Genomic DNA, 71,775 nt, shown 5'->3' on the forward strand with positions numbered 1-71,775 from the left:
TCCGTCAGCCCATGAATGTTGAAGAGAATGTTGAAATTACCTCCCCTCAGCAGTAAAATTACTATTATTTTTTTGGATTGTAACTATTTTGGGAACAATCTTTTAAATTTTTATCCGTCACTTATGGCATGTAAAAACATGACTTTGAATATTTAGCCGGTGATTTAAAAACTCTCTTTTTAGATGTATCCATCTTCTGGTGAATGTGAGTTGTCAATTTTAATTTTTCGTCGAGCCTGTTATAAATATTTTTATAACTCTTTACTCGGGATCCGTCCTTTAGGATGAGCCCGTCCGCACGATGACTACAATTAATTCAGCTGATTTAGATCCATCCTCTATCACATACTATTGTTATTACCTAATCTTATATGGATGTATTCACATGATAAGACAAGTCCGTCCATTTGTGGACTAGAAGCTTTTGATCAAACCTTAAGTTGGATCCGTCCTTTATATGGACTTTGTGTTTATCATTCATTTTAGGATGAGTTCGTCCACTTGTGGGCTGTGAATATTTATTAAGTTGGATCTGTCCTTAAAGTTGGATCTGTCCGTCGTATGGACTAGCCAGTCCTGTTCAGTACTTAAATTCTAATCAGAACCCGTCCACTAATGAACTAGCAATATTAATCCGTCTTTATGTTGGATCCTTCCATTGTACAGGTGGATGATCCGTCCACCTTGTGGATAATAAAATTTTCATCCTCATGGGTTGAACCGTCCACTTTATGGACTAAATGAAATTTCCATCCTACTGGGATGAACTGTCCCCTTTATGGACTTGAAAAAGTTTCCATCCTTCTTGGATGAACCGTCCACTTTAAGGACTTGATAAAGTTTCCATCCTCCTGGGATGTTCCGTCCACTTTATGGACTTGATAAAGTTTCCATCTTCCTAGGATGTTCCGTCCACTTTAAGGACTTGATAAAGTTTCCATCCTTTTTGGATGAACCGTCCACTTTATGGACTACATAAAATTTCGTAAAAAAGACATCGGTCATATCTGAATATGTCTCTTATTATTAAACCAAAAGTAGTTCTTAAAGGAAAAAGAAGCTTAAAAATAATGCTTAAGTATTGTAGCAAAAGTAAACTGTCTATGTAGTTAAAACTAGAAAATCGAAGAATGTTGCAATAATTAACTTAAAACTAGCAAAATTTGAATAAAATGAGGATTTGTCAGATTTTGCTTTCTACGTCGTCATTTTTACTGGTAGTACTTTCGTAGATGTTCAGATTCCATGGCTGTTGCAACTATCGCCCGTCTAACGTCTCCAGATGATAGGTGTCTTTCCTTAGCCATAATGTAATTCTGTAGGGTCCTTCCCAATTGGGGCTAAGCTTTCCTTGGGTAGGATCTTTGGTTGCTCCCATTACCTTCCTCAGAACTAGGTCTCCGACCTAGGAGTCTCTGTGCCGGACTTTGGAGTTGTAGTTCCTTGCCATAAGGTTCTGGTATCGTGCCAACCTTTGCTCTGCTATTGCCCGTACTTCGTCCACCAAGTCTAGTTGCAGGCGAAGGGCTTCATCGTTCTTATTTCCGTCATAGTTGTCCACCTGGTAGCTTATGAGCCTTACCTCTGCTGGGATGACTGCCTTGCTCCCGTATGCTAATCGAAATGGCGTCTCCCCTATAGGTGTCCTTATTGTTGTCCAGTATGCCCATAAAACACTTGGTAGTTCCTTTGGCCATATGTCCTTTGCCCCCTCAAGCCGAGTCTTGATGATTTTTAGCAAGGATCGGTCCGTAACTTCAACCTGTCCATTAGCTTATGCATGAGCAGGTGACGAGTAGTGGTTCTTAATCCCTAGCTCCGAGCAGAAATCCCTGAATGCATTGTTGTTGAACTGCTTTCCGTTGTCGGAGACAAGCACCCTGGGTATCCCATACCTACAAATGATGTTCTTCCAAACAAAACTTCGGATGTTCTTCTCTGTGATAGTGGCTAGAGCTTCTGCTTCCACCCATTTGGTGAAGTAGTCGATGCCAACTACAAGGAACTTTAGCTGCCTAACTGCTGTTGGGAAGGGGCCCATGATATCTAATCCCCATTGAGCGAACGGCCACGGGGTTGTCATAGGGGTGAGTTCTTCCGGCGGTTGTCTAATGACGTTACCAAATCTCTGGCATTTGTCGCAAGCTTTGACATAAGTCTGCGTGTTCTTCTACATAGTAGGCCAGTAGTATCTCGCCCGAATCAGCTTGTTCACCAACGATCGTGCTCCTGAGTGGTTCCCACAGATCCCCTTATGGACCTCTCTCATGACGTAGTCTACCTCCTCGGGTCCCAAACACCTTAGGTACAGGTGGGAAAACCCTCTTTTGTATAGGACTTCTTTTATTAGAACAAAGCGCGATGCTTGGACCTTCAATTTTCTAGTAGCGTCCTTCCCGTCTGGTAGCATGCCATCCCTTAGGTAGGAGACTAATGGCACGGTCCAGTTGTTTTCAGTACCTATCTCCTGCACACTCGTGACTTCATTTATGAGTGAAGAGGTTTGAATGAAGGATAGTACCTAATCAGGGATCAGCATGTATTCTGCTGAGCGGCTTTTGCTCGATCGGCACATTCATTCTCCTCCCTTGGGATTTGGACGAATTTGACTTGTAAACCACTGATTCGATCCTTCACCTCCCTCGAGATTTGAATGGTTTAATTGCAAGAGAATTAGTCCCATAGAACTCACGATCCATTTATGACACTTTACGAAAACCTACAATTGAGAGTTCCTTGAGGGCAAGTAGCTGCCTAAGTGGAGGCAAGCAGCAATAATATTTACAATTACTAAGATGTATGGATACCATATCAGAGAATGAACAATCTCCTAACCAAACAGGAAATCTTTTACCCCCATAATATTTGATGGTTAGAGCTTTCAAGTTTGTAGGAGGACACATTTGCTCAATCACATTTATTTCATTTTCTGTGTTGTTGGTGTCATCACCCCAATGTAAGACCAACTCAGACAGTTTCCGCTTATCGTTTAGGTCAACCTTCTCAGCATCTCTAGCACATTGAACGTTTCGCAAGTTTAAAATAGACAGTTCAGAGAGATTATGAAGCTCTCCCAACTCTCTAATGTTAGACCCACTATGTTTGCCCAGTGGCGACGCCACGTACAGCTTAGGGTGTTCCCAGGAATACCCTGACCTGAAAAAAAAATAATAATAATAATAATAATTTATATATAATAAAAAAAAATTATATTTGCTTTGTATTAGGAACACCCTTAAATTTTTTTTTTTTTTTTTAATTATTTGTTCTACTTTCAAAAAAAAAAGCCCAAAAAAAAAATTTTTTGAACTAAAATCTAAAAAAAAAAAAAAAAAAAAAACAGATTCTCACAAAAACAATAAAAACAAAGCAACGCAACACCTCAAAAAAAAAAAAAGACTAACCCACAGATTCTCACTAAAGGCTTTATAAAAAAATAAAAAAATAAAAAAATCACTAAGCTAACCCTAACCTAAAGACAGACAGAGGTCACAGAGCATTGAGCAACGCCGTTTGTTGAGGCTCATCCAAGCCAAGTAGCCAATGCTGCTCGTCGTCGCTCATCAGATTGGAGGACGGAGATCGCTAGTGCCAGATCGCTTGCCTACTGGCTCGTCCGCTCATGCCCAGTCCAGTTCAGGCCTCCCGCCTCCCTACTCGCTGCTTGGCTGCTGCCACTACTCCGGTGCTCCCTCCGACCCTCCCTCAAGGTATTTCATTTTTTTTCTAAGCTAACTTCTCTCAATCTCTCTCTTTTTCTCTCTAACTCTCTCAGTCTCTCACTCTCTCTCTATTTGAACTGAAAAGTCAAATGACTCTCACTCTCTCTCTCTTTATTCTTTAATATGACCAACTCAGTAACTATCTCTCTCTTTTGATTGGCCGAACTTTAGTCTTTAGCTTTATTAAATTTTGTCTGTTTTTAACTTTTTGAAAATTGAATTTGGCTTTATCATCTGTTGGTGTTGGTGTGTGCAGTGTGTTGGTGTTGGTGTTGGTGTTGGTGAAATATTAATTGTCTTTTAGTGTAATGTGTTATTTGGGAAATTTTCTAATTGGTAGGGGCATCATGAGACGTGCTTGTGTGTTGAGTGGGGTGGGGGTGGATGGGCACATGGGAGGGGGCCGGGCTGCACAAGTGCACATTACACAGTTTTAGTAATTTAATTATTGTGCTACACATGGCCATGGGATGTGTAAATAATGTGCACATCAGTGGCTCTTTTAGTGCTTTTAACAATATAACAAATTAAAACAATATAATTAATGACAAACAAATTAAAGCAGTATAGCTTATTGTTGTGCTAAACAACAATAATTAAAGCAGTATAATTAACCAATAAATTATAAAAGACAAACAAATTAAATTATGTTAGGCTAAACAACAATTAATAATTTTATAATTAATGAAACAACAATATAACAAATTATAGTTTATAAAAGACAAACAAATTAATGAAACAACTAAACAACAATAATTTTCCCCTCAAAAAAAAAAACTAAACAACAATAATTAATAATTTTATTAATATTTCAAATGAACTTATAGTTTATTGTATAGGTACCTTTATTCATTTCTTTTTTTTTCACTTTTTTTCCTTTTGACGTTTTTCGGTGTATAGAATGCAAATTTGTTTTGGTTTTAAGAACATTTTTTTTTTAAGCACAAACTTCATGCCGGCCAAATCTTGAATTTCGGCCGGTATTTACCGAAACGTCCTGAAACACCCGAAATAGACCGAAATGACCCCAAATTTTTTCAAAGTGGAATAAAAACACCCTGGACAAAATTCCTGGAGTTGCCACTAGTTTGCCCACAACAAAAGCTCTTAATATTATGAGATTTCTCAATTTACCCATTTGCACAGGCATCTCTTTCAACTTTGTTCCTCTTACATCAAGGATACTTAAGTTGATTAGTCTCCCCATGTTGTTAGGCAACTCAATGACGAATCTACATCCAAACAAGACAAGTGTTTTAACTGATACAAAGTACTTATAGAATCTGGTAACCGCTGGATTGAAGAGTGACTAAGATCCAAACGATATAGATGTTTTAAATAGCCAGAAAAGTCAGGCTGATAAGAAATTGATTTCATACTCAGCCTAATACCTGTTTCCACTTTTGTTAATAGTTTATGTATTGGTAAATGCTTGACCTCAGGATGATTTTCAATGATCTTAAACTCTTCTATCCCGTGACTCTCTGCAAAATGGATATAATCCACTGATGCTGGGGCATAATTTTTTTCAGCCCAAAACAGAACAAGCCCAGAAAATAGACTTCACGAAATTGGGACTAAAAATTGACAAGAGGTCCAAAAACTCAAAATTAAAAAGGATAGGGTAAGAATGTCAGGTACATAATTGGTCAAGCCCGAAATTATATTGATATGTAAATATAATCATGATTGCGTGGGTTCGGCCGACCATATCAAGGCCATTTGCTATGAAAACCAATGTGAAAAGAATGCAAAATTCTGAAGCCCAAACTTATATTTCAGGAAGCTGTCATTTGGGCCCGAGCCTATGATTATTTTTTTCACCATGTAGACGCAGCTGCTTGAAAATACAAAGGGAAATGTGGAGTTACGTCTTGCAGGGGCACAAAATGGCCTTTACTTCACCCATTTGGGTTTCATGGGAAGTCCTGCAAATGGGCTTGTAGTGTTTGCAACCCATGATAAGGGTACTGTGCAGAGGATTTTTTTTTTTTTTTTTTAAATAATTTAATAGTCAGGAGTTGGAAATTCCAGGAAGACCAACGAGTTGAATATATATACATTGAGAGTTCAATAGCCTATTGTATAAACTATTGGCCCGTAGGTTCTCAAAAAATTCTCCTCTGCTTCATCTTATTAAGGATAATTTTTTATTGTGAATGAATTTTACTTAATTGGCCCTCCCTTTATTTTTATAATTTTTAAATAGTACCAACACTTGTTTAAAATACTAAATGTTAATTTTTCTTTTAATATTTTATTGTAAAGTGCTACATTCATAATATTTTCAAGACAAATCTTATGTAGTAGATTGTTATTGGTTCTAATTTGAATCAATTATTGAAATTACTTTTTTGCCTACTAGTAATAGCGAGTAACAACCTACCACTTAAGATTTGTTGTGAAAATGTTATGAACATAGCATTTCTCTATTTTGTTTTCTTTTCATATAAAACTCATTAACTTCCGTGGGGGAAAGTTTTGCGACAAAGGCCAATATTGTAGAATAAGCCCAAAACTCTCACTGATTTATTGGATTTGTTTGTTAATGGAGAGTCAAGCCCAAAATTCACAATATATAGCAAACAAAGGCTGGTGATGTTTTGTGAAAAGAGAAATCAAGATGAGCTAAAATACCAAAAAAAAAAAATTGTAAGGAAAATACATAGATCCGAAACTTCAATCCACAAACAGCGAGAATAGGAAATTGAAAGAGGTTGTGAGGAAAAGATAGAAGGTTCCCCGTGCCAACACTTCCACCCCCAAGCTTCGTAATCATAAAAATGCTTGTTAGTTGGCTGAGTTTTTGTGTCAAAGTTTCAGATCTAAGAAACAAAAAAAAATAATAATAAAAATAAAAAACATGTCCCCTTACTTGTAGGTTGATGGTGAGTATTTATACTGAGTTTTGGAAGATGTTTGTGACCCCTTTTTTGGTCAGGAGAAAGGCTTTGAACCCCTCAAGTGCTATTTTCCATGACTAGTTTATTTTGCTTTATGCTTAGGAAATGGTTTAAAGCCTCTTTTGGGATGGAAATTTCGAGCACTAGACCTCCTTATGGGCCCTAGGTGCTTCCAGCATCCTTAGCCCACTTGGTGACATGTATGGATTGAGCTTATAAAAATTTCAATAGAAACCCACCCAAACCTTTGTAAGAGACCGCACCCCCAGCCCATTTTTTGGATGTTGGGTCAAACCCAAGTGAATGGGTGGAGTAATGTTATTGCCTCTCAAAATGGAGGTTCAACTAATTATATTTTCCCCTTTAGATTAAGGGTTTTACAATGAAGTTGCCACTTATTTAATTATTGGAATAAATAAAAAAACCAAAATTGAAAAATTCCACATTTTATTAATTTGAAATTGAATTTATATTGATCATAGGAAATTACATGACTTTGGTCCTAGATACAATCTAAGATAAAGTACATGACTTAGTTTCCTAGTTACAATCTAGAAATCGAAAATTACATAGATAAACATTGGTCTATCAACCCTTGATCTAAGCTTGAAGGCTATGTTATAAGGTGGGAAGGTGTTAAGCACCCACCTTACCCGATGAAACTGGTCTTCTTAGACTATGATGGCCAACATTCATATCATATCGTCCAATATGTTATCAATCAATTTGCATGTTGAATTTAATGTGTGTGCATGTGATAAACCCTAATTCCCTTTATTAATCATTGCATTTGGATTAGAAAATAAATTCTAGTGAATGTGTATGAATGGTGATATCCTAGATTCAAGGATTTGAAAGAAGTATGAAACAAACATCTTTTTCATATTTTTGATGTAGATTTAAGATCAAGACTAACGTTATACATGAACATATGATGAACAACCAAGAATATGTGAAAAACACATAAGAACATTTAAGAACATTCAAACATATTCAAGGAAATTTAAATAATTACTATCATGCTTTAATCTTAAATTCTCATCATGGCAATATAAAAAACAAGTTAGGAAAAGGGATTATACATTCATGCAAGATCCATACGGTGGAGGTGGAGACTCTTGGTGGAGATCCTAAGGGTGGAGGAAAAGAAAAGTTAGGAGAAGGAGAGTGAATCTCACTCAATACCATAAGTCTCAAGAAAACCAAAATATGACAAGACTACTATACTTCACTAGAACTCAAGAGAGGAGAAGAGATGGGGTTTTTGTGTGCTTTGGAATGGTAGAGATGAGGGGTTTATATAGTAGTGATGGAGAAAATATGAATGGAAGGTCATTTAATGAGAGTTGACAAAGAATCATGAACTTAGACTTTATTTTAGCCTTTGGAGAAATCAGATACATTAAATTCAGAGATTGTTGGGAATGAGGAGCAAGCAAAATTCGGTTTTCTCGTAACTACTGTAACAACCTGTAAAACCAAATTCAAAAAAATCATATCTTCCTTAATTCTGATTGAAATTGTCTCGTTCTTGTGCTCAAATTGAAACCCTGGATGTCTAGTTTCTGGGAAAATTAACCTCATTCATAAATTCAAAATATTCTAAGAGATATCAACGAAATAGTGAGTAAATGTCATTTGTTAGAAAATAATTTTAGCACAATTAACATTAATAGTTCCCAAATTAGTTTCCAATTAACATTAATAGGCTCCAATCACTCTCATTTCAGACTTAATTAGTTTCAAATTTACTTTAATTAAAAGATAATGCACAAATTACTCATTGAATAATTATTGTTTGACTATCTAATTAATTAAGTGTATGCAACCTTACCATAAAATATAGTCTTAGCCAATCAAATTATGACACATCATTAATCTCAAATTGATTATAATTATAACCAATTGGAATCAATTGTTCATAATCACATATAGTCGGACTCAATTTGTAATAGTGCATCTCGGCCATTAAAACTTGATTTGATGATAACTTTCAATCTGATGGTCCGATTAGGGTTTATGACTAGTCGATTTGATCGTTACAACATTAAGTTCATTTTGGTAAAATGAGATTAAGAATCTAATGGCCAAAATCTAGATGCATATTTTCAAGGTGAAATTACTATTTTACCCTCCATGTGAGGTTAAATGCGAGTTGCAAAATGGGGTGTCAACAACCCTCCAAACCACTTTTCCACAATTTTCTCAACTATTTGTATGGGCTTAGGTCATGCAATAAAATGAAATAAAATAAATAAGATATTGGACCTGTTAAGTGATTGGGCTTAGCCATCTTGCGGAAGCATAAAATTTGTCACTAAAATGACCATCAACAACTTCAAGAGCTTTTTTTTTTTTTAGTGAAAACCATAATCATAAGTATGCTTTTATTAAACTGGAAAATCTTTTAACACAAATTGAAAAACATCTGATGGAACATTCTCCATCCAAATCAATAAAGGGAAAGAAAGCCTAACTTTCTGTGCTAAAGCATGAGATACAGAATTGTCCCTGCCTCCTAACATGAGAGAAGGAATGGGAATGACACAAACCCAAAATAGACCTAAAGTCTTTTACTAGATGACCAAAACTTGAGAAGGCAGAATATCCATCAGCAAGCACCTTGATAATACCTTTGGAATCGCCTTCAAAAACGGCGTGTGGGAAGCCAAGCTCCACTATGAACTGAGTTGCACACCTTGTTGCCAACATCTCCAAGATATCCACCAATGACAAATGGGCAATCTTCTCTAATAGGGCGGCCATAACCTCCCCTTTATCATTACAAATAAGTGAATAACCACTCCAATCCCTGCATCGTTAGACTCCGCAAACATAGCACTATCGAAGTTTACCTTAACTATGGAAGCAGCCGGAGGTTTCCACTTCACTTTCACTGGGTTAGGCTGACGATCTTGACCACGTAACGAACTCTAGAACTCAAGCAAGTAAGAATGAGCAAAGTCCAGCACTTTGCCAAGCGGCAAGCATCGTTCATTACATTTGGCTTTATTACGACGACTCCATATTGTCCACGCCATCGTCACATATAATGCCAGCTTGCTTGATTTCGAGTCCACAGGGGCGGCGTTACGTGCTACCCAGGGGGTTCAAATCAAATGAACCCCTTGGCCTGGCAATTTTTTTTTATATATATAAAATTTTAAAAAAATAAATAAAAATTGTTTTGACTCCCCTAAAATAAATATCTGAACTCACCTTCACCTTAAATTTTGTTTAAATTCAGCTAAAATAAACTTGAGTATAATCATTTTAATACTACTTTCACAATATTTTGACAATAATTAATTTCATAATAAAGGTTAAGTGACAAGTTGTGACTAGTTTTTACTTTGACCCACAACTGACATCACTTTTTTACCTTTCTTTTTTTGCTAATATATCACTTTTTTTTACCTACCTTTAACAACTTGTCACCTATATTTTGTTGTGAAATTTTTGTGTAAATGTTGTGTCAACAGCACTATTCTTAAAATATTTAATTTTATAATAAAAAAATGTTTCAAATTTTTGCTCATTTGTTAAAAAATAAATAAATAAATAAACCTCCTATCTGGGACTTTGGTGTACTTTTCCATTGACAGCAAAATGAAGCTGTTTTTCCTTGCACTTTTCTTCCTCATCAGCCAAAAATTACACTATCGTTCCAACCATCATATCTATATTTATATCTGTGATTATTTCCTCATTTTCTCTATCTCTCTTTCTCCATCCTATGTTTTCTTAGCTTTTATCTTTGTTTGATCAAGTACTTTTCTTAGCTTTTATCTCTATTTGCTCCAATTCCAAGAGAGTGACCACATGTATGGTTAAAAAGTCATACTCTTCAAAAGCAAAAATTTATATTAGTTTTTTTTTCTTAGTTTCACATACTCCTAGTCCTACTCCTAGGTTTGTTATTATTCTTCTTTATCCACACACATATACACTTACACTAAGTTAGAGTAGAATTCTTTCACCAAAAAAAAAAAAGTTAGAGTAAAATTTCTATTTTGTATCCAAAAAAAAAAATTATTCTTCTTTATCATATATATTTATTTAATTAATATTACAAATAAATATAATAAGTTATTATGCATTTGATGGTTGTTGTCTTACTAATTTTAAAACTATTAATAAATTTTTTAGACTATTATACGATATAGCTATATTGTATATTAAATTGTATTTATTTTGGATTATTGTATATAATATGGAAGTTGTATATATAAAAATAAATAAAATTAATCATTTTATTTTTTAATCACCCCATGACAAATTCCTAACTCCACCACTACTAACCCCCCTAGAAAAAAAATCCTGTTGCGAGTCCACCACAGATACTAGGTCCGAGAAAGAGTGAAGGTGAGGAAATCCCAATTTCACCCAACCAAAATCATGATCCCAGATTTGAGGAAGAGCTCCACATTCCCACAAAGCATGCAATGAAGTTTCAGGACAATCTAAACACTAACTACTGATGATGCCGAAAAATCAACAGTAAGCTATACGGTCCTCGCGTGCTTGAAACAACACCTGCGCAACACAAAAAGAGAAGACCTCACAGAGAGCACCAGTGTGGTGCCAGCCAAATACCCTCCGAAGGTCAAGTTAGAATTTCTCACAACTCTAGAGTACTAAAGCGGGTAAATTATGCGTACCTATTTTCTGAGGGTCTTTGGGTTTTTATAGTGGTGTAGAGTTGAACTATTATGCTTGCGTAGCAAGTCTTTTCCATATAGGGAAGATCCTCATTAATAAGCGTATCTTCCGGAATCTTCTTTATATTAGAATTCTATTCGCAATGGGATTCTATAGACTAGAGTTTACCGTGAGACGCAAGTCGTTTCCATTTAGAATTTCTTGGGGCCCACATAATGAACAACTAAGTGCCACGTGGCCTTTTGGTCCGTCCATGTAGGATCCATCCATTATTGCCCCATTTGCTTAGCAGGCCGTCCATACAATCTAATCCATCATCTCCAATATTCTTCCTCTTCAGTTGCCCCCTCACCCCGTGAGTCTGTGCTCTCTAAGTGGACGGGCCCACGAGGTGACGGTTTAATTTGAACTTTTGACGAATGCCCAATAGCCTAGACAGGCTGGCCTAGGATCATTAATGATGGACGCGTGGCATTTACTGAATGGTTGCTCACTTGGATCGAAGCGCCCCTTCGTCTTCCACGTCGTTCTCCCTATATAAACTGAGACTTCTTCTGCTCATTACTTTACCTTCTACTGAAATTCAAGATCAAAGTGCACCCGTCATCCTTGTCAGACGCCTGTACCATTCAGCTGTTGCTTCCGTCACCATTACCTCTTCATCGTTTGAATCCGTCCTGGTAAGCATCCTCTTCCTTTTATTTCAAGTTTTTATGCATTTTTACTTTTCTTAGACACTTGCACGTCCGCCAACCATTATAGTACTATTAGGATTTACCATCACGTGTAGGTCATGTCTAGTGCGTCAAGTAATCAGTCGTTTATCCGCGATGGAGCGGGCTACGATGAAGTGTACCCGTCAGGTCACAAAGACCCTGACAGTCCCAGTGAGGAAAGGAGTCCGTCAGCTTCCTCTTCAATGGATGAGGATTTAAGGATGGAGAAATTAAACGGTGACTCTAGTGACGGTCTGATGGATGTTAATCCTCCAATCCAATCCGTCATAGGACCTGATGGGCTTAAGGAGTTCATCCTTCTTCCCTTATGGACGGTCAATGATTTTATTTCCAAAATCAAAGAAACACACTTCAAAACACTTAGGGATAAGTATCAAATACTCAACAATATACTCATGCGTCTACCCTACAAATCAGAGAAGTGTTACTACGAGGGTCTTGAAGACATAGGGATTTATGAGCAAATGCTGAAGGCAGGGCTCAGGTTTCCCTTAAGTACCCTCCACCGTTATCTCCTCCAATATCTATATTGTCCGTCAACCAAATCTCCCCAAATGCTTGGAGGGTCTTCCTTAGTGTGGAGGTCCTATATGGTGCTAGGTCGGATGGGGCACGGAGGTTGACGGTGGAAGAGTTTTTTCACTATTACCTTCCTGCCGAGATTACTCAGTCTAAGGGCATGTACAACTTCACGCCTAGGGGCCCGTTACTAAGGCTCATTTGTGAGAATCCTGACTCCAACAGGGATTGGAAGAGTCGTTATTTCTTTTTTGAGGGTGATGAATGGATGTGTCACCCTGGTGACACCGAATTTATGCCCGTTGACAAAACATGGGGCATAATGCCACCATCGGGTATGCATCCGTCAGCAAATATGTTTTTATGTTTCAACTATTCTTCAACACATAACTGTCCATCTTTCTATGCAGCTCAGGACCATCCTGCAGTCTCACTTGAACAATTCAGCTTTTTGGAGAAGATTTTTAACAAAACCAAGCTTGAAGAGAGGACATGGGCTAAATTGGTCAATCTAAACACACTGCATTGGTATTGTGACGAACCAGAGCCGACCAGAGCCGCCCTTTGATACGAAGCCCAAGTTCGAGCACGTAAGTTCATCACTTTGAGTTTTTGTTATGCTTATTCAGTTTTCAACATCCGTCCTCTATTTGCAGAAATGGATGCTGCTAAGAGTAGGGCTTATATCAAGCAGCAAGCTGCTATGCAAAAACAACAGGGGAGGCAGACCTTGAAGGGGTCAGATTCAGCCAACCCGTCCTCCAAGAGGAAACAACTAGAGAAGACTAACCGTCAACCCCCAAAGAAGCCCAAAGTTGTTCCTGAACCCGTCTTGGGGTTAAAAGCTGAGGGAAAGAAGACGGTTACAAAACCCGTGCAAGGGAAAAGGACTTATGACAGGTTCTGTCCCTTTTGCTGAAAAACCACCTATCCTCCTCCGTGAGGACTCGAAGTATGCGTTGAAGCAACTTTTGTCTATCATAACAGTTGATGATTATGAGGACTTGAGCAACCACGCAACTGACGCCATGGGGGAGACGGGTTTCTTCTGCATTGCTCAGGTAACTTCACAACCATCTACTTTTCTTTCTGTCAACATATCTAGCCACTAACTTTTTCCGTCTTCAGGCCATGTTAATGATGAAAGGGCTGATGGGCTGTTGCCTCAACCATGAGACAACTTTGGACCGTCTACAGGCGAAGGCAACTCTGACGGAGGACGAGCTTAATGAATTGAAGTCCTTAAAGGTGGTCCAGGAGAAAAAACTGGCTCTGTCAAAGGAAGCTAGGGATGAACTGGAAAAGCAGATAGAGCTGTTGAAGAAAGCCCTGGCAGATATGGAGAAGGAAATTACCGAGGCCAAGGATCGGCTCCGTCAGGCAAAAGAGGAAGCGATACGTGAGTATCGTGATTCTGATGCCCTTCTAGCAGAGCTGGGAGGTTCATTCGCTGAAGGCTTCGACGATTGCCTCCGTCAAGTCAAAACTTCTCACCCAGACTTGGACTTATCCAATGTTGACATTGATGCTCCAACCCTGACTTCCATTCAGCCCGTCCTCTCTAAGAGTACGGATGAGTTATTTGCCGATGATGTTCATGGTGATGGAGAGACAGCTCATGTTGAGGATAACACCCGCCACCCTAACATGCAAGAGGAGAATGAGCAGAATTCCCCTGTTCAGCAGTAGCTTTTTTTTTTTTTTTGTGTAAGGATCTTTGGAGAACAATGTTAATTATTTTATCTGTCATATGTATACATTTCCCTTTAAGGGCTTTCATATATTTTTATTTGTCTATTATTTTGCTTACTTGCTCATTCGTAATTTTCTGCAATGGGTCCGTCTTGTTTGATCCGTCTATGTTGCCGGGGTTTATTTAAGCCTTTGTAGTCCTTTTGTGGATGACGGCTCTATTTTGTCGGACCCATCTGCTTTAGGCTTTTAAGGTCGTTCATATTGTGGACAAGCCACGACTTCATGGACTTTTAGATAGAACCGTCCACTCTTATTTTGCAAAAGAAAGTGATACTTTCGTTCTAATGATGCCGTCCACTTTAAAGGCTTTGTGAAATTTCCATCCTCATAAGGTGGACCGTCCACTTTATGGACTTGGTAAAATTTCCATCATTCTGGGATGAATCGTCCACTTTGTGGACTGTAAAGTTTCCATCCTTCTTTGATGATCCTTCCATTTTATGGACTTAATAAGTTTCCATCCTTCTTGGATGAACCGTCCACTTTATGGACTCGATAAAGTTTCCATCCACATAAGATGGGTCGTCCACTTTACACACTTGGTAAAATTTCCATCCTTCTGGATGAACCGTCCACTTTGTAGACTGTTAAGTTTCCATCCTTCTTGGATGAACCGTCCATTTTATGGATTTAATAAGTTTCCATCCTTCTTGGATGAACCGTCCACTTTATGGACTTGATAAAGTTTCCATCATTCTTGGATGAATCGTCCACTTTATGGACTTAATAAAGTTTCCGTCCTTCTTGGATAGACCGTCCACTTTATGGACTTGACAAAATTTCCATCCTTCTTGGATGAAAACCGTCCATTTTATGGACTTGGATGAACCGTCCATTTTATGGATTTAATAAGTTTCCATCCTTCTTGGATGAACCATCCACTTTATGGACTTGATAAAGTTTCCATCCTTCTTGGATGAATCGTCCACTTTATGGACTTAATAAAATTTTCGTCCTTCTTGGATAGACTGTCCACTTTATGGACTTGATAAAATTTCCATCCTTCTTGGATGAACCGTCCACTTTATGGACTTAATAAAGTTTCGTAGAAAACACATTAGTCATATCTAAATATTCCTCTTATTATTAAACCAAAAGTAGTTCTTTAAAGGAAAAAGAAGCTTAAAAATTACTTAAGTATTGTAGCAAAAATAAATTGTCTAGGTAGTAAAACTAGAAAACCGGAGAATGTTGTAATAATTAAAACTAGCAAAATTTAAACAAAATGAGAATCTGTCAAATGTTACTTTCTACATCATCATTTTTACTGGTAGTACTTTCGTAGATACTCAGCGTTCCATGGATGTTGCAGCTGTTGCCCGTCTAACATCTCCAGATGGTAGGTTCCTTTCCTTAGCCATGATGTAATTCTGTAGGGTCCCTCCCAATTGGGATCGAGCTTTCCTTGGGCAAGATCTCTTGCGGCACCCATTACCTTCTTCAAAACTAGGTCTCCGACCTGGAAGTCATTGTGCCTAACTTTGGAGTTATAGTTCTTCGCCATGAGGTTCTGGTATCGCACCAGCATTTGCTCTGCTACTGCCCGTACTTCATCCACAAGGTCTAGTTGCAAGCGAAAGGCCTCATCATTCTTGTTTTTGTCATAGTTGTCCACCCGGTAACTTACGAGCCCTACCTCTGCTGGGATGACTGTCTCGCTCCCGTATGCTAGTCGAAATGGCGTCTCCCCTGTAAGTGTCCTTATTATTGTCCGTTACGCCGATAAAACACTTGGCAGCTCCTCCAGCCATATGCCCTATGCCCCCTACAGCCAAGTCTTGATGATTTTGAGCAAGGATCGGTTCGTAACTTCAACGTGTCCATTGGCTTATGGATGAGCAGGTGACGAGTAGTGGTTTTTGATCCCCAGCTCCGAGCAGAAATCCCTGAATGCATTGTTATCCAACTGCTTTCCGTTGTCAGAGACAAGCACCCTGGGTATCCCATTCCTACAAATGATGTTCTTCCAGACAAAGTTTCGGATGGTCTTCTCTGTGATAGTGGCTAGGGCTTCTCCTTCCACCCATTTGGTGAAGTAGTCGATGCCAACTACTAGGAACTTTAGCTGCTTGACTGCTGTTGGGAAGGGGCCCATGATATCTAATCCCCATTGGGCGAACGGCCACGGGGCCATCATAGGAGTGAGTTCCTCCGGCAGTTGTTTGATGACGTTACCGAATCTCTGGCATTTGTTGCAAGCTTTGACATAAGTCTGCGCATCCTTCTGCATAGTAGGCCAATAGTATCCCACCCGAATTAGCTTGTTTACCAACGATCATGCCCCCAGTGGTTCCCGCAGATCCCATCGTGGACCTCTCTCATGACATGGTCTACCTCCTCGGGTCCTAAACACCTTAGGTACGAGCGAGAGAAACCTCTTTTGTATATGACTTCTTTTATTAGAACAAAGAGCGATGCTTAGACCTTCAATTTTCTAGCGGCGTCCTTCCCGTCTGGTAGCATACCGTCCCTTAGGTAAGAGACTAATGGCGTGGTCCAGTTGTTTTCAGTACCTATCTCCTACACACTCGTGACTTCATCTATGAGTGAAGAGGTTTGAACGAAGGATAGTACCTGATTGGGGACGAGCATGTATTCTGCTAAAGCGGCCTTTGCTAAACGATCGGCACATTCGTTCTCCTCCCTCGGGATTTGGACAAATTTGACTTAAGGGCCACTGATTCGATCCTTTACCTCCTGAAGGTACTTCTTCATTCTTTCACTCTTGCATTCATAGTTACCATTAACTTGATTGGTTACGACTTGGGAGTCGCAGTATACGACTATGTTTCTAGCTTCTGCCGCTCTTGCGAGGTCCAATCCTGCCACTAAAGCTTCATATTCTGCTTCATTGTTAGTCGTACGAAAGTCTAGGCGGATCATGCACTCGATCTTATCTCCTTCCGAGGTGCGGAGTACCACACTGGCGCCTCCTGCTTGCCTATTTAAAGATCTGTCTGTATGGATGCTCCATTGTGGAACTACTTCTATCCCTTGGCCTTCCATGAGTGTGAATTCAGCGATGAAGTCAGCCACCACCTGGCCCTTTATAGCAGTACGCAGACAGTATCGTATATCGAATTTGCTCAACTCGACTGCCCACAATACCATCCGTCTTGCAACTTCGGGGCTACTCATGGCTCTTTTCAAAGGCTTATCCGCCAAGAGAAAAATAGTATGGGCTTGGAAATACGGCTTAAGTTTCCGTGTTGCGGTCACCAACGCGAACACCAGCTTCTCCATTTGAGGATACCTTTCTTCTACTCCTCGAAACCCTCGGCTCGTAAAGTAAACGGGTTTCTGCAATCCATCTTCTTCTCTTACCAAAGTTGCACTAACCGTGGCTTGCGAGACGGCTAAATACAGATAGAGCTCTTCCCCTGGCTTAGATGGACTTAGTAAGGGAGGAGTCGAAAGATACAACTTAAGATTTTTGAATGACTGCTAACACTCGTCTGTCCATTCAAACGATCTCTTTAATATGCGAAAGAAAGGTAGGCATTTGTCTGTCACCCTTGAGGCGAACCTGTTCAATGCCGCTATCTTGTCGTTCAGGCTCTACACCTCCTTGACCGTCTTTGGTAGGGCTAATTCGATTATAGCTCGTACTTTCTCTGGATTGACTTTGATCCTCTTTGGGATACCATGAATTCCAGGAATTTCCCCGCTGTAACCGCGAACACACATTTGCTTGGATTTAATTTCATGTTGTACACCCGAAGGGTGTCGAAGGTCTCTTGGAGTTCGCTCAAGTGTTCGTCTTCTAGTAAACTTTTCACCAGCATGTCATCTACATAAACTTAAACATTCCTCCCGATCTGTTGTGAAAACATCTTGTTCATTAGTCTTTGGTACGTCGCCCCAGCGTTCTTGAGCCCGAATGGCATCACTTTGTAGCAGAAGAGTCCTTGGCTGGTAACAAAGGAAGTCTTTTCTTGGTCAACCTCATCCATTCTGATCTAGTTGTCTACTAGCACACTGTAAGTATTATAGTCTCCTACCTGAATACTGACTACAAGTGCATCATCGTGTGGGTGGTGGAGACGTCGGGCATCTTCCTCTGTGAACCCAATTACGGGATTGTCAACCTGTGCCATCTTCGGGGTGTACCCTGTTAGTTGAATATTCTGAACCATCCGTAAGTATGTTTTACGTGCCTTCTTAAAGGAACTAGAAATACAGCCCCCTGTGATCATCCTTATGTATCCCATGGGTGGCCTAGGTCACTCGTTTTGTCTCCGGGCTGGTGCTCCTTGGTTTTGCTCTGTTCCTTCCTTGCCAACGAATTTTTGCAGTTTTCCTTGCCTAATGAGGGCTTCTATCTGTTGTTTCAAGTCATAACAATAAAATGTGCCGTGGCCGTGGTCTCGGTGGAAACAGCAATATTTATCCCTGGGCCTCTTACTAGGATCACCCTTCAATTTTCCGAGGAAAGTTAAGGCTCCTTCGTCTTTGATCTGCATCAAGAACTGATCAATCGAGGTATTCAGGGGGGTGAAGTTTGTGAACCTCCCCGTCGGGGGCTCGAATCGTCGATCATCTCTTTTATCTCCTATTCTAGCCATCTTTCTACCCCTATCCTGCTGGGCTTCCTCTTGCCTCTCTCTCTTCTTAGGTTTCTCTTCGTGTGCCAGCAATGCATCTTCAGCATTCATGTACTTTGTGGCCCTGTAAAGCACATCCGACATGGTTTTCGGGTCATTCTTGTACAAGGAGAATAAAAACTTACCCTTCCATAGCTCGTTTGTGAAGGTTGCTACTAGGATTTTGTCATTAGCCTCGTCAATCGAAAGTGCTTCCTTGTTAAAACGAGTTATGTAGGACCTTAGCATCTCATCCTCCCGTTGCTTAATGTTCATCAGGCATGTAGTAGATTTCTTGTACCTGTGTCCCCCGATGAAGTGCGAGGCGAACTGGGTGCTTAGCTCTTTGAAGGAACTAATGGAGTTAGGCGTCAACCTGCTGAACCAGATCCTTATGGGGCCCTTCAATGTGGTGGGGAAGGCTTTGTACATGATCTCGTCTAGTAACCCCTGAAGGCGAATTAGGGTCTTGAAAGACTCCAAGTGGTCCAACGGGTCCTTGTTTCCGTCGTAGTTCTCCACCTGCGGCATACGAAACTTCGGTGGAAGGGGGAAAGAAGTGACGGGTGTTGTGAATGGCGAATCCGTTCAATGGACCAATTCGTCGAGGTCGCTTGATACTCGCCCCTCATAAAATCCATCCGTTCTCTCATCATCTACATCTCCGCAACAATGTGTGGAGGAGCCGTGTCAGTGATTGATGGACGGCTTATGTCCTGTTTTTCTAGTCTGCTTGGGGCATTACTTCCTTCCGACCCCTCATGATCTCTTCGGTCAGCACTGGTACCTTCTTGGTCCTTTTCTTGGGTACCCATCACCGCATTCTTCTGCCGTAGTTGTTCCTCCAGGTCTTGGTTTTATTTGGTAAGACATTCCACTGATGCCATGAGCGTTTGGACCTACCTCTCCAAGGAAGTTAGTCGCGGCTCGTCTCCTTGAACGTTGTTGGTGGTCGCCATCGAGTGAGTAAGTACCATGCAACTCTTTATCCAGGAAGCATTTGTATGGCTTACAAATCGCAATCGTTCCCCACAAACGACGCAAGCTGATGATGCCGAAAAATCAACAGTAAGCTACACGATCCTTACGTGCTCGAAACAACACCTGCGCAACACAGAAAGAGAAGACCTCAAAGAGAGCACCGGTGTGGTGCCTGCCAAATGCCCTCCGAAGGTCAAGTTAGAATTTCTCACAACTCTAGAGTGCCAGAGCGGGTAAATTATGCATACCTATTTTCTGAGGGTCTTTGGGTTTTTATAGTGGCGTAGAGTTGAACTATTATGCTTGTGTAGCAAGTCTTTTCCATATAGGAAAGATCCTCATTAATGAGCGTATCTTCTAGAATCTTCTTTGTATTAGAATTTTATTCGCATTGGGATTCTATAGACTAGGGTTAACCGTGGGACGCATGTCGTTTCCATTTAGAATTTCTTGGGGCCCACATAATGAATAACTAAGTGCCACGTGGCCTTTTGGTCCGTCCATGTAGGATCCATCCATGTAGGATCCGTCCATTATTGGCCCATTTGCTTAGCAAGCCGTCCATACAATTTGATCCGTCACCTCCAATATTCTTCCTCTTCAACTACAAACAAGATTAACAATTATCTTCCTTCTCTCTAGATTCACTTTTGTCAGTAGTGCATCTGAACAAGCTCGCTAGAGACAAAGTTTTACCTTAATAGGGACCCCTAATTTCCATATTCAATTCCAAAAAGATTTCTAAGCTGAGGGATCGGATACAATTGTTCTGTCAGACTTCTCCAATTCATACAAAAGCTGATATTCTATCTTAACTGAATAACAATCATCCCTACTCCTAGGCCAGGTCATACAATCATCTTGGCGAGTGACTCACAGTGGAATCGCTTTGATCTTCTGTGCCTCAAATGGAAGGAATAAATTATCAATCAAAAAGCAATCCCACCACTCCGAATCTGGATTATTAAGCTGTGAGACTCGAAAATCATCCAACCCCTCCTCTCGTGGGGAAATAATTTTTGCAGGCAAACTCCCTAGTAACCAATTATCCTTATAACTTCAAGAGCAATTAAATCATATGTTTTTAAAAATATAAAGTAAATATCCTTAGTAAATACTTCTTTTTTTCCAAACTCAAACTCTCTTTCCTTTTTTTTTTTCATTAGAAGAAAATATACCATGTTTTTCAAATTAAAAGTTTAGAATGTGTACTATTTTGTCATCTATAAACAAAAGAAATATTTTTCATTAAGCGTTGCAATTATTATATATCTTTTATATACAAGATAATCAAACGTAATAAATCATACTGAAAACACGTTTTAAATATATATATATATATATATATATATGTATGTATATATTTTTAGTGATCGTGGTGGTTCTACTTCAGAGAAGTTAAAGCAAATTGCAAATGGTTGATTTGTACTCAGCCCTGGTTTAGGGTGAGTTTGGTTCAGCTTTTTGTAAAAGTGCATAATGAAAAAGTGGAGTTTTCAAAAAGTGCATAATGAAAAAGTGCATTTTTAAAAAGCTGAGTGTTTGGTAAAAACTGTTAAAAAGTGCTTTTTGAAAAAGCTGAGTGTTTGGCTAGCACTTATAAAAGTGGAGGTTTGAGTTATAAATTACCAAAAAGGACAAGATATATATATATATATATATAAGTGAATTTTTTGTTTTAATTATCTCTCTTAATGCAAATTATGGACACAATATTTTTACAAAAATTTCACAATAAAGTTTATATGACAAGTTGTTAATGGTAGATAAGAAAAATAATAATGCCATTAGTAAGTTTAAATGAGAACCAATAACAAATTACTGTGTAAAATTTATTATTAGAAGTGTTACGTTTACAACATTTTTCGCAATATTTTTACAATAAAATTTATGTGGAAAGTTGTTACTAGTTCTAATTTGAATCCACAACTGAAATTATTTTTTTACTAACCAATATTAACTAATAACAATCTGTTACTTAAAATTTATTGTGAAAATATTACTGTAGTATTTCTCAATTTGGATTTTTTTATTTTTTATATTATTTTTTCTTTTTCCATTTCACGTTCAACCATACCAACCATACGTTTAGTTTTATTTTTTTTTCTTTTTTTTCTCCTCCACACGTTCTCCACTATCTCTACCCCTCTTTTTAACTCTCCTTTTCTCCCTCATTCTCCCTCATTCATCATAACATTCCAGGAGGTCCTTCTTTCTCCAGCTCCGTCTCTCTTGTTTTTTTTTTTTTTTTTTTTTTTTTTTTAACTTGATTCCAAAACTCTCTCTTATAAGAAAATTTTTCTTTTCTCCGTCATTTAAGAACATTCCAAGGAGCTCTCATCTTCGTGCTATTGCTCATCTTCGTCCCCAACCCAGTCCAGATGGGTCAGCAAGCTTCTGTCCTTTATCTTTTTTTTTTTTTTTTTGCTTTTATTGTTATGATTTGATTAATTTTAAAACTGTGTTTTTGAGTTTGTATTCTGGTAATCTGATTATGTTTGAGAGAAAGATTGTTTATTGTTATGATTTGTAGTGTTTGTTCTGTGTTTGTTCATGGGTATTTCTGGAATTTCATCATTAGCAACGGTAACTATCAAAACGCACAGTGCGCGTTTTCATTTATGGACCGTTGCCTCACCATTTTCCTTCCGCGTTTTGCCTTCAGTTTTTTCTAAAAGTTCAAAACGCAACTTTTATAAAAAAAGTTGCGTTTTGAGCTTACCAAACGCAAAACTGGGTTGAGCTTTTTTGAAAAAGCGCTTTTTGGGCTTCAAATGCTGAACCAAACGGGCACTTAATTGCACAGTAGGCGTGAGGTTGAAAATGAATGAATTTGGGGATGACCGTTGGTTTTGACTTTAGGTGCAACGCACCGTTTCACTAATAACAGATGTGCAACACACTGTTTCACTAAAACATTAACGCACTGTTTCACTAAAGCAGGAATGCACCATTTTATGTATTTGGTATTTAAGCTTCAGAAGGTAGAATGATGTCGTTTTAGAGTTGAGCAGTATTCATTAGTTTTGGCACGAAGTTCAGTCAGTTTGGGAGTTAGTTATCTTTCCTAATTTCACGGAATTGATCCGTATAGTTTGGATTAATTCTATTATTCAGTTTCTTAGGCAGATTGTGTTATATATATGATTGTACTCTCAGTTCTCTCATTAAGTAAGAAAATCAATCTTTTCTCTTAGTGAAGTCAATCTCTCTCTTTCTCTCTCTCTCTCTCTGTTACTCTTTTCTTTCCTCTCAAATTTTCTCTTCACACAAACAGATCTTAACCTTGGTTCAAGCACGTTTGAACACTGAGATTGTACTACACAATCCTTTAAGAAATTCTTCATATATGCATGTATGTATGTATATGTGTGTGCGGTGGAATTAAAAACTATTGATATATCTTTTTCTTTTCTTTGTTCTAAATTTCTCATACGTCTGGGTGGTTTTTGGGTGTTGGTGGTTTCAAATCTACAAAATGGGTGTTCGTGGTTTCAAATATAGTTCAATTGAAGCTTAGGATGATTGGTTTTGATTGTTTGTGGTTTTCATCTAGAAAGCACCGACGCGGCTCTAAGGTCGTTGCACCGGAGTCCAACGCGGTGTCCAGCGTCCGACTAGCCGACTCTCTCCTTTTTTTTCTTTTTTCTTTTTGATTCGCGCGAACTCGGCCAGATTCGCACCAAAATAGGTCGATTTCAGCAAAAACGAGAACCGATACGGCCAAAATAGCCACCGAAACATGCCGATACGGCTGGAATGAAATAGCCACCGAAACAGGCTGAAATGGGCAGCGACTGCCATTCTTCTGCTTCATGTGGCCTTGTGAGAGGGAAAAAAAAAGAAAAAGATGAGAAGACAAAAAAAAAAAATGGATGGAAGAAGAATAAATGTATGTAACAAAAGAATATAAATTAAGTAGGTGAAAAAGTCAATTATTTAATGTGGGTGGGCTTGGGAATTGGAAAATGAGTAAAGGAACTGTCTTGAAATGTGGTTTTTTGTTTACAATTACCAAAAGTATTGATTTTATTAAAAACAAATCATAAATAATTGTTTTTTAATAATAAATTCTACCATTTATTTGAATTTTTTTATATAAAAATATTAAATTCACTATATAAAAATATTTTTAATAATTTTTTAATCACCGAGTCCCGCCGCACCCACACCCACCTTTTTCAAAAATTGCCGAGTCCCGCACCCGCACCCGCACTCGAGTCCCGAAACGCACCTGTGCTTCATAGATTTTCATTGGTGGGATTGAATTCAAATGGATTTTGATTTGGATTCAAATGGTTCGTTGGTGGTTTTCCTTCATTTTCTTGGCAACCAAATAAAGGGCAGGTTTAGTGAGAAATTTTTCTTTGATTTTTTCGGTAATATTTGATACAAATAATTTTTTTTTTTTTTGGCGACCAAACATTTTAATTGGGGAAAACATATTCATCCTGTTAATTAGGAAAAAGATTGAAAAGAAAAAAAATAATTTATTTGTATTTTAGGATTTATTAATGATGTGGCATAATAAACCACATTAAATAATTTTATTGGATCAATTATACAAACATGGCAAGTTGATGACTCACTTAACAATCATATTAACAAAGAACAAATGACGGAAATGCTAATGCAAATGGTATATAACTTGAAGATATAAAATCAAAATTACGTAAATTTCAAACAATTCAAATTTGAGTGTATGATTTGAATTTTTGTGAAAAAAATATATATTAAAAAATACCTTGAAATGGTGCGTTCTTATTGAATAGTGATCTGTGACTTGTGAGGATGGGTCTCTCTATTAGGGGTGTGCAGAGACCCACCAAACCCGACCCAATCCAACCCAACCCGTCAGGTTGGGTCGGTTTTTAAGGCTTGGTAGGTTGGGTTAGGTTACAAAAAAAATTTTTATAATGGGTCGAGTTGGGTTCGGGTCATAAAATTACAAACCCGTCAAACCCAACTCGACCCACCCATATTTAATATATATTTAAAATATGTTATATATTTAATAATTTTTTTTTAAATCAGTTGTAGGACACTTATATATATATATATATATATATTTAATAATTAAAAAAAAAAAACCAACTGTAGAACAGCATTTCCTCGGTTCCTCATACTAATACTAATTTAATATATATATAAAATATATTATATAATTAATAAAATTTTTAAAATAACTAGTTCTTCCAATTAGTTCACACAAATTCTAATAAATTACTATTGTTGTTTAGTCATTAGGGTTGTTTGCCTTTAAAGAGTTACATTGATGCTAATCTTTAGGTTTTTTAATATATTTTATATTTTTTTCTATTCAATTTAATAATAATAATAAAAATTTGTCAAACTTATGGGTTCAACCTAACCCATATGAATTGGGTTTGACTTATATAATGAGTTGGATTGAATTGAATTTTTTTTTACCCTGAATTGGGTCAAAAAATTCCCTAAACCCGAACATCCACACCCCTACTCTTTGTTAACGGTAGACTGGGCATTGGCTCTTCCTTGGTTCATTTCCTTTTTCTCACTTTACCTTCAATTTCCTCGGGTGTGGAACGCGGTTCAAAAAGGACAACCCTATACCCCGCGCACTGGTCTCTAGTCAATTTTGCTGCTTTCATGGCTCAAAAAACCTGTTCATCATCATCTTCATCCATCCAAACGTGGAGTTGGGATGTCTTTGTTGCTCTATACCGGAATGGGATTCGCACCTTCAGAGATGACCGTGAGATAGAGACAGAAGAAGCTATCTGGACCGAGCTTGAGAAGGCAATCGTGACATCCAGGATTGATGTTATAGTGTTTTCGAGAAACTACGCTGCTTCAAGCAGGTGTCTCAAGGAGCTGGAAAAAATCATGGAATGCAGACGGAGCTTGAAGCAGATTGTACTACCAGTTTTCTACGATGTGGATCCGTCCAATGTGCAAAATCAGTAGGGGAGTTTGGAGAAGGTATTTGCCAGTCATGAGGAGCGATTCGGATTAGACAAGGTGCGGAGGTGGAGGGCTGCTTTGACTGAGGCTGCAAACTTGTGTGGGGAAGACTTGCAAGATGCTTCACATCGGTAATTCAATTTCTTGCACAATATAGATGTAGATGTAGATGTAGGACTTGCACTGGATTTTCTAGTTTCAGAAACATTAAAGAAGCATATTTTCTTATCTTATTAAGGTGGCTTGGAACCAATTTGCATATAAGACTTATTATTATTAGCATTCATACAGGTTTTAGATAGATTTGGACTACACCGTCTCTGTTTTCTATTTAAGCTATCTTGCTATTTAAATACTTGCTAAGTAAAATTCTTAGTTTACATTGTACTGGTAATGTTACATTTACATTATAGACTAAACAAATGTGTACAATGTTTTACACATTTATTTAGTCTACAATGTTACTGTAAACCTATAATTACCCCACTCATATTTCACATATATGACATATATGCAATTCTGCATCAATCAAACTCACTAGTATGAGTTGGAAGGTCTTTTCAACCCAATCCGACCTTGTGCAGTTGAAAAAATTCCCAACCCAATCCACGCTAGTTGTGTTGCATGGCAAAAAAATGGGGTATGGCCCTTCGGTTCAATTCACCTTGATTGGTACAAGCATCAAATGACGTTTTATGGTTGTTACTAGCTGTTTGGAGACAATTTCCTTCTTATTTTCTGTAAAATTATGTAGAACAGTGTTTTTTTTAATTTTATCAGTATATAAAATTAAATTTCTTTACTGAGATAGAGATGGGTTTTCTTTTGCATCTCTACTATTAAATTCTCCATTCTCATTAATGGAACTCCGTGTGATTTCTTTGAAAGCTCTAGAGATATAAGACAAGGTGATCCATTATCCCCTTTATTATTTGTCATTGTTATGAATGCTTTTAGTAAAATGTTGGATAAGGCAACGAGGGTTGGGCTCATGTCTGGTATTAGAGTGGGTCCCACAGGAAACTCTTTGCAGAGTCTTTGCTGATGATACCCTGGTCTTATGTGATGCTGATCTTGGTCAGATTTTGTTTCCCCGGCTGGTGCTGTTTTGGTTTGAAGTAGTTTCTGGGCTGAAAATTAATATGGTTAAGTCTGAATTGGTCCCTGTGGGTGTGGTTCCAAATATAGCAGATATGGTGGATGTGCTAGGGTGCAAGCAAGGCTCCTTGCTGGCGAAATATTTAGGTCTTCCATTGGGTGCTAATGTTAGAAATAGATCTATTTGGAATCCAATTATTGAGAAGATGGAGAGGAGGTTAGCAAGTTGGAAATGACTATATCTCTCAAAAGGTGGTAAAGTTACTCTTATTAAGAGTACTTTGTCCAATCTTCCAACTTATTTTCTCTCTCTTTTTCCTATCCCGGTGGAGGTTGCAAACCGTATGGAGCAACTTCAACGAAATTTTCTCTGGAGTAGTATAGGGGATGTTAAAAAAACTCACCTAGTGAAAAGGGCTACAGTTTGCACTCCTCTTCATTCTGGAGGTTTAGCTATTAGAAGTTTGAGAAGTTTTAATAAAGTTTTGTTTAGAAAATGGTTATGGAGATTTGGGAATGAGTGACAGGCCTTGTGGAGAAGAGTAATAGGGCAAAATATAATTGTGAAGGGGGAGGTTGGTGCTCTCTTCTTGGGAATTGGAATCCTTTTACAGTTTAATGTCTAGAATTTATGGAATTTCTTTGAAAGGAGTTGGGGACGATAAGATGTGTTGGAAACCTGCTATGGGAAGAGGTTTTGCTATTCGTTCTTATTACCAGGTGTTGACAAAAAGTTTTGATCAATCTTTCCCTTGGAAGACTGTGTGGAAGTCTAAGGTCCCCTCTAGAGTTGCTTCTTTTGTGTGGACTGCAACTTTGGGGAATATCTTGATTATTGATAATCTTAGGAAATGGTAGATTTTGATTTTGGATTGGTGTTGTATGTGTAAAAGAAATGGGGAATCAGTTGACCACCTCCTCATCCATTGCTCTATTGCTTTTGATTTATGGTCTATGGTGTTTACTTTGTTTGGCATTCATTGGGTTATGCTGAAAACAGTGGTGGAGCTATTGGCTTGTTGGCAAGGAAAGTTTGGGAGGTATCGGAATTCTGCTATTTGGATGGTTGTGCCCCATTGTTTGATGTGGTGCATTTGGCGGGAGAGGAATAACCGGCATTTTGAGGATTTAGAAAGATCAGTTTCAGATCTTAAACTCTTCTTCCTTAAGACTCTTCTGGATTGGGTTACAGTGTTAGGCTTTCGTTCTTTTTCTTCAGTCCATGGTTTCACGGACTTTTGTACTTTATGCACTTGATTTGTTTTTGTCCTTGATGTATACTTCCTATATACTAAGGTGACACCCTCTTCTTTTTTAATATATTTTTATTACTTATAAAAAAAAAAAAAAAGTAAAACAGAGTTTCTGTAGCAGACTCACTCAAGTGAGCCTTAACCTAGTTCAAGCAGGCTTTAATGACTCACTTGAGTATTTATCAGGTGAGCCTCAAATGGGTGTCTGCTCAATCCTACTTGTACTCTCTTATTTTCGCTTGACCTCCACTCAGTGCTTGCTCAAGCGGACTGGTCTCTGCTTGATATCAACTCGACACTCACTTGTGTGGACTTCACAAATTGCCAATTGGCACTTTAAGAGTATTGATACAGGCTCTCTTTGTGCCAATTAAATTTCTTGCACACAGGACTTGCTTGAGTAAGCTTCGAGTAAGCCACTAAAATTTTCACATTTCTTCTTTTTTGCGAAGCAAAATAAATTTGAAAGTATAATGTCTGTGGATTGTGGGGTAGTGCAAAATAAATCTGAAGAGAGAGAAAATAGGCTAGGAGGAAGAAGAAATAGTATGAAAAGGGATAAAAAAATTAAAAATGATAAAGAAAAAGAGACATCTGAAGAGAGGAAAAAAGAAAAAGGTTAAACAATGAATAAAAAGATTGTCTAAAGAAAATAGAGAAATGACAGAGTAACTGAGTAAGTAAGTTGGGGGTGTGTGTTTAAAAAGTGATTAGGTAAAATAGAAAATAGGATTTTTGGATAAAATTTGGGTGAGTTGGAGATGCTTTGAGAGAGAGAGAGAGAGAGAGATGTTGCAACAATATAATTTTTAAAAAAAAGAAAAAAAAAGAATGCCTCATCTACATTCGCTCTCCTTGCTCATAAAATCAATGTATCAACCTCAAAAATTGCTAGCTGTAAGCTAGCTTATTGAAGCGTATAAGACCAATCTTAGATTCATAAAACTATAATATATAAGATTTGACATGTATAAGGTTTTGTCATAACTTTAAGTGTTAGGGAATAAATCAAGAATAGGCATTGCATGATAGTGAATAGTAATGGAAGGATTTCTCTAGATATTAATGGAGGGCTTAGAGACATGGCTCAATTAGCAAGAAAGAAGAGAGTGAATATTTTATATTAATCTTAGTTACAATGAAATGGATAGAGTCAATTTCAAGGTTTCTTATAGGATAAAGTTTGTCTCCAAACTTGATTTGTAGCTATCTTTTCTAACCCATTACATGGCAATATATAAGACTATCTATGGTTATTCGTAAATAAGTCACATGCTCGTTAAAAAAGTCATGTGACTAAAACTACATATTGATGGTTTTTTCAATCACCACATCGTAGGTTGGAACAAGATAGCTCCAAACATTTGGAGCCCAACTTTTTCCTTTCTTATATCTAATAGTATGCATAGTGTTACATCATTTAAAAGTTTGATTAGTGTGATATAGATATTAAAAAACTTTGTATCATTGCAAAAAACTCCCAATCCAACAAGGTCTGAGAAAGGTAATTGGTAGACAACCTTACCACCAATTTTTAAAATAATGCAACACAATTATAATTTTAAATTTATAATATTTGATATAAACCATAAAATGGATCCATGTAAAATTAATAGTTCTAGCACTGCTAAGTTTCAACATTGTAATATGGTGGGCTCTTGGGAGCTAAGCTCATATGTCTAAAAGTACATTTTTTCTTTGTGCTAAAATTGGTGTTTGGAGGTTAGAGGAGGTGCTTAGGGGCTAACTAACAAACCAAGTGCATATATAATTCAATAGTTGCAAGAATGAGGATTTAAACCCTAGACCTCTCCATTGAAAACATAAGTGTTTGTTGCCATTTGCCACAAGACTCTTGTCACAAAATACACACACACTAGCATTGATACTAGTGGCTGCTATTCCTGAAGTAGTCTTATTCATTATCATCTTGGTATTTGTTTTTGTCTTTCATTATTCGTTCACCATATTAAATTATTCACTTACTTCTATCTTTATTGTGAATGGCAGTTTTGAGTCAACATTTATGGAGGAAATTATTAAAGATATTTTCAATAAACTAGATCTGGCATACTTCAGGGTTGCAACCTACCCAGTTGGGATTGAGTCTCGACTGCAAGGTCTCGACAGGCTGTTAAGCAGGGATTCAGGTGATGTTTGCATGGTCGGCATTTTGGGCATTGGTGGCATGGGGAAAACAACAATGGCCAAAGCTATCTATAACCTACTTCACAGTGAATTCGAAGAAAGTTGCTTTCTTGGAGATGTAAGAGAAACTGCTAAGCAACCAGATGGTCTGATAAAATTACAGAAGAAAATTCTCTCCAGTGTCCAAGTAAATGATGGTAGAAAAATAAGTCATGTTGATCAAGGAACTATGGTAATAAAAGAGAGAGTATGGTCTAAAAGGGTTCTTCTTGTTCTAGATGATGTGGATCATCAGGAACAATTGGACAAATTAGCTGTAAGGCGTAATTATTTTCAACCAGGAAGTAGAATTATCATTACAATGAGAAATGAGTCTTTGCTAAATTTGTTTGAGGTGGATGAGAGATATATGCCACCAAAATTGAATCACCATGAGTCACTTCTGCTCTTCAGTTGGCATGCCTTTAGAAAAGACCAACCTAATGAAGATTTTGAAGAGCTTTCAAAGGAAGTAGTAGGTTATGCCGAAAGGCTTCCATTGGCACTTGAAGTTTTGGGTTCTCTTTTGTCAGACAAGAAAAAATCTGAATGGGAAAGTGCATTGCAGAGATTAAAAGTAACAATTCCCTGTAAAATCCAAGAAAAACTTAAAGAGTAAGTTTTGATTCACTAAGTGATGAGCAGCAAGAGTTATTCCTAAACATTGCATTTTTCTTTGATGGAATGGACAAAAATTATACAATTGAAATACTCAAAGATTCTAATTTATTCCCTGAAATTGAAGTGGCAGTTTTGGTTAATCGATGTCTTGTAACAATTGATAACTCGAACAAGCTGAGAATGCACAACTTGTTAAGAGACATGGGTAGGGAAATTATCTGTAGAGAATCTCGAAAAGAACCTGGAAAACATAGCCAACTATGTATTTAGGAGGATGTGCTTGATATCCTGAAAGAAAACATGGTAAGAGCCTGAAATTCAGTGTTAGTTAATAACTAAGAAAATGTTTGATTCATAAGCATGCATATTCAGCATAACTCCGCTAATGGAACCAGACACATACCCCCCTCCCCTCCTTTCTTTTTTTAAACCAGGTTTTCATCCCTGTTAGTGTTATTTATTATTATGCTTGTATATTGCAATTTCCAAAAAATACAATTAGTCACAGATTGCTCTCTCTTAGCAGGGAACAGAAGCAGTTGAAGGCATCGTCCTAAATTTGCATAGGTCAAATGAGGAGCAAGTGAATTCAGAAACTTTTGCTAAAATGAATAGACTAAGAGTGCTCCAATTGAATTACATGGGCCTCAGTGGGAGCTTTCACTGTCCTTCCAAGAGTCTAAGATGGCTACAGTGTTATGGATTACCTCTGAGATCCTTGCCATCTGACTTATATATGGAGAATCTAGTTGTCATTGATATGCCTCATAGTAGGCTGAAAGAAATTTGGAAGGGAGCCAAGGTATAATAATTTAATGACATCAGTGGTTTAATTCTTTTCTGTTCTAAATTTATCATAAACAGCAAAAATAATTCCATACTTTTCTTTTTTGAGGAGCAGATTCTGAAGAAGTTGAAGTTCCTTAATCTCAGTCATTCCTGTCACCTAAAGAGAACCCCCAAACTTTGCAGGAATGACTAGTCTTGAAGAGCTGTTGCTTAATGATTGTACAAGTTTAGTTGAAGTTCACCAGTCTATTGAATTTCTCCAAAAACTAGTTGTCTTGGATCTTAACAACTGTTCAAAACTTAGGAATCTTCCGCCTGGTATTTGCAAATTGAAATCTCTAAAATATCTTACTGTCTCAGGCTACTCAAAGCTAGATATGGTGCTGGACTCTGAAGGATCACCATCAAAATCATGGTATTCACTCTTCTCATCTTGGGCAGATCCATTACGAAGTCCAGCTTCCATAAGTTCACTGATCTCTTTACAAGATTTTAGTTCCATAAGAAAATTATTTCTACAGGAATCCAACTTGGCTCATCTTCCAGATGACCTAGGGTGTCTAGTCTCATTGGTAGGTTTAAATCTAAGTGGAAACAATTTTTCTAGCATACCAGCTAGCATCAGTCTCCTGGCTAAACTCAAGTATCTTAATTTGAATCGATGTAGAAGACTTCAATCAATTCCTGAGCTTCCAATAAGTTTGGAAGCCTTGTATGCAAACAATTGCAAATCCTTGAAGAGGCTATCAATTGGATCGGAGTGTCCAAGTTCACCAGAGTTGAGATTTTTAAACTGCTCCAAACAATTCAAGAACAATTTTGCTTGTGATCTCAAGAAGAGCATCCTCCATTACAAGGTCTGTCTCTGTCTCTATCTCTCTCTCTCTCTCTCTCTCTCTGATGGAATCAGGTTTTAGACCTTGTAACTCATGATATAATATGTCAGGAACTGTCTACACTTGGTGATTTCAATGTTTTCCTTCATGGGGCAGACGATGTTCCTGACTTATTCAATTGCCAACATAGTGGATCAGTTTTGTCTTTTGTCGTGCCCCCACTAGAGAATCAGAAGCTCCGAGGGTGCTTTTTATGTGTTTCGTTTGCAAGTCTCAATTGTGATATTCATGGATTCTCTGTTGTCTGTGAATTGAGTAATATTACCAAGAACCTTGAGGGGCGCTATCATGAAATGAATCCACTTGTAATAACCGGTGAAGATTTCATGTGGTTCAATTATATTCCACTACCTTATTTGGATTTTCAGTTGGAAGTTGGGGATGTCTAGGAGTGTTGGAGCAACATTTATAAAAACAAGTTTGCTTGCTTCAAATATTCTAGTCCGCAGACCATGGCTACAGTATCAAGCGAACACATTAGCCAAAAGGACAAGAAATATGACGAGAGAGAGAGAGAGAGAGAGAGAGAGAGAAGATATAAAGATAACCTAGAAAATTGTCCAAGAATTGCAGGGATTAAACCCCTGTATTTCAAGGAAGGTCAATGTTGATGCCTGTACCCAAGTCTGACAAACCCAAAAATACAATCATTTTAAGATAGGAAGCAATAACAAAAATATTTTGCATAACTACAAAATTAAAAAGCAGAAGAATTTGCCTTTATTTTATCGATAGGGTGCTTTAAAGCACAAGAAAGTGCACAAAAAAACTCTGAAATGGAAGTGCCCAACAAGATAAACATTATAATAAGTGCTTTAAGAAAAATTATACTGTATCAAAAAAAGAAAAATTATACAAAAGCTGTAAAGCTTAGAAATGAAAGAGAGTTTTAAGTTTTAAAAGATGCCCTTACTTCTATTGGGGTCATTGCACCAGGTATGTACAAAACTTCACCACATTGGGCATCAACCATAATGTCCTGACAGCCAATGAGCACGTTTAGAGTAAACAGAAGGGGTATTAATGATGGCTCCTAACAGGTTTTTTTAGGATTTAATTCAAGACAGAAAGTTACAAGAATCTATAAGAGCGCTAAAAAGGAAAAAGAAAGAACTAATGGATTATGATCCCAAACTGAATGAGACTGCAGAATTTAAAACGCATACTTTTACCATTGCAGATCAAGATATATACAACAAACTAACTGCTATTATTATATTCAACATGATTTTTACATTAGACATTAGACACTCTGGTAGACATTCTGATGGATGCTTTCTCTTCTCTCTTGCCTCTTCAGAGTTACAAGGACTCAATTTATAGACTACAAAGCTTAGAGACAATGTACATTATGCTTTCCAAAAGATAGTTGGGGCCTAAGTCATGAATTGACAAGTGGTGAAGTGGGTAGGGGCGTAGCTGGAGATTGATCTTCTTCTGGATAGACTTCTGCAAAGGCAATAAATGTGCCAGTCAGGATAAGGTTCACATACATCAGGACGTTTCTAGGACCATTTTTTTTTTTTTTTTTTTGTTTAAGTTTTAAAGCTGTTTAGTCTCATCCATCTCTTCCTTGGAACCATTCTTTGTCCACATCAACATCAACATCTAGATCATGGTTATGGTAATAGGGGTCATCATAACCAAAGAGAGGATTGGGCATTTCCCAATGATCTTTATGTGGCCACTGTTGTCTACAAACTTCTAGATCAGTTGGTGTTATTTCAGATAAGATTCCCTTATTAAGGGATTCTGTCATTGTGGGGGCATGGTGACAAGATACCCAAGAGGTGTCCATGTGTGCATGGAGGGTGTCGTCTGGGTTAGTGACCCAATGCATCTCTGCTAGGTGGAAGACTCCTTCTACTCGGATATCATTTTTGGAATTGATCTTAGCAATTAAACATCCCAAAGTAATCTTGTGACCAAATCTTGGGTGTTCTGTGATGGGATACTTTTTCCAATCTCCACCATGAGCATCATTGTTCAGAATTTCAAATAAGAATTTTTGAAAATATCTATTTCCACGAGGAAAAATATATCTGTAAAACTCTAGTTCAAAATGAAGACACAAATAATACTCATTGAGTAAATACCACAAGTAAAGGTAATGTATGACTATCCAGTTGGTTACCCAAAAAAGCAAAAGGGGTTTTCCATGGTTGGTCTATATTAGGATGAATGGCAAGGAAGAGTCTTTGGTGGTCTTTAAGGTAATTATATAGGGCTCTAATGATTCTTTCGGATCTGGCTTCAAGGGTCAAGGTCTTTATTTGGTCTTTTATTTCTGGGGGAAGGTTTTCTATCATATTAAAGATATCATTAGGGACTACAAAGAAAGAGCCTGAGGATGAGGATGGATCTATAATAGGATATACACATAGGGGTGGAGGGATAATTATGGTGTTAATAGTCGGAAGTTTTCTAGAGAGGTAATCAGTGATCAGGTTATCTTTTCTTTTGATGTGCTTGACTTAAAAAGACCATTGTGAAAACCAATTTGACCATCTGAATAACTGAGGATGTGAAAGCATTTTTCTTTTGAATTGAAGCATTTTTGGAAAAGAGGACATGTCCATTTCTACTAGAAAATTATGCCCAAGGAGGTGGAACTGGAATTTTTCAATTCCATGTTTTACTTGATATTTTCATAGTGCCAACCTGCAGCATACTTGATATTTTCACAATTGAGAAAACTCTTGCAAAACAATCCTACGTAGACATATTTGGAACCTTTCTATGACTTCTCTAATTTGCATATGGAACGGTAAAAACATTCAAAGTCCATTTTGAGATAGTTTTGGCTAGCCTCCTAGCAGATATGACCTATCCAAATTGACAGATAGTAAAATAAAAAATGGGCTCTCTATTTATATCTATCTATGGCATGACAGACAATTCTCAACAGAAACCTATCCACATGCATCCAAAACCAGATTGTGCATTTATAATTGCTTCTACTTAAATTTATATCTAATATGCCAAAAGATAGTATTAAAAAGGGGCCATTCATTATGGCATTCTGTCAGATAACTTGTAAGTAAGCTAATCAATTCATCGTGAATCATTATAAATCAAGCTCACATCTTCATATAACATCCAACCAATGAGAAACACTAGTCTAATGTCCTTCCAAACCAAAAAAGATTTTGTGTCCATAGATCATGCACAGATAACTGTCCACAAGTTGAATTTGTCAAGCAAAGTCAATTCGAACATAACTGAAAAATCAATAAATTCAAGATGAGCTAGAAAGATAATTACTCCTAAGATCGTAGTAGGATGCTCTTGCAATGTATTGCTTACTTTGTATTGTTGTATAATCTATTTGCTCATTTCTTTACCATGGAAACTGCAATATATATGTCCATGCTCTCTTACTTTTGGTGAAACTCTTAAAGAAATTTTAGATCCACTTCTATTTACTTATACAGTTTTGCTAGAATATTGGAGCCTCTAAATTGATAGTGAACTAAACTCTAAATTGAAGTCAAATATAAAGTTATAAACTGAAAGCTCGAAATGTGTGAAAACACAAGAGCTTGTTTAGACCCCCAATTCAAATTACGACTTGATTGATTTTACACTAACTTAATACTAAGTGCGGAATAGTGTAAACGCAAGCAAACAAACAAGAGAGCTACTCTACTTCATAATTAAAGCAACACAGTAGTAAAATGAAATAAACAAGAGCAGGGAAGAGAGATGCAAACACAGATAACACCGAGACGTGTTATCGAAGAGGAAACCAAAGAATTCGACGAAAAACCTCTCCGCCGCCCTCTAAGCGGAAATCAATCCACTAGATAATCAGTTGGGATACATGGGTAAGCAAAAGACCCTCCAAGCCTAATCTACCCTCTGTACCTAAGCCCTCCAAGTTCCTACTCCAACAAGGCTTCTCGGAACTGTGTCTTGTCTAGCTTTCCGGATCCCGTAACAAGCTCCATGTTGCATCTGCCATCTTTGGCTTCTTCCAATGCTTCCCAACAGCACCAAAACCTCACTGGACACTCTCAAAGGGTGTAGTAAGTATTTGGGCTATTGACCTCTCAATGGTATGGAAATGGAGAGGTAGGAGATGAGGAAATTCCACAAACAACTGTGTAGCGAATTGTAAGTAAAACAATTTCTAACTCTCAAGTATTTTAGCTAGGGTTTTCTTTCAGAAGCTCTCTTTTACATTTGTGGGTAATGTGGGTATAAATAGTGTAGGCATAGAAAGTGTGTATCAGACTGGACAAGCTGGCAGAACAGAATGTCTCGCGGGTGTCTTGCGGGAAGGCCTTACCTGCGAGACACAACTGTCTCCATCTGGCCTGACTCTTCACATTCTAGTCATGTGCAAGGCACATGCTTCCTTTAGCGGGATGCTTAGTCGCGATATACCCGCGAAAACTCTTCAGTCTTCAATAACTTGAGTCTTCACACTCTCTCTCACTATCACACAACCCTTACAATAAATTCTCACAACAAATACAAGGTACAAAAGATTGAATAAAATTACAATCAAATTTGGCACGGAATAAAAGCCAACAAAATACAAATTTGTAAATCACAACTTTACAATCTCCCCCTTTGGCTATTCCGTGACAAAACCCCTAACAACAGACTCTAGACTTAAAAGTGAGTTTGAGAACAATGGCAAAACTCACTCACACCTAATCTAGAAACTGTGAAGCACTTGCAATTTATACCTGTAACCTGAAACACTCGCACATAAACAAAACTTTCATTAAACTTATGACAAGTTGAACACAAGGTATGAACAAGAGCAAGCATAGTGTGATCAAGTATGTAAACAATAGATATCATGCAAACAAACACTTGATCAAATAAGGGCAGTCATTAAAGAATGACTCCAATGAACATATAACAAGTAAATGTTCATCCGGACATATACAACAAAACAATCACTTATGATTACTTGCATGTCCAATCACACAACCAATGCAACATACACGAAGTATATGCATCTAGGAACAATCCTACTAAGGGCACAAGTGTGAAGTACTCAAGACATTTTAGCAATATCTAAAAGTACAAAGAGAATGCTACACAAGCATTAAGAAAGTCACAAACTTTTAAATAGCTAAGAATAATTATGAACTATGAACAAAGCAAACATAGTTAATACAGCACAAAACTCTTTCTCTCTTTCTCCCCCATCATATCACTCCCCTTATCATGAATCTTAGGAGTTGTGATGAACTTGGAACATATATATTTGTAACCTGAAACACTTGCACAAAACACATTAGACCCTCAAGGTAAAGCAAGTAGTAAAAGGACAAGAGTAATGTAACAAGTAAATTGCGATCAAGTAAACATAATGTGAAACATATGAGCAACTTGATCATACACCAAAACAGTCATATAAAAATGACTACATAACAAAGCAAATGATCATCCGAACAAACATAAGGATGTATGCATGTTCAACACATAAACACGATGCTATGAGAGCAATAAAGCATAGAAGACAAAGCACCATAAAACACTGAGAAAACAAGCATAAGGTAAAGTAAGGTTATCTCATAAAAGAATGTCTTCTCCCCCTTGATATATGCATCTCCCCTATGGATTTCACCCCCTACAAATGTGCACAAGGTAGAATTTCTCCTCCTAAGAATGTGCGCATGAGTCATAAAAACTTCTCCCCCTTTTCGTCACGAATAGACAAATGAATAAAAAGGAAGGAGGGAAAGAAAATAAGATACGAGCAAGGGTGAAAGATGATGCATGAGAGATGCAAGATGAATGAGAAAATGAAGCTCAAACATAAGACAAAAACATCAAAAAAATGCTACAAAGCATAAAGTAAACATGACATGCTAAGGATGATGGAACATGATATAAACCTTGACATGACAAAGACACAAGAACATGTTAAGTGCTAAAAGGTCTAAAAAGACTTGACTAGCATGAGAGAAGTACAAAACATGTCAAGTGTTAGAGTGTGTGCAGCAAGGTGCATCTAGTGTGCATGTGAGATGCATGACCAATGTATGAATAAGCACTCACGGGGCAAAGTGCATAAAACACACCACCAATGATCAAAACATGATAGACATGAATAATTATAGTGATCCCCAAAGTTTGGTACTCATCGGAGACCAAATCAACAACAAAATGCCATTTGGGCATTTGATCGAACACTTAGAGTGCACACACTACACATGTATGTTAAACAATGCATGAACATATGAAAAACTTACCTAAATACATGTTATTTTTGCCACAAGGGGCCAACATCCAAAGTAAATCATCATTTAAAACAAAGCCCAATCAAAAAGATTGACAAAAAATAAGTTTTCCAACTCCCATTTGAGAAAATCCCAACTATGAATATAAAACCCCCAAAAACATAATCTAAGAATCAAAATCAATGAAAAGAGTTAAAGATTACCTTAGAGATGTTAATGGAATGAAAAACACTTAAATTTAGTTGGGTTTTGATGTAGAACATTAAAACAGAGGTTTGGGAGAAAATGGGAGACATTTAAAACAAATGACCCACAAAATAACCTTTAAAAAGCTAATCTAGAAATTTTCGCTAGTATCTCGCTGGTTAGCTTCCCACGAAAATTTCACTGGTATCTCGCTGGTATTTTGCGGGTAAGCCTTACTCGCGAAACAACCGCGAAACAGTCGCGAAACTCTCTGTGTAAAGCTGAAAAAACTTGAGAATTGGACCATTTGACTCCCAGCTAAGCTTACACGTGAAATGGGTCACGAAAACACCCAAAAAAACATGTTTTTCACACAAAAACAATTTGAAAAACTTTGAAAAACATGAGTGATACAAATCACTTCAAAAAGCAAACAAAAAGAACAAAAATCTTTTTGGTTTGATCCACATATGGTTCAGCACACACACATCACATTTGAACATGTACAACCACACAAATGAAATAGGCATTCATTGAACATTAAACTTGTGTGTTGTGTGTGTGGATCAAGTGTGGAATAGTCCTTAGACTAGAGTGAAGTTTCAATGATCAATTCAATCAAGTCATACACAACTGATACGAAATCAAGTAGTCTATCTCAATTATAGAAATGAGCATATATGACCTCCCACAAGAGAATGATTACAAAAATTAGAAGCTTTTCATTTGGCTTCTGCATAATTTATGACATTTGATCCTTTTTGGATAATACATCTCTTTTTGAGATCGGTGCTTGAAATTTTTGATATTTCAACATTATGATTTAGCCTTTGACTTTTTTAGCACCATACATTTCAATTTTAAATGTCGCTTTCCCTTTTTCCTAGTCAAATACTAGTATGTGTGATAGGCTTTTGCAACTCATAATCTCTTTTTCATTTTGAGATTTACATTTGGTGAGCTCTATTTGCAAAAAAAAACATAAAAATAAAAGTGAGAATAAATAAAGGCACAAGTCTATGCAAGTATCAAGACAAACAAGATTATTGACCAATCATTCATAATAAGCTTGAAGATTTATTTACAACAATCACACCTAGATTTCAAGATTTCCCCCACAAAGATATATGTGCATACATAACAAGCTAAGCTCGTAAATTCACTACGCCATTAGTATGAAGGTACTAGGCCAAACTCACATGTGCAAAGTGCTCAAACATATACGATCAAACTTTTTGAATTTTTCACGTTTTATGTGGTTTTTGGATTTTTACACACACAAAACGAAAGCAATAAAGTAAGATCAAAAACAAAAACAATGCATACAAATAAATGCAAGATGAACAAAAATGCATGAAGATATGACAATCAATGCATGAAGGGTCCTACAAAGATCGAAAGAATTAGATCAAAAACCAAAAGAGCATAAGCTCAACCATAGGAACCCTTCCTCATCCAAACGGAATGATTGTTTGGAATGAGTATCTCATGAGAAGTGAGACGAGGGTTGGAAGAATGAGAACCAGAGATGCACATAAACAAGGAGGTAAGAGCATTAACCACTTTCTTCAACAACTTATCATTTTCCATCCAATCCGGTTTAGCTTTCAAAGCACAACTTCCAAAAAGCTCAAATTTCTCTTTTCTTTTGATTCTCTTAAGAGCTTGAAACTTAGACCAATGAGGTCTTAGAAACCAAAGGCACCACAATGGTGACAAACAATATGTTTAGGTCCACTAGACTTTTTGGGAAGGGATCTAACAACAAAGGTTTGTTCTCTCTTTAACTTGGGGCATTGAGGTCTTATGTGACTGATCACACTGCAATGGTGGCAAGTAGGAACAAACTTAGATCCACTCAATTCCCTAGAATAGGACCTAAATAGAGGCTTAGGCTTAAGAGTCTTTCTCTCCACTTTTTGATTTCTTTTATGTGGAGGAACACCGATTTGTCCTTTGAGGTAGAACACACAATAGGCACAAAATCGGGTACCACAACATGATTGCAACATATATTTTCTTCCATTTTAGCAACAGATTCAGCAATCAAACACTTGGCATGCATCTTAAGAGATTCATTTTGAGATTTAAGATCATCAACAAGTTTGTTAGAAAAAACAAGTTTAGCATCCAAGTCCCTATTCAAACATTCAAACTCTTTCAGCTTTTCAAGAGAAATTTCAGCAAGATTCTTATATTTCTCAACCAATTTGTTGGATTCATTGAGCTTAGCAATCAAATCATCATTTTCACCAAATAACTTGCTCAAATCTTTATGAAACTTCTTAGCCTTTTTCTTGAAGAGTTTGATGTTAGGAATATCAATAACACTCAAAGATTCATGTAACATGTCATCACAATCATGAGGATTAACACTCATAGAGGCATTTTCACAAACACATGGCATGTTACAATCAACAATATCCATAGAAGCATACAAAGTATTATCCATGGCAAATAAACACAAGGGGTCAAGGATCACACTTAGGTATTTAAACCACAACAAGTGTACCCGCTCTGATACCAATTGAAAGCTCGAAATGTGTGAAAACACAAGAGCTTGTTTAGACCCCCAATTCAAATTATGGCTTGATTGATTTTACACTAACTTAATACTAAGTGCGGAATAGTGTAAACGCAAGCAAACAAACAAGAGAGCTACTCTACTTCATAATTAAAGCAACATAGCAGTAAAAATGAAATAAATAAGAGTAGGGAAGAGAGATACAAACACAGATAACACCGAGATGTGTTATCAAAGAGGAAACCGAAGAACTCGGCAAAAAACCTCTCCGCCGCCCTCCAAGTGGAAATCGATCCACTAGACAATTAGTTGGGATACATGGGTAAGCAAGAGACCCTCCAAGCCTAATCTACCCTCTGTACCTAAGCCCTCCAAGTTCCTACTCCAACAAGGCTTCTCGGAACCGTGTCTTGTCTAGCTCTCCAGATCCCGCAACAAGCTCCATGTTGCATCTGCCATCTTTAGCTTCTTCCAATGCTTCCCAGCAGCACCAAAACCTCACTAGACACTCTCAAAGGTTGTGGTAAGTGTTTAGGCTATTGACCTCTCAATAGTTTGGAAATGGAGAGGTAGGAGATGAGGAAATTCCACAAACAAATGTGTAGAGAATTTTTGGTAAAACAATTTCTAACTCTCAAGTGTTTTAGCTAGGGTTTTCTCTCAAAATATCTCTTTTACATTTGTGGGTAATGTGGGTATAAATAGTGTAGGCACAAAAAGTGTGTATCAGATTAGACAGGCTGGCAGAACAGAATGTCTCGCGGGTGTCTCGCGGGAAGGCCTTACCCGCAAGATACTCACGAGACACAGCTGTCTCCATCTAGCCTGACTCTTCGCATTCCAGTCATGTGCAAGGCACATGCTTCCTTTCGCGGGATGCTTAGTCGTGATATACCCGCGAAAACTCTTCAGTCTTCAATAACTTGAGTTTTCACACTCTCTCTCACTATCACACAACCCTTACAATAAATTCTCACAACAAATACAGGGTACAAAAGATTGAATAAAATTACAATCAAATTTGGCACGGAATAAAAGCCAACAAAATACAAATTTGTAAATCACAACTTTACATAAACTAGAGCCGATTCAACCGAATTTTTATTCTAGTTGGTTAGACCAGCTAATAGGTTTGTTTCACTTTCATATTTTTTTTATTTAACAGTTTCATTTCTAAAACAACTTTGTCCAATTTTTCACCAACAAAAAAAAAAAATACACACTGACTCACATGGTACCTCACTTGGGCCCACCACAACACAAAAGAAAAAGGGAATGTGTTTTTTAGGTGAAAATACAGTGTCCTCAGACTTATTGTTTCTAAAAGGAGAGCTTCTTAGCGTCCATTTGGGTAACACATTTTGCAGCGTTAGGCACTGTTCGCATATTTTAAGCGTGGGATCCACAGAATTGTTGCAAACAAATGAAGAAAAACATAGACCCACCGCACAGTGTGAACAGTGTTTTGTCATTTAAAAAATATTTTGCTACAGTATTTTCAGCAATAAGTTTTCAGTTTTCAGCAAAATAAGCGGCATCCAAACAGACCCTTAGGGATTAAGAAAATCTACTGGAATTTGGTATACTAGCAAAGCAAACTTGCACTTGAACACCAATTAATGCTAGCGATGCTTACTTACAGGGGAAGATGATTAATGTCAAGACTCTTGCAGTTTTGGCATTGATTTTGGATGGAAGTAGTATAATTGATATATAAACTAGAAATTAATTCACTTTTAGGAAACTAAGTTAGGGGGCTTAACAACCCTCGAAAGCGAGAAGTGTGTAGGAATCTTCTTAAGGAATGGAAATGCAATATTGTCTGTTTCCAGGAAACTAAGTTATCTTTTATAGACATTGTTGTTGTTTGGAGTCTCTGGGATAGTCCTTTTACTGACTAGGCGGTTTTGGATGTGGTTCAAACAGCAATTGGGGTTTTATTGGTTTGGGATAAGAGGGTTTTTGAAAAAGTTGACGTTGTTGTGGGACAATTTTCTGTTAGTGTTTTTTTGAAGGGGGTTGCGGATGGTTTTTTATGGACCTGTACAGGAGTTTATGCCCCTAATGATGATAAACAACGGGCATCTTTATGGGCAGAGTTGGCACATGCGCATGCAAGGTGGAACATGGCATGGTGTTTAACAGGTGATTCCAACATTATTAGATATCCAAGTGAGAGACTTGGCTGTGATTCTTTCAGCCCAACTATGTTTGCTTTTTCCGATTTTATTGAGAACAATTATCTTATCGATTTACCCTTAGAGGGGGCTTCTTTTACCTAGTTTAGGGAATCTGAGACACATTTTATGTCTAGAGTTGATTGGGCTTTGGTTTCTTTGGATTGGGAGGATCATTTTGGGAATGTATCTCAAAGGGTGCTTCTCTGGATTATTTATGATCATTGTCCACTCTTGTTGGAAGCTGGTGGTTTTCGTAGGGGACATTATGCTTTTAAATTTGAGAATATGTGGTTGAAAGCCGAGGGTTTTGTTGAGAGAGTTCAGCAATGGTGGAATGGGTACTGTTTTGTGGGGTCTCCAAGTTTCATTTTAGCCCAGAATCTAAAGGCTCTTAAAGGTGATCTTAAGAAGTGGAATAGGGAGGAGTTTGGTGACTGGGCTTTTAGTAAAAAAGTTTGTTGTCTGAATTACTGGAGCTGGATGCTATTTCAGAGGTACGGGAGCTTTCGATTGAGGAACAGGCCTCGTTGTACACAAATTAGATGGGATATTGAGTATTTAGCTTCCTTGGAGGAGATTTTTTGGAGACAAAAATCTCGAGTTTTGTTTGTGAAGGAGGGGGACAACAATACTCGCTTCTTTCACAGATTAGCAAATTCCCATAGAAGAGCTAATCAGATTAACAATATTGAGGTGGATGGGGTTGTATATGAGGATGAGATGGAGGTGCATTCTCAGGTGGTTCAATTCTACCAAGTTTTGTATCAGGAGACTAAGATGCAGTGCCCATCTATGGATGGGTTGGATTTTTCTTGTATAGGGGAAGAAGAGAGATTGTCTTTAGTGAGGGCTTTCTCTAAGGAGGAAGTCATCTAGGTTTTGAAGGAAATGAAGGGGGATAAAGCACCTAGTCTAGATGGTTTCACTATGGCTTTTTTCCATAAATGTTGGAGTGTTGTGGAAAAGGATGTATGGCTTTTTTTGAACATTTTCATTGTCATTCTATGTTTGAAAGGTTTATGAATGCCTCTTTTCTTTCTTTAATTCCTAAGAAGAGTAATGCTTTTAATATTAAAGATTTTAGACCCATTAGTTTGGTAAGCAGTATGTATAAACTATTATCTAAGGTTTTGGCTAATAGATTGAGGGCGGTATTGGACAATCTCATCTTTGAGTCTCAAAATTCCTTTATTGGTGGAAGGCAAATTTTGGATTCAATGCTCGCTACTAATGAATGCCTAAATAGCAAGTTGAAGAGTCATTTACTAGGTGTGGTTTGCAAGCTTGATATTGAAAAAGCCTACGATCATGTTAATTGGGATGCTTTGTTCTATCTTTTGGATATGATGAGTTTTGGGGTGAAATGGAGTGGGTAGATAACGGCTTGTGTGACTTCAGTTTGGCTTTCAGTTCTAGTGAATGGTTCCCTTGAAGGTTTCTTTGGAAGATCTCGAGGTTTGAGACAAGGTGATCATTTATCCCTTCTCCTCTTCCTTTTGATTATGGAGGTCTTAAGCGTGGTTTTCAGATCCGGACCATTCAATGAACCGTAAAAGAAAAAGGTTCAAGGTTTTCAGGGTTAGACCGAGGTCAAACCGTGATGACGTCATAATTAATTTAATAATTATTTAAATATAAATAAATATATTAAATTAGTATAAATAGAAAATTTAACTAAAATAATCCAATTAAATATAAATATCTATATTTCAAATGTATATTTTCATATCATAACTTTTACAAGACAAATAAGAAATATCAAATCCTAAACAAATTTAAATATAATATCTATTAATTTATTTATATATTGATTAGTTAAACTTGTAATAATAATAATAATAATAAATATCAAATCCTAAGCAAATTTAAATATAAATTATATAATATCTATTAATTTATTTATATATTGATTAGTTAAACTTGTAATAATAATAATAATAATAATAATAATAATAATAATAATAATAATATTATTATTATTATTATTATTATTATTATTATTATTATTATTATTATTATTATTATTATATAAGAATTAGAAAGACACTCAAATAAAATAAAATAAAATATTTAAATTATTTAATAATTTTAAATTGAAATAATTATTTAATAATTATTATATACTTAACTGTAAATATTAATTAAAATTAGAGTAATAATAGTACCATAACATTTTATACAAATTTTGCCACAATATGCCACGTGACGAGATGTGAGTGGTAAAGATGTAGACCCATAATTTTTTTTTCATTACTCAAACTTTTCCATGTGTTAAATTAAAGCAAAAAATTGTGTAAAATATTGAGATACTACATTACTCTTAAAAAAACTTAAAATATTTAATACACCTATCAATGCATGTCATATCATGTTGGGCAACTGAAAAAAAAGATCTAAACCTAATGGCTGAAATTTTTTTGTTTCTATTAAAAAATTAAAACCTTTCATCATTTCCAATGTTAGCCACGAGAGGGACTTAGTGCATCCATAGTAGGTGTACCATATGCCAAATTTTTGGCATTTGACACACCAAACCCCAAAATCTAAGCCTTATGAGGTGTGTCATATGCCAAAAATTTTGGCACACCACTACAATACCGTCTCAAATATGAGACGATACGAACAACAATGGTAAAATTAAATATTATTATTTTATTGCACTTTTCTCTCTCCTCTTCCACAGATATCTCTATCTCCGTCTTCTCTCTCTGTCACTCTCAAACTCTATCTCATTTCTTCTCTCTCTATCACTCTTTATCTCTTCCCTCTCCTCCCTGCTCAAGAAAGTTGCTCAAGATCACTCTCCAGTCCTCGCCACCAATCTCGCCGCCTCACTTTCTAGTCCTTGTCGCCGATCTTGCCAATCCTCGCCGCTGATCTCGCCGCCTCATTCTCCACAACTCGCTGCCGATCTCACCGCCTCATTCTCTAGCCCTCGCCACCGACATCCACAGCCCTCACCGCTGACCTTTAGATCTCTCTTAATCAGGTTGTGGGTGTGAGATTTGGGATGGGTTTTGATGTGGGTTTTGGGTCGGCGTTTTGGATCGGCGTTGTGTGGGTTGTGGGTCGAGGTTTTGGGTCAGTTGGGTTGGGGTTTTAGGCCAATCGTTCATTGAGTTTGGGTCGACGTTTTATTCTCTGGTTTGTTGGTTGGTTGAATTTTTTTTTTCCCTCTTTTGTTGAGATTTTTGGATTTGGAATTTGTTGGAGGTTTTTCTGGTTGTGTTTTTTTTTTTTTTTTTTTTTTTTTTTTTTTTTTTTTTTTTTTTTTTTTAAGGTGGCATTGGTGGATGTAGATTTGTGTTGGTGGTGGCTGTCGGTGTTGTTGCGGCAATGGATATTGGTGGCTGGTGGTTGTGCCGTTGATGTTGTTGTTGTTGTTGATGATAATGGGGAGGAGATAATATATTATTTTAATGTGTAGTAAATATTATTTTAATGTATAGAATTGAATGATAAAACATCTGATGAATGAGATATTGTAAAATGATGTGGTAAAATAATAAAGTAGGCTTTTGGTGTGTCAAAATAGCATTTTTTATGAAACAGCTGATGGTGATGCTCTTAGAGTTAGGAATTCAAAAGGAGTAAAAAAGTAACAAAAGTCTAAAGGAAGAAAGAGAAACACATAGTTCAATGAAAAAGAGGAAATTACAGAGCTCCATCAACGGAAAAAAGAAAGAGAAGAAGAAAAAAAAGAAGAAGAAGAAGAAGAAGAAGAAGAAGAAGAAGATGCAGCAGCAGAAGATGAAGGCGTGATCAGCAACTGTGTTGGCAACCTGCTGGCTGCTGCTTCAACTAGGCGCAGACCCTGCTTCGTTGTGTTCTTCTCTTTTTTCCTTTTTTCTTTTTTTTTTAGGAACCTATCTTCTTCTTCTTTGGTTCTTTTTTTTCCCTTACAAATCCCTTTGTTCAAGATCTGAAATTATCGGATCTCCTTCTGATCTTTGTTCTTCTTCGTGTTCTTTCATTTCTTTTTCTTTTTTTCTAGATCTGATCATAACTTCTTACCGGTGTATTGGCCAAAATTCACAGGAAAAGCTGAAACAAAAAGAAATTGTCCGAACCTCAAAAACTAATCACGATTCTCAGAACCATACGATCCGACCACGGTTTGCACGGGTCCTCACTTTTTTCCCATAGAGCGGTTCTTGAAGCTAAAAAAACCACAAAACTAAGAGGTTCACGGTTTTTCTAGTCGGACCGTACGGTCCAGTCTGGGTTTCAAAACCATGGTCTTAAGTAGGATTCTAAGAAAAATTGAGGAATATGGTCTGATTCATGGTTTTCATGTGGGACCAGTGAACTTTGTTGGTGTGCACATTTCTCATTTGATGTTTGTAGACGACACTATTTTATTTTGTGATGCTTCTAAGGTTCAGTTTCTATCTATAAGGTTGGTCTTATCGTGTTTTCAAGCTTTATAGGTTTGAAGGTTAATACAGGGAAAAGTGAGATTGTCCCTATTGGGGAGGTGAATAATCTAGATGCTTTGGCTAATATCTTAGTTGCAGGGTGGGCAATTTGCCTATGAAATACTTGGGGATGCCACTTGGTACATCGTTCAAGACAGTTTCTATTTGGAATCCCATTTTGGAGAAGATGGAGAAGAAATTATTAGGATGGAAACGCCTTTATTTATCCAAGGGTGGTAGGCTCACTTTATTGAAGAGCACTCTTTCTAGCCTTCCTACTTATTTTTTATCGTTATTTACTATTCCTATAGTTATGGCTGCTAGGCTAGAGAGAATCCAAAGAAACTTTTTATAGGGATCGTCTGAAGGGAGTTTCAAATACCATTTGGTGGAGTGGGATAAGGTGTGCTCACGTATTGAAATGGGAGATTTGGGGATAAGAAATGTGTGTCCTTTAATCAAGCTTTATTAAGGAAGTGGTTGTAGAGATACGGGCATGACGTTACTCTTCTTTGGTGGAGGGTTATATCCACTAAATATGGGGAAGGTCAAGGGGATTGGAGTACTAAAATTTGTAGGAGAACTCATGGGTTTAGTTTATGGCCTAGTATTAATGAAGGGTGGGAAAGCTTTTAAAATAATTTTCCTTTGTTGTGGGTGATGGTACCCAAATTCATTTCTGGCATGATAGATGGGTTAGGGTTGATCCCCTTAAAATCCTCTACCCTGAGTTATATGTGATTTCAGCTAATAAGGAAGTTTGTATTTCTAATGTTGTGAGTCATCAAGAGGGGGATAGTGTTAGATTTTGAAACCTGAGATTTTATAGGGATTTTGAAGATTGGGAACTTGCTGCTTCTTTTTCTCTTCTTGGTTTTATTCAAGCTCATCTTCACATGGAGTAGGCAACGATTCTTTGTGTTGGGGTCTTAATGGAAATGGTAAGTTTGATACCCATTCCTTTTACAATGAGTTAAGGGCGACTCCCAACTCTATCTTCCCTTGGAAGAGCATTTGGAAAGCAAAGATTCCCAAAAATGTGGCTTTTTTCCCATGGACAGCTGCTCATAATCGCATTCTTACATTGGATAATCTCATGCTTAGAGGTCGCCCTTTGGCAAATTGGTTTTGTATGTGCCGGTGCAATGGGGAATCTATGGATCATCTCCTTATTCACTGTCATGTGGCGAATTATTTATTGGGTTTTTATGCTTCAGGCTTTCGGTATTCAGTGGGTCTTGCCTAGCTCTGTGGCGGAATTATTATTTTGTTGGAATCATTAGCTTGAGAAACATTATTTAGATATTTTGAATTTAATTCTAGGATGTTTGATGCGGACTGTATGGATGGAGCATAATCGTCGGTCCTTTGAAGATTTTGAGAAGTCTTTGGTTGAGTTAATAGTGTGCCAGAGAAGTCTTTTTGATTGGTCTCGGTACTAGGGTTTTACAGAATGCTCTTCTATTGTTCAGTTTTTTTCTTCTCTTAGCTTAGTCTCTTGATTCTTTTCTGCTGTGTTCTGTTTTGTGATTTGTTGTGTTCATTCTCATGAACACATTGTATATTTCTTTTTCATTTTTCGTCAATAATAATTCTTCTATTACCTATCGAAAAAAAAAAAAAAAAAAAAATCACTTTCATAGCTAGATATGAGTTTAAACTGAATTAGGATTGCTGGCTCTTTAAGTTGATACCCCTATCAGTCAATGAGCATGGTGTGAATAAGAGCAATCATGTTTGTTGTTGAACCTTCGATGTTTATTGCAATTTATTCACTATTTTGGGTTATTATACACTTTCTTAAAATTTAAATATGTATCTCTTTTCTTTCATGACCCCCATACAATATTTTGTTTTATTGAAAGTTAATAATGATTGGATGAACAACTTCACTTCTTACAATGCCATGGTCAATATTGCAGATTAACTAGTTATACCTAAGCTTGATTGATTGCCATTTCTTTAGTTACTTAAATGAGTTACATCTTTGATCTCTCCCAGTAGTGCTAATCTTTTATTACAACAAAGACACATTTGGCAATTGGAAATGTTAACGTTTGGTCCATAACTCTTCACCCTAAATTTAATTATCAAAATATCATTAACACCAAAATTTAACTAAAAAGAGTCCAATTAATAAAAATTCTATTAACCTAAATGCAAATTCTCAAGTCAACTTCTTTCTCTCGTCCTTACAGCCAACAGTTCAAACTTTGCTGCAATTGTTCTTTGATAATACTACTAACAAAATAGAGAAACCAAATTCTAAAAATGAAAATACCTAAACTAAAAAGCCACACAATCAACTAAAATTTAACCAAAATCAAAACTAAAAAACCAAAAATTTAACTACAAATATTTACACAAAAATTACTACAAAATAGAAATGAGAGATAGAGAGACTTACCTTGCTTTGGGTAGGGGTTGCAGTTTTGGGTAGTATTTTTAGGTTTGAAATTTTGGAAAAGAAATGGTGGGATTTGAGTAAAGAAGAAGAGATGAGGAGGGGAAGTGAATTAAGGAGAAGTGGCCATGTGGGGAATGGGGTACCCAAAAGGGTGGGGTGGAGATGGGCGAATGGGAAGAGCAAGGGGATGGTTGAGAAAGGAATAAGGGAAGCCACGGCATGGATAGTGGAGGTTGGTGGCATGGAGGGTGGAGATCGGCGACGTGGAGGTTGGAGCTCATCGACAGCGGGATGGGTAGAAAGATCCGAGAGAGAGAGAGAGAGAGAGAGAGAGAGAGAGACCAAAGTGGTGGGAAGCTGAAAAAAATGGGAAGTTTGAAAATTTTTAAGTGGTGAGAAGGACTTATTATGGCGACAATGACACTTATTGCAGTAGTTAAAAACTGCTATAATAATTTTTAAACCTATTATGGCGACTATTTTACTTATTGCAACGAGTTTAAACTGCCACAATAAGTCAAACAATTTTCCAATATTTTTTTAAAAATTTGAAAACTTGGTTTTTTACTTCAGACCTATAGCAGTAGTTTTAAAGCCGCCATAATAGGTCTTTAAAATAGAAAAAAAGGTCCCAACTTAATGAGCTATTACAGCGGTTTTAAAACCGCTATAGTAACTCTTTCAAATGAAAATTTTTCACTTTAATTGGACTACCTATTACGGTGGTTTCCTAACCGTTCAATAGGTATTACTAATGTAATGACCTATTGCAGCGATATAAAAACTGCCATAATAGGCCATAATTTTTTTTTTCTTTTATTTTCCTACATATGAAAATAAAAGAAAATAATTTTTTTGGTACGCATTTGAATTTTTTTTTAATTTAGATAAGTGAGAAAAATGTTGGCGGATAACTTTATATTCTAGAATTATGCCAATTTATCTTGGATAATCTCATCAAAATTGTGCCAATTACAGCGTTATCTTCCAATCATTACCCCCCCCCCTACCCTAAACCTAAAAAATGACCGAAATACCCCCTAAACCTAAAAATGACTAAAATATCCCAAAACCTAAAAAAATTACTGAAACACCCCTGAAACCTTAAAAATGACCAAAATACCCCCTAAGTCTAAAATAATGACCAAAAAGCCCCCTAAACCAAAAAAATGGCAAAAATACCCTTAAAACCAAAAAAATGACCGAAATACCCCTAAAACCTAAAAATGACCAAAATACTCCCGAAACCAATAAAATGATCAAAATAGCCCCTAAGCCTAAAAAAGGACCAAATATCCCCTAAGCCTAAAGAATGACCAAATTACCCCCTAAACCTAAAAAATGACCAAAATACCCCTAAAACTTAAGAAATGACTAAAATAATACTAAAACCTAAAAATTACCAAAATACCCTCAAAACCTAAAAAAGTGACCAAAATACCCTCAAATACCCTCGGTCATTTTTTAGATTTATGAGGTATTTTGGTTAATTTTTACGTTTTGGGGGTATTTCGATCATTTTTTAGGTTTCATGGTGATTTCGGTCATATTTAGGTTTCAGGAGTATTTTAGTCATTTTTTAACTTTCGGTGCTATTTCGATAATTTTTTAGGTTTTAGGGGTATTTCAGTCATTTTTTATGTTTAGGAGGAATTTTGGTCATTTTTGCACTTTCAAGGGTATTTCTGTCATTTTTAGGTTTGGGGAGTGTTTCATTCATTATTTAGGTTTCAGGGGTATTTCAGTCACTTTTTAGGTTTTAGGGGTGTTTCGGTCATTTTTTAGGTTTCGGGAATATTACGATCAATTTTTTATGTTTAGGGGGGTATTTTGGTCATTTTTTAGGTTTAGAGGGGTATTTGATCTTTTTCTAGGTTTCGAAGGTATTTTGGTCATTTTCTAGGTTTGGGGGGTATTTCGGTCATTTTTTAGGTTTAGGGGGGCATTTTGGTAAATTTCAGCTTTCAAAGTTGCCTATATCATTTTTTAGGTTAAGGGGGGTATTTTGGTCTTTTTAGTGGTTTTGGGGTATTTTATAGTTGGGTGATTTGTAGAAGTGATACTTAGGTCGTAATTGGGTCTAATTGGGTACCTAGTTAAAACCCAATAAACATTAATGTGAATTGGGTTTAATTAGGTTAATACCTATTTAGCCCAATTAATAACTAGGTAGGGTTGGGTCTTATTTAAGTGGGTGAGTTTGGGTGGGCAAATGGGTTTGGTATTTTGGCCATTTTTTAGGTTATGGTTTCAGGGGTATTTCAGACATTTTTATGTTTAGAACAGTATTTCAGTCATTTTTTAGGTTTAGAAGGGGTATTTTGGTCTTTTTTTAGGCATCAGAGGTATTTGTGTCATTTTCTAGATTTCAGAGATATTTTGGTCATTTTCTAGATTTCAAGAGTATTTCAGTAATTTCTTAGGTTTAGGAGGGTATTTTGGTAAATTAAAGGAAGAGCCTCTAAAAACACGCGTGAGCGCGTGCTCAGAGACTAGTCCTATTTAAAAGAGATATTAGTACTGAGGCAACTAAACAGGTGCCCCAATTATATGCACTTCTTAAACATTTGTTAGTTTTAGTTGCAAATTGTTTTGAAAATAAATTAATGACTTTTAATTTTAGAAACATGTGAGGTTGGGTCATCTTACAAATGGAATAGAGGACAAACAAACAATTGAACTAGGTTATTTTAAAAACAAAAAATACAAATTCTAAAACCTATAGCTACGGTTTTAAAATTGCCTAAATAGGTATTCTAAATGAGTAAGTCTATAGTTGCGGTTTTAAAACCATTAGAATAGGTGATATTACAAAGTTAAAAAAAAAAATAGAAATTATTATTATTATTATTATTTATGCCCTATAACGGCAATTTCTAAATGGCCAGAATTAGTGGCGGAGCCAGGAATTTAGGTTAAGGGGGACAAGATTGAAAGTAAAAAATTAATCAATATTAATAACAAAATAAATAAACAACTATATGATAATGTAATTGTCATACAGAATCTAACATAAAATGTAAACTTTAATTTATTTTTTCACACCTAGCTTATTTTACTCAATTGCCCTCAACGATTTTTCATATTTTGAAACTGTTGCATGATTTCTTCACACTCAATAGTCTTGAATATATCTTTCTCAATATATGTGACTAAGCAATCATTCATCCACCGATCTCCTATTCGATTACATAATCGATTTTCAATTATGTTCATTGCTAAAAAAGCTCTTTCAATAGTAGCTTTTGCAACTGGTAAGATCAATGCCAAAGTCACTAATGAGTAAAACAATGGATATGAAACATCATTTTTCATTTCTACCATCTTTTCAGCAAGCTGTCCAATTCCTTTAAGTGCTGAAAACTCTTCAGTGGACCGCATGTCATGGATGTATGTCTTAAGTTGGTTATTCAAGAAAGAAACTTAAACTGTTGAAAAATCACTTGGATAAAACTAAGCAAGCCGAAGCAATTTCTCCTTGTTGAATGCTGAAAATAAGTTATTTGGGTTCAAACACGCAACACAAAGTAATAATTTAGAATTTTCAAAACAATTATCAAGTTCCTGAAGTTGCATATCTATAACAATATAAAAAAGCTCCACTTGATAATGATGTGAATTTTTCATGTTTTGAGCTTTTTGTCATGGCCGAGGTTGATATAAATCATCCATATCAGGAACATTAATATTATTTTTTGCACAAAATGCAGAAACCTCCTCTACCAAAGAGTTCCACTCATCATCTCCCATGACCTGTAAACATTGCTTTGAAATGTCAACCAACTTCATAGCATTCATAATATCTTGATCTTTTCGTTGTAATGCCTGTGACAACTCATTACTTATGCCAAGCACACCTTTCATCAAATGTAAATCAAACACGAATTCAAATGTTTGGAGTAAACCAATTAAGATATTTGCTTCTGCTCTCTTATCAGAATCTAAACCATCTTCTATAATAGTTTCAATCACATCAATTACAGAAGAAAACATATGAATGAAATTAACAGGTGCACCATAATGAGAACTATAATGTGTATCTCCAAGCCTTTTTAAACTCATTTCTTGATTCAAGCCACGACCAGTTGGAATTTCATTATTTTTTAGTGCTTCTATAACTTCAGCACTATGTTTTTCGCGAAGAATATCACAACGTTTGCATGATGCTCCAACAATATTGAATACCTTTGCAACCAAGTTAAAAAGGTTGCAATCTGGATGTGATTTTTTGCTATTGCAACTAATGTTAGTTGAAGCCGATGTGCAAAGCAATGGACATAATAGGTAGAAGGATTATCTTTCAAAATAAGAGTTTTTAGTCCATTTAACTCACCTCGCATGTTGCTTGCCCTGTTGTAGCCTTGTCCCCTCAATCTACTAATGCTTAAGCTATGTTTATTAAATACTTCCTCAATTGCACTCTTTAGTGTCACTGCTATTGTATTATTAACATGTGTAATGCCTAAAAAGTGCTCATTCACATTTCCCAATTTGTCTACATAATTCAAAGCAATTGCCAATTGTTCTTTAGTAGATATATCACGTGATTCATCAACTATAATAGAAAATAATGAGTCTCCAATATCTTTAATAATAACATTTATTGTCTCAACAACTGCAACATTTGCTATTTCTTTTTGGATATTAGGAGAGGTCATTTGATGATTTTTAGGAGCATTTTCGAGGACTGTCTTATCAATTTCTTCATTATGCTTTGCAAGAAACCATAATAATTCAAGAAAATTTCCTTGATTATTGGAGTCTTTAGATTCATCATGGCCACGAAATGCTAATCCTTGCCATTGTAGAAAACAAATACAATCCACTAATGCATTCAAACGAGTTCGATATTCCCTTTTCTCAACATCCGATCGCTTGTTTATAACTATTTGAATACTTTGTCTCTGGTTTAACAAAGCTTCACATTTTCTTTGAGCTATATTATGTGCGCTGTTGTGATCCCCAACGTGATTCTGTAATTTCTCATTTTTTTTCCAATTTCTGAATCCTTAAGTAACAAATGAGTCTCCCCTTCCTTGATCACCAGTATCAGGTCGAAATAGATAATAATATAGACAATATGCAACATCTTTCGTAATACTATATTCCAACTAACTAGGTTATTCTTTGAACCACAATGGAATAAATCGACGCTTTGTTTTGCCAAATTGACTTTGTGGAAAATCATGGTCAACTGGTTGACAAGGTTTATTTTGTAGATAATGCCTTCTAATTTGATTTCTTTCATTAGGATGATAGTTAGAAATTTTATTCTTAAACCAGGATCTGTGGGAAGATTTGTAACGTCCACTTCGATACGAGTTCGTTTAGGATTTGATCTGGACTCATTATTATGATCAGGATTTTCCATAATGTCAATTAACTACAAATATAAATGTCATAACATTAAAATAAAGAAAAAAAATTACCAATTTATTATTAAGAATAATGAAATTAAGAGATAATTATAAATGCAAATAGTTTAAATATATAATTTGAATTATAAATTTATGGTTTAGAATAGTCAAATCAAGAAATCTTTCTAAATATAAACAAAGCAAGAGTATTAAGAGTATGCACACATGTGAATATTTGAACGTGTGACTTAAAAACCCAACTTGAATGCTTTTAAAAACTCCATAGAATTTCTGAGGTCCAAATTGAAAGAGATTGGTATTAAAAAAGAAATTTTTTTTCTTTTTAATGAGAGGCGTGCTTTGTTTGCATTATATATACATTTTTTTTTCCAGAGTTCTATGCTAGTACTGATTCCTATTCCGTGAAGGTCAAGGTTGTTATTTTTTATTTTTTTAATCATTACCAAGTGGGACCCATGGTTTTATTTTCTAGTTGTAGACTTGTAGTACGGCTTTGTCTAGTCCATCAAGCTTTGTGTTCAAACTACTATTCAATAAATCAATGTAAAGATTTCTTTTTTCAATCATTACTAAGTGGGACCCAATGGAGAATTCTTTTTTTCTTTTTTTTTTGTCTTTTGTGTTAGGGGGAAAATAAGATATTTTAGGTCATTATAATATTATTAGTGAAAAAATTTTAAAGTTCAGGAGGGGCACCTATCCCCCCCCCCCCCTCCCCTGGCCAAAATAGGTATTAATAAAGAAGCCTATAACGACGGTTTTAAAACTGCTAGAATGGATATTCAAAATGAAGAAGCCTATAGCGGCGGTTTTAAATCTGCTGGAATAGGTTTCACATATGAAGAACCCTAAAACAGCAGTTTTACAACCACCAGAATAGGTTAGTTTAAAAACAAAAAATGAAGAAGCCTATAGCGGCGGTTTTAAAACTGCCGAAATAGATTAGTTTTTAAAAAAAATGAAGAAACCTATAGCGGCAGTTTTAAAACCGCTTGAATAGGTTTTACATATGAAGAACCCTAAAGCGACGATTTTAAAACTACTGGACTAGGCTATTTACCAAAAAAATTTTTTTTTGAAATTTCATTCCTATAGCGGCGGTTTTAAAACATCGTAATAGGTCAATCTACACTAGTGGTTTTGAAAACCTTCGCTATAGGAGACCTATAGTAGAAGTTTAAAAAGCATTAAGTTTAAATTGTCGTAATAGGTCAACCTATAGTAGTGCTTTTAGAAACCGTTGGTAGGACAAGTTTCTAAAAGCGCTGCTATAGGTCTCTTATAGCGGCGGTTTCAAAACTACCAGGAAAAAAACACTGTTGTAGGACAAGTTTTTTGTAGGTTAGTTTGAATTGCAGCTAATGTAATTTCTTAATTTTTACACCATTTTTAAACCATTAATTCCACTGCATGCAATTCTACACTCAACAGCGGTCAAAATGTCAAATACTCTTATCCATGTCAGTTATTTCCCCGAAACAGTGGCGGCGCCACGTTATGGTTAGGGTGTTCCCAGGAACACCCTGACTTGAAATTTTTTTTTTTTTTTTATATATAATAATTAATTTTTTTATTTGTTCATCCTTAAAATAAAAATTAGGAACACCCTAATAAAAATTAGGAACACTCTCCAATTAAAAGAAAAATTTTATTTGTTCTCCTTTCAAGGAAAAAAAAAAAGCCCAAAAAAAATTTTGAACTAAAATCTGAAAAAAAAAAAAAAAAAAAAATTGTAACAGATGAAATGGCAAGCCCACGGATTTCTAAAAAAAAAAAAACGGACGGCAAGCCAACCAACATCAAGCCCACAGCAAGCCCAACAGTAGCAAACCCACGGATTCTCAAAAAAAAAAAAAAAAAAAAAAACAATCAAACCCCAATAAAGGCTAAAGCAAACCCTAAGCTCCAGAATCTCCTTCACGGTCCACTAAGATCCTTTGCCATACTTGTCAAAAAAAAAAAAAAAAAAATCCTTCGCCGTAGACCTAGGCTTCATCACCTTAGCGATCTCGATGACATCGTCGAGCGAGATGTTACCGTTGTGCTTGATGTTCTTCGTCTTCTTCCGGTCGCGCTCCGGCTCCTTCAGCACCTTGATGACTAGTGCTGCGGCGGCGGAGGGCACCATGAACACCTCACACCTTGGCTTGACGGTTCTAGACCGTTAGCTTGATCATCACGCGGAGATCGGCGACGGCATAAGCGAGATCGGCGACGGTATTTCAGTTCTCTTTCCTTTTCCGGTTTTCCCTATCTCATCTCTACTCTGACTCTGACTCTCTCTCTCTCTCTCTCATGCTCGATTCTCAGTCTGAGTGTCTGACTTGTGTGTTTAGAGTTTAGACTTATCTTTTCACGATATAATTATATAAATTGCTTAACTTTTCTGCTTTTGTCTTTTTTTTTACCATATAAATTGCTTAGTTTTTTACTGTTTGTCTTCTTTTTGACAATATAAATTCATTAGCTTTTTACTGTTTGGGTAAGTGTATATAAAAATATGTAATTTTGTTGACATTGCTATTCGGCTCTTGTCTTTTAGTGTGGGGGTGGATGGGGCCGTGGCATTGAATTGGAGTTGTGGTATATGGTCCCTTAAAAAGTAAGTGGATACACATTATAAAAGACAAAAAAAAAAAAAAAAAAAAAAAAAAAACAATGTTAAGTTGATACTTGATATACATATATACACTTTTATTGTACTATTTTTAGTTATTGTTTTTCATTATTTAATTACATATTTATGTTTTAATATTCTGAAATAGTAATTGTTATGTAATAACTAAATGATTTGAGTGTCAAAGAAGAAAAACTAAATGATTTGTTTTATTTGAGGATTACTTATTTGGATCAATAATTTTATATTGTATAAGAAAATATAAATATATATTATTTTTAATTTTTTTTAGAAACTCCGAAACACTCTGAAACTGTACATCGAAATAGATCGGTACCAAAATATTCCATTCCACAAAACAAACCGAAACAGGGTCTAAAACGGTATTCATAACATTGTTTTCAAAAAAAAAAAAAAAAAAAAAAAAAAAAAAAAAAAAAAAAAAAATTTCAACTAAAATCTAAAAAAGAAAAAATTGTAACAGGGTAAGCCCACCCAGGAACACCCTGAGGAAAATTCCTGGAGTCGCCACTGCCCCGAAATTGCATTTTTTTGGGATTTTCTTTACTTATTTATTTATTTTTATTTTTATTATTATTATCTTCTGAAATTTTTTTGAGTGGTGTTAAATGTTAATTTGACTTTTTCTGATGAATGAAGGTAACGGGAAATTGGACTGAAAGTGAAAGCACAACTTATTGTGTCTTACTCATTGATCGTGGATTAATTCAAACTTGAAGGTAACGGGAAATTGGACTGAAAGTGAAAGCACAACTTATTGTGTCTTACTCATAGATCGTGGATTAATTCAAACTTTCAACTTTGGGTTTCTTTCTATTTCTTCCTTTGACTTTTTCTGATGAATGAAGGTAACGGGAAATTGGACTGAAAGTGAAAGCACAACTTATTGTGTCTTACTCATAGATCGTGGATTAATTCGAACTTTCAACTTGTTGCTACATCATTTTTGGGGTTACACGTCTTGTGTTGATTAGCTTATTTTTGTTCCTGCAGGCTTCCTTTCAACTTCGTTTATTTTTATTTTTTATTTAAATGCAAACTGGATTATGTATTATTAAAAGAAAATATGCCTAAATATTTTATTCTATAATCTAGACAAAATCCAGTAAGAGTTATTCTATATTCTACTAAAGAAGAATGGACACTGTCAAACAGCGAAGAAGTCAAGAAAAGCTTGACAACGGTTGGAAAAGATTAAAAAAAATTAGAGAATGTGGCAAAATAATGATACCATGGGTAACCTGTCTAATAATTAGAGAATCTATCAACACTAATTTAGTAGTATGATGAAATAAAAATGGTTATATATAGGTTGATGACACCATAATTTGTGTACACCCTAGCTAACCAAATAGGTGCAACATATTATATGCACATAGGGACTTTCTTAATAAGGAAAACTCTCGTCATATAAAATTATTTTGTAAAAATAATTTTTTTGTAGAATTTGATTTATCTGTAGTACTTTTTTTAATTTGAGATCTCTTTTTGTTTTAAAATACACAATAACAAATGGTAATAAGTTATAATCTCCCCTTTTTTTTATTTAGTTAATGAGTGATGTGGTAGTATCTTATTAAAATAAAATGAGATTCTAGTTAAAAATGTACTGGAGGGTCGGAATAGGAGAGCACTCATCTTGGGGTGGGCTTACTACTTAGATGCTTTCAATAAGTCAAACCCTTTTTTGTATAATTTGAAGTACAAATACATAATTTCATGCTATGTTAAAAACACGTACGCACCCGCTCAATAAATAATTATAATGTCAAGATAATTAAAGTTTAGTCAAGTTAAAATATTTTTGCACAAGTATGATATATAGCAAACATTTTTATGTTTCATATTTTTAAGGATAAAGTTTAGTTATAAAATTGATTGCTACAACCTTACTCAAAAAAATTAATCAACATTACTACATATTTTGAAAATCTATCAATTGAATTGCATGTTCTTTACGCTCTTAATATACATATCAAATTTTGTGTCAATTGGATATTATTTACTATGTGATCTATAATTTTATATTTTATGCATAATTTTAAACTACAAAAACTTGCAATTTAAACAATTTATTGATGACATAGTTATTGATCTTAATTTTCTAGAAATTTTGTAAGCATGGAAGATTTAAGAAGAGGATGTAATCCAATGATGGATTTGTCAAAATTCATCTCCAATAAAAATATATTGAGAAATTTTGTAACATTAGGCTACAACTAATTTTGTAGCTAAACTTTATCATTTTTTAATTTGATCTATTAATATTTTTCTATAATTATTTATAGTTCATATTTTACAATCATATATAATCTGTTTATATGTATATTTAATTGTAATTAAATAAAAAAATAATTTTAAAGTATGATAATATGAGATTTTAAATAACTTTTTGGTAATTTACTTTTAAAAAACTACAATAAATCAAAATATCTATACTCAAATTTATTGAATATTTAATTAATTGGTTTTCGATTATATCAAATGATATTATGAAACAAAAATCTAATCATTATTTGTTTATTTATATATATATATATTGTAAGGACGCGATTCGTGGCGGACCGTAACAGTGTCGGGTTCGCACGTGAAAAGGCCCCTAACAACATCATTTGTAGAGCGTGGGTTTGGAAGGCTAGGCCTTGATCGATAGGCGGTGGGTTTTTCGCGGTGTTCGTACCAGTTTAAGTTTTCCTACACCCCTGGAGTCTTTCTCCTGGAGGTGGGCTGGGAGGCTCTGGTTTTTGGCCATTTTTCCCAACCCCTTCTTTAGGTTACTTATTTTTCCTTTTATACTCGCCTGCGTCCACTGTCCTTCGCCCACGTATAGGGTCAACCTTTCCAAAATTGATACTTGTCCCATCAGCCCATATTCAAAGTCGTCGTTGGGGGTGGTTGTAAAAGCCTAAGACTGCGGCTCTGTCAGGTTCAGAGCATTGAATGGCAGTGAGAGCAGCTTTCCCTGGATATTTTAGATCTTTCGTCCTGATTTCGGTCCTATACCGTTTTTACCCTTCCTTCAAGGGGGGGGAACTTTGGGTCTGCCGAGGACTGAGCCGTCCTCGGCGATATCCACAGGCTATTTTGTCGAGCTTGGGCCATAGCCCTCCTCGGCTTGGGCCTTCGGATTTTCCCCAGGTAGATGGGTCTGGCCCGTAAATCATTTGGGCCCCACATATATATATATATATATATATATATATATATATCTTTGGATATGTTACTTTCAATTGGTTCATTCATTGCCTTAGAAATACTATAAATCAATTAAATTAGACCAGGCAATTAAAATCCACAATTGTGTCCTTTATTCAATAATAATTGTGGGGACAATTTTTGCCTAGACCAAGTGTTGCACTTGTAGTCATTTTTGGCTTGGAGAGTCCCACATTGGAAGGACTTTACCTCTTCATGCCATACAAGGGATGACCAATGGTGATAGAGTACCCCAAACTAGTGGTACTCTTTCTCATTGGTTTATGCCTTATAAGGTAGAAAGAGGGAAGTCATCTTTCCAATGTGGGATTAAGAATTTAAGCCAAGGCAAGGCAAGGCAAGGCAAGGCAATCAAGCCAAAAAAGTCAAAGCCAAAGGCAAAAATTCTTAGTACCTACAATAATAATAATAATAATAATAAACATTCATATCTCTAATTCTAGAGAATCATTATGAGACACACATAAAACAATCAAATCCAACTTGACCATTTTGCCTCTATGAGACCACAGAACGGGTAGTGTTCAAAGATGATAAAAGTTGTAGCTAACAACCCACAAAGTCTAATCACCACACCATTTTAAACCCCAAATTGAAATTGTCTAAAACTAGATGATTATTCTTATCATCAAGCTAAAACACGTGATGGTTTACTCTTTCAAAACTTATGATAATTATTATTATTATCAAATCAAGACATTAATAAGTTGAATTAACTGAAACTTATTTTTCTATTTGAATTATAATAGAATTTTTTTATGGAGTGAAAATTGTATATAGCAAAGTACTTAATATACTTATCTGAATAAATATTTTTATGTTAAATACCAAGTATTCAAAATAGTATTATTATAGATGCTTGTTATGTTCAAACAAGAACAGTGAAATAAAAACCAAAGAAAAAATTGTGAAAAATTAAGAATAAATCAACATCAACAAGGAATGTAAATAATGTACTCATTATTTTGAATATTCAGGAGTTTGAATTACACTTGATGTAATTTCTTAATTTTTACATCATTCTTTAACCATTAATTCCATTGCATGCAATTCAACAGCAGTCAAATACTTTTATCCATGTCAGTTAATTCCCAGAAATTGCCTTCTTTGCGACTTTTCTTTTTTTAATTATTTATTTCTATCTTCTGCAATTTTTTAAAAGTGGTGATAATTTGACTTTTTTCTGATGAATGAAGACAACGGGAAATTGGCTTGAGAACGAAACTTATCGTGTCTTTTTTTTTCAAGAAGATCAAAAATTAATAATTATATCATCAATCAAATATTTAAATTAAAATTTTTTTTTTGGTTTAATGTTATAATGTTTAAAGGTGATATATAAATAACGGTTTGTATTTTTTTTTTTTTTTTAAGAAAGAGGTAAGGTAATGTACAATAATGTTTAAAAATAAGATAGAGATAGTGTCCTAAATTTTAGGCAAAATGGAAAAGATAAAGGAAAAAACCTAAAATTTAGGAATAGTGAATTACTCTTTTAATCAATTTGTATTTTTTTAATTTAAAATTATTTAACTAAAAGATATGGGCATTTTGGAGAATTTAAGAATTTGTGTGAGGGTATTTTAGTACGCAAAATGTTTGAAATCCAAAACCAAAATAGAGAATCCTCTTATTAATAGTATAGATGAATTTTGAAATAGAAGCTCTAATTAATGAGATTGTGACACTATATACTGTGAAAAATGCCTTTTTATACAACATTTTCATAATAAATCATATGTGGTGGGCTATTGTTTGTTGTTATTGGTGGGCAAGAAAGTAATTTCAGTGTTGGATTCAAATTAAAAACCCACAACAACCTGCCAATTAGGATTTGTTATAAAAATATTGTGAACATAACACTTATCTATTATTGTAGTGTATACAGTGACTTTAAATTTAATCTTTTACTATAAATAATAAAAAAATATAGTGTGGCACAACAGCACAAGAATGTCTATACCATATTTTTATTTTAAAATAATTTTATTTATATACCATATCCTTATAAAATAAAATGTAATCTCTCTTCACTAGAAAATTTTTACTCTGTTGGTTGAAAAAGAGATTTGGGATTCAATCCCCGCTTACACCAAAAAGAAATTGGTGTCTTGGTCTGATGATAAAGAGCATCATTAGGTGTGGATGCTATAGATTGAAAATCTCTCCAAAAAAAAAAAAAAAAATTTGCTCGTATTTTGTTAACATTTTTTTTTCTAACTAAATTTCTACGTAAAATTATAATTTATTGTTTAGTTAAAAAAATGTAAGTAGAATCATTCAATGTATAAATATTTATCCAGTATCGATTATAGTTTCTTAAATTTTTAAACAGATACAAACTGCAATTGGAATATATTTTCTTAAAGTCTGACACGTGCAAATTAGAATGGGAACCATGTTTTCAGTCCGGACTCAGGACTGATTTTTCTTCTTGCACCAAAACTAGAATTTGCTAAGTCTTATTAGAGTCCTATTGCCTTGTCTAATTGAAATATTTTATAATATATATATATATATATATATATAAATTAGTGACGGCTCTAGGAATTTTGTTTAGGAGGGTCATTAAGAAACTTAAATTAAAAAAAATTTAATAAAAAGAGAATTTGAATATATCAAGTTATTGACAAAAAAATAATAATAAAACATGAAGTTTTACAATTTCTTTTTACAAGTTTTCAAATTTTGAATTGTTACGATGATAGTTCATTATGAGTGTCTATTGCCAATATGGGTAGCTATGAGCCTATTATCATTTTATTTTGTTATGTTTGCTTAATATTTTTATCTCTTTATGTAGTTGTTATTATCTATTTGTCTTTGTTTTTATAAAAATATTTTAAACTAAATGACTAATCTCAATTCTCAATTCATTGGTTCCGTATTAATTATTGACACACCATACTTATTCATAATACATAATATTATACACTACGTGTTTACTTAACCAATTAAATGCTTAAACAATCACTAACTTTACAATTTTTTTTTCTTGAATTTTACTAACTTTATTAAAAAAAAAAAGTTATTATAATATGATAACAACACACAAACATGTAAAAAAAAAAACTCTCTATTTCTTAATTATTAAATTATATAAAGTTATATCATATATTTATACCATACACACAAACATCTACACACATCATAATTCACACAAATAGCATTATAATAAAAAGTAATATATTTGACACACTCACATACATATAATATAAATTTATAATAAATTGTGACACTTACAATTCACAAACACTTCATCTTTACTTTTAGAGTCTGAAATACTTGTAATAAAGGTATACCAGATTTAAGTCAAGGTGTGAAAAAATATATATTTTAAAGAATAAATTAAAGTATTAAACTAAAAAAAATATTTTGTATAATATATATATATATATATATATTTTTTGAAGTCAGGGGGTTCATTTGAACCCCCTGGTTGAATAACCTGTAGCGCCGCCCATGATATATATATTTCACTTTTCTTTTCTTTTTTTTTGAAGTCTTTGAACCCCCTGGTTGAATAACCTGTAGCGCCGCCCATGATATATATATATTTCACGTATACATGTCAAACAAGGAGACTACTGAAATGTCAAACAGCAATAAAAGATACGTAGAAGTTAAGGAATAAGGATGGATGGACAACCATTGGGATGCAATTTGTAATTTATCATTTTATATATTATATTATATTATTATGAAATAAAGCTCTAATTAATGAGATTGTGATCGTTTTTTTTTTTTAAGAAATAAATACACACACAAGGAAGAAGGAAAGGGGTTCTAATTAATGAGATTGTGATTGTATGTATTAAGTTTTATATTTATATTTGCAAAAAATATGATGTGAAACTGAAACTATATTATTGGACGGCATATATGGTGACTTTAAATTTAATCTTTTAAAAAAAAAAATCTGGTGTGGCGCAACAGCACAAAGATATTTATACCATATTTTTATATAAAAATAATTTTATTTATATTTCATATCCTTATAAAATAAAATATAATCTCTCTTCACCCGGAAATTTTTGGTCTTGTCTTTTTTTTTTTTTTTTTTTGAGAATAAAACCCGAGCACTTTTATTGACTACCCGGAATATCTGCAATAACAAAAGGTTCAATATCAGATGGAACATGCTCCATCCAAACTAATAACGGAAACGAAACTATAGCTCTCCTAGCCAAAGCATGGGCCACACAATTGCCCTGCCGCCTAATATGAGAGAAAGAGAAAAAACTAAGTGAACCAATAATAGACATAATGTCTTTTACAATCTGGCCGATGGATGAATGGCCTGACTCTGTAGACCTCAAAGCTCTGCACACAACTTCCGAGTCTCCCTCAAATTCCGAACCTGCAAAGCCCAGCTCTACAATGAAATTAACCGCCCTTCTCGCAGCCAAAGCTTCCAGCATTTCCACCGAACCCGGATACAGAATCTTCTCGGCAAGAGCAGCTATTACCTCACCCTTTGCATTCCGAACCACCACCCCGATACCAGCCTCTCCCGATTCAGAGAACACAGCCCCATCGTAATTTGTCTTAAACCGTTCACCCATAGGAGGACACCACCGTACATGGCCCTTAGATGGTTTTGGGGCGGCCTTGGGGAGCTTAGCTTGAAACTCCGTAAGATATGTCATTGCCGCTTGTAGAATTCTGTCCGAGGCTAAACCCTTTTCATTCAAGCGCAACCTATTCCTATGATTCCATATAAACCACGCCACCACCGCAAAAAGTTCCAGCTTGTCACTCCGTTGTCCGACCAAAGAAATAAGCTCCTGTACCTCTGGAATTTGCGGATGCTCTGTTTGGACCCAGCTGAAACAGGGGAACCAAATATGTTGAAGCTTCTCGCAACTCCAAATAGCGTGGAGAGTATCTTCCTCAGCCGCGAGACATGCCTTGCATTTTGCATCTTCCACTACCCTTCTCCGCTTCAAGTTTTCCATGGTTGGCAGTGCATTTGAGCACACCCGCCAAAGGAACATTTTAATTTTATTTGGAATATGTAACTTCCATACACGTTTCTAGAAGAGAGTTCGCTTCGAGCTATCCGAGCTTGATGCAGCACCCAGAGATTCAAATTCACACAGGAGCTGATATCCTGTTTTAACCGAATAATTACCATCCTTGCACCCCGGCCAAATTAAGCAATCATCTTGTCTTTTGTTAACATTTTTTTCTAACTAAACTTATACATAAAATTATAATCTATTATTTTGTTAAAAAATGTAAGTAGAATCATTCAATGTATAAATATTTATCCAGAATCGATTATAGTTTCTTAAATTTTTAAACAAATACAAATTGCAATTGGAATATATTTTCTTAAAGTCTGCCACGTACTTGCAAATTAGAATGGGAACGCATGTTTTGAGTGAGTCCTATTGCCTGGTCTAATTGAAATATTTTATCACATATATATATATATATATATATATATATATATATAGCCCCTAGAATTTGCTAAATCTTATTAAAGTGAGTCCTATTGCCTGGTCTAATTGAAATATTTTATCATATATATATATATATATATATATATTCTTTTTGCTCCAAAACTAGAATTTCCTAGCTTCCTTTCAACTTCTATTTTTTTTAATATATGCACACTGAATTATATACAAATAAAAAATAAAAATAAAACAACACCTATATATTTTAGGCTAGAAGCAAGAAAAAGCAAGAGTGAGTAAGAGGGCGAAAATGGGTAATTACCCATAAAACCCGAACTATTTAGTTAGTAGGGTCAGTTTGGAAACATATTGGCAAACTAGCAACTCGAGCCTCAGAGGCTCGATTTTGGGCCCCTAAATCGAGCCTCTGAGGCTCGGTTTACGTGCTTTGACATGGCGTTGATATGGCAGGAGTGTACGTGGAACTCGAGTTTTTAAGTCTCGAGTTCCACGTAGGTGCCACCTAAACTCGAGTCTTTGAAACTCGGTTTACGTAAAAAGTTAAACCGAGTCTCAAAGACTCGAGTTTCAAATAATACATTTTCAAAAATAACGCCTCTCACCTCACACAAATCACTCTCCACTGTCACTCACCCTCACCCTCACCCTCTCTCTCACACAGAGCAAACGCTTAAGGTGACGCTCTCACTCACTGTCTCACCCTCTCACACACTGATCCGTCACTGACTTTCTCCACTCACGCTCTCACTCACCGGCTTCTCCATCTCATTGTTCTCACTCTCAGTCTCAGTCAGCCTTCGCCAAAAGCTTCGATCAAGCGACAGCAACCTTTTTCTTTCTACGCGGTCTCTCAAAACTAAAGAAAAAGGTGAGTTGCTTTGTACCCACCGTTTACTGTTTGGTTGCCGAGAAACATGCATGAAAAATTAAAGAAAGTCATCAGTCACGAATTTGTTTTCTATTTTGGGTTCTGTATTGAATTTGTAATAAAACTGTTAAACCTGCTAAAAAAGAGCGAAAGTTTATTGTGTTTTGAGATTGAATTGGTTTGTGGGTTTGATTTTTTTTTTTTTTGTTTTGTTTTGTGCTTTGTTCTGTTCGTGGGTTGATGTGTTGATATGAGGGAAATTTCATACTCATTTGCTAATACTATGCATTGTTTTGCAGTGATGATGTTAGGGTTAGTTAACTGGGTCTTTGTTAAATTAAATTGTTGATGTTAGGGTTTGTTAAAGTTGATGATAGGGTTTGTTAAAGTTGATGATAGGGTTTGTTAAAGTTGATGATTTAGTGTTTAATTTGATCCATGTTACTGAAAGTTTGATGACTTTCTTCTTGGTAAATTTGATAATGTCTTAAACCCCTTTTTATTTTTCTAATTTTGTGAATTCTGCATCTGTGCTCCTTTAAATTTTATTTACATTTAAATATTTCAATTGGGTTGTCATTTTAAATTTTTTTTGCATTTAGTAATTTTAAATTTTCCATATGAAGCGTATGCTTAGTGTAATTGTAATTGGATAATGATCAAAATATACTTATAATAGATTGATTGAAAGATTTAGGAGATATTGGAATGGGCTTGGTTGCTTCTCTTAGGATTATTTCTGTTCCTTCTTTTTTAAAACAGAGGAGCCCTGTGGCTAATAGCTTCTGTTGAGCTTGTATTAGTTATGGGTTGAGAGCAGGAATTTAACTCTATGAGATATAATCTTTTGTTGTTCCTGTTTTTGGTGATCGTAGCCCCCATACCTATATTTTCTTGATTCAAAATTCTAAGCTAGAGTGTATTATTCACCTGCTAAAGGCCAGCTATGATCTTTGACGAAATTTCTGGGATATAAAAACAATGAAACCATATATTTTACACTGATAAAAAGATGTCTGCAACCTAGCCAGTGAATTTTGTTGGAGTCGTGTGCAAGTTTCGAAGTTAGGATGCAATCTTTCTTTTCTTCTTTCTTTCTTTCTTTTTAAGTAAGTTTTGGCCCTAAGGTGAGGGAGAAGGAGAGATTCAAACTAGTGGCCTCCAGTTTTCATGAGGCGTGGTCCCCAACATAGATCATAGCTGGCCTTTAGAAACTGTATAATAATTAATACATTCTAGCTTAAACAGTGTCCAATCTTTAACTTCTATAAACATTAGCTTTAAACAGAATGTTGAGATGTTTAGAAACAATTGCAAAACTTAAATAGAGAACAAGTGCCATATAATTAGCAAGTTAAACCATATGAGCAGCTATACATGCATGCATACACATGCTCGAGAACAACTAAAGAGACAAATTGACATAGAAGATGCCCAACAACATTAAATCAACAAAATATTGCCTGTTCGATAGACCATTTTCCTTCAAATAGTTGAAAGTCTCCTTCAATCATCTTAAACTCAATATCACGCTTTTGACCAAAAGGAAGGCTTTCAAGTTCTCTTTCATAACAATCAACAATTCCTTTCGCATTAAATTTCAGCCCAAATGCCAAGTTTTGCTGTCCAATCTGTTTTAAAGGTTGTAATTGCACAGTAAGTAGGATCAAAGGCAAAAGGTCAGAACTAAAATTAGTGGAAAACTTGTTTCAAGATGAGGTCTGCAGTCTATGTCACATAACAATATCAATGTGTGGTAAAACAAGAGGCATAGGGTGATTTAGGAAAAAACATCGAGTGCATTGCACTTGAAATAACCCATGCTGACACAAAGAGGTAAACAATGGAAAACTTGTTTCAAGATAAGGTCTTCAGTCTATGTCACATAACAATATCAATGTGTGGAAAAAAATGAGACAGAGGGTGAATTAGGAGAAAATAATGAGTGCATTGCACTCAAAATAACCCATGCGAACACAAGGAGCTAGCACACCAATGTGTTTAACATTGACTTGAGAATGAGAGCTACAATCAAGGACCTCAATCCTGAAACTTCAAATTTCAAACTCTTGGTTGGATCTAAAATTGCATACAGCCCCAAACATTCTCATTCCTCAGTAACCAATCATATGTGTCATAACTCAATAGTATCATCTTGCATACATTTAAACATTCATTAGATGAACTTATTGAAACAATTACATAATAGGCATCTATGTATTAAACTTCCCCAATATCGGAGCCAGAACAAACTTTCATACTTGCTGACAACCTTATGGCCAATGGTCAAAGTGCTTTATGATGTAGATTGTTCCCCCAAACCTTCATGCGTTCCATTGAAGACTAGTACTTCAAAACCTAACTATATATGTGTAGGTACTGCAAAGATTCAAGAATCAGTGTAGGGACCTGTTGGTAAGGTTTTGTTTCCTAAAATTCAAACGATTAGATGTACTTATTACTTTAAAGATCGTATTGGTATTTATCAACAAAGCTTATTTTGCTCTAGGAATATTACAATGAAATTTGTCAACATTAATTTGTAATTATTAGAATTATGATTAAATTCACAATTTCCCAAAACCTTAAGTTTATGGGACAATTGGTAATTTACAATAGAATTAGAGGAATTTACAATAAAAAGGAAGAAGAAGATAAACAAAAGCCATTAAAAAAGGACCTTTATAGCACCATCTGAAGTCAGTAAACAGGAAGCTCCCTGCCCTCAATAAGTACAGCTTTTCCCTCTTCCTCTATATACACCATACCAACTACAAAGGACCTTCGTCTGTAGTTAGCCACCAAATCCAACAGTGATCTAGGTATACTGCCACAGACACAGGCACAGAGCAAAACAGAAAAGAGAGAAAACAATTCCTAGAACTGTAGACTGGACCCAAAGATGGCACAAAACATCACTTCAATGCATGGAACACCAACAAGTGATAAAATGACATCTCTTGATCATACTTCCACCATAAGTATATACAACAAAGCTTTAATGAGCCTAAGAAGGATATGTTCAAGGGAACCCCAAATCACAAATATTTTGCCAAGGGAAAGCATTGCTCTAGACAAAATGTTTTATGGTTTGCAAAAGTCTTTGCTTGTGCAGGCAGAACAGATATGGCTAGGGTATTAGTATCTTTTAGCCAGAAAATGCATTTTGTATTGATAAGAGGAATTTTCAAATAGCCTAATCACTAAAATCTATTGAGCAATAGTATATGAACAATAATATACCTCCCATGTACTAGAGCTATGCCCTCTTCAAGATTTCTAATAAGGTCTTATCATATACCAAAAATTTACTCAAGTACGTATTCAGCTTCCTAGGTCAGAGGTCTCTGAGATAAATTATGCAGAACATGCTCCTCTGGGTAACAAAGTCACAATGCCTATACATTAGTGCATAAATGAACAGAGGATGCAGAAATTGAGTGATGACAGATTCTGCATCTTTTGAGCCAAACAGATGAAACTCGTAATTACAAGGCCGTGTCTCAATTATAACTAGTAACCTTTCTGTGTCATAATGAATTTGTATAAACAGTTTCATAATAGGAAAAAGCTGCTAATTATCACACTATTTAATAACCTTTAATTGGATTAATATATTGAAAATTCCACAATTGTATTATATATTTTATTTGTTCTTACTATGGACACCTATTTTTGT

General features: G+C 35.7%; 7 protein-coding genes across 8 annotated transcripts; 3 read left to right on the forward strand and 4 right to left on the reverse strand.

The window, feature by feature from the left end:
* Positions 1–1,774: 1,774 nt before the first annotated feature.
* Positions 1,775–9,391, reverse strand: LOC115970413. The gene is made up of 3 exons (XM_031090050.1): positions 9,189–9,391; positions 2,808–3,012; positions 1,775–2,170 (listed from the first exon to the last, which is right to left on the reverse strand). Exons 1-3 carry the CDS (start codon positions 9,389–9,391, stop codon positions 1,775–1,777), a joined length of 804 nt encoding a protein of 267 aa, XP_030945910.1.
* A 9,130-nt stretch (positions 9,392–18,521) lies between these two features.
* LOC115970414 lies at positions 18,522–19,412 on the reverse strand. The gene has a single exon (XM_031090051.1). The coding sequence runs from the start codon at positions 19,410–19,412 to the stop codon at positions 18,522–18,524; it is 891 nt and encodes a 296-aa protein (XP_030945911.1).
* Positions 19,413–25,312: 5,900 nt separating this feature from the next.
* LOC115970940 (disease resistance protein RPP2B-like) lies at positions 25,313–33,043 on the forward strand. 2 transcript variants are annotated; one of them, XM_031090579.1, is made up of 5 exons: positions 25,313–25,936; positions 30,167–31,267; positions 31,488–31,766; positions 31,866–32,610; positions 32,700–33,043. In XM_031090579.1, exons 4-5 carry the CDS (start codon positions 31,939–31,941, stop codon positions 33,036–33,038), a joined length of 1,011 nt encoding a protein of 336 aa, XP_030946439.1. In that variant the 5' UTR covers positions 25,313–25,936; positions 30,167–31,267; positions 31,488–31,766; positions 31,866–31,938; the 3' UTR covers positions 33,039–33,043. The 2 variants fall into 2 exon arrangements, with proteins under 2 accessions (XP_030946439.1, XP_030946438.1); XM_031090578.1 differs by having other exon boundaries at positions 31,491–31,766.
* LOC115970415 (TMV resistance protein N-like) lies at positions 25,491–30,962 on the forward strand. Its single transcript, XM_031090052.1, has 4 exons — positions 25,491–25,757; positions 25,809–25,936; positions 26,779–27,120; positions 30,167–30,962. Exons 1-4 carry the CDS (start codon positions 25,491–25,493, stop codon positions 30,960–30,962), a joined length of 1,533 nt encoding a protein of 510 aa, XP_030945912.1.
* A 10,828-nt stretch (positions 33,044–43,871) lies between the features above and the next one.
* On the forward strand, positions 43,872–44,621 carry LOC115970416. Its single transcript, XM_031090053.1, has one exon. The coding sequence runs from the start codon at positions 43,872–43,874 to the stop codon at positions 44,619–44,621; it is 750 nt and encodes a 249-aa protein (XP_030945913.1).
* A 9,591-nt stretch (positions 44,622–54,212) lies between these two features.
* LOC115970417 (zinc finger MYM-type protein 1-like) lies at positions 54,213–58,076 on the reverse strand. The gene is made up of 4 exons (XM_031090055.1): positions 57,948–58,076; positions 55,851–55,953; positions 54,904–55,365; positions 54,213–54,784 (listed from the first exon to the last, which is right to left on the reverse strand). Exons 1-4 carry the CDS (start codon positions 58,074–58,076, stop codon positions 54,213–54,215), a joined length of 1,266 nt encoding a protein of 421 aa, XP_030945915.1.
* A 7,811-nt stretch (positions 58,077–65,887) lies between these two features.
* Positions 65,888–66,760, reverse strand: LOC115970418. The gene has a single exon (XM_031090056.1). The coding sequence runs from the start codon at positions 66,758–66,760 to the stop codon at positions 65,888–65,890; it is 873 nt and encodes a 290-aa protein (XP_030945916.1).
* Between the last annotated feature and the right edge of the window lie 5,015 nt (positions 66,761–71,775).

This window comes from Quercus lobata, chromosome 12, assembly GCF_001633185.2.
Source record: "Quercus lobata isolate SW786 chromosome 12, ValleyOak3.0 Primary Assembly, whole genome shotgun sequence".
In the NCBI taxonomy this organism is placed as follows: Eukaryota; Viridiplantae; Streptophyta; class Magnoliopsida; order Fagales; family Fagaceae; genus Quercus; species Quercus lobata.

Coding starts and splice junctions, on each gene's coding strand:
- LOC115970414 (XM_031090051.1), bottom strand. CDS start 19,412: ATGCCGCAGGTGGAGAACTACGACGGAAACAAGGACCCGTTGGACCAC.
- LOC115970417 (XM_031090055.1), bottom strand. CDS start 58,076: ATGGTGCCCTCCGCCGCCGCAGCACTAGTCATCAAGGTGCTGAAGGAG. Junction 55,954..57,947: donor ATGTCATCGAGATCGCTAAG/GTGATGAAGCCT, acceptor TTATATTTGTAG/TTAATTGACATTATGGAAAA. Junction 54,785..54,903: donor CAGGGCAAGCAACATGCGAG/GTGAGTTAAATG, acceptor AATCACATCCAG/ATTGCAACCTTTTTAACTTG.
- LOC115970413 (XM_031090050.1), bottom strand. CDS start 9,391: ATGGCCGCCCTATTAGAGAAGATTGCCCATTTGTCATTGGTGGATATC. Junction 3,013..9,188: donor CATCTAGTAAAAGACTTTAG/GTCTATTTTGGG, acceptor TCAATGTGCTAG/AGATGCTGAGAAGGTTGACC. Junction 2,171..2,807: donor ATTGTTCATTCTCTGATATG/GTATCCATACAT, acceptor CCTACTATGTAG/AAGAACACGCAGACTTATGT.
- LOC115970415 (XM_031090052.1), top strand. CDS start 25,491: ATGGCTCAAAAAACCTGTTCATCATCATCTTCATCCATCCAAACGTGG. Junction 25,758..25,808: donor GACGGAGCTTGAAGCAGATT/GTACTACCAGTT, acceptor CAAAATCAGTAG/GGGAGTTTGGAGAAGGTATT. Junction 25,937..26,778: donor TTGCAAGATGCTTCACATCG/GTAATTCAATTT, acceptor ATGTTGGATAAG/GCAACGAGGGTTGGGCTCAT.
- LOC115970940 (XM_031090579.1), top strand. CDS start 31,939: ATGACTAGTCTTGAAGAGCTGTTGCTTAATGATTGTACAAGTTTAGTT. Junction 32,611..32,699: donor AGAGCATCCTCCATTACAAG/GTCTGTCTCTGT, acceptor ATAATATGTCAG/GAACTGTCTACACTTGGTGA.
- LOC115970416 (XM_031090053.1), top strand. CDS start 43,872: ATGTCTAGAGTTGATTGGGCTTTGGTTTCTTTGGATTGGGAGGATCAT.
- LOC115970418 (XM_031090056.1), bottom strand. CDS start 66,760: ATGGAAAACTTGAAGCGGAGAAGGGTAGTGGAAGATGCAAAATGCAAG.